The following is a 72,089-nucleotide window of genomic DNA, read 5'->3' as shown; positions in this document are numbered from 1 at the left end:
GTGACCTCCCTGCTGTGAAGCAACCGGAATGGTGTGAATCCAGTTGTTTCTTGCACAGCGGTGTTGTAGGCGAACGTGACGTAAGGGAGGATGTCATCCCAGTTTTTGTGGTCTTGGTCAACGTACATGGATAGCATGTCGGCGATCGTCTTGTTTAGTCGCTCTGTAAGGCCGTTGCTTTGTGGGTGGTATGCAGTAGTTTTTCTATGTACTGTGCCACTAAGCTGCATGATGTCTTATATCATCCAGGCGGTAAAAGCTGTGCCACGATCAGTTATGACAACTGCTGGTGCTCCATGTCAGAGGACGATGTTTTTTATGAAAAAGTGGGCAGTCGCAATGGCGGTGCCACGTTGTAATGCCTTCGTTTCGCAGTAGCGCGTCATGTAATAAGTAACGACTACAATCCAGTGGTTTCCGTCACACGATTTGGGAAAAGGTCCGAGTAGATCCATGCCAATTTGTTGGAATGGTTGTGTCGGAGGAGCGACGGGCTTCAAAAAGCCGGCTGGGCGCTGATGTGGTGCTTTACGGCGCTGGCACTCGTGACACGTCTTCACGTAATGCTTCACGTCTCGACTGAGCTTAGGCCAGTAGTAGTGTTGGCGAATCCGGGCCAAGGTACGTGTGAATCCCAAGTGGCCTGGGGAAGGCTCATCGTGACAGGCGGACAAAACATCGGCTCGTAACGCTGGCGGGACAACGAGCAGGTACTCAGTCGCGTAAGGGTCGAAGTTTCTTTTATAGAGAATATTTCTGCGGACGCAGAACGATGATGCGAGCGGGCGAATGCTGGGGGTGGATGCGGCGTACGGCCTTCGAGATATTCGATGAATTGTTGAAGCTCAGAATCGTTCTTCTGCTGTTCAGTCAAGTCGGATACACTAACGGCGCAGAGAAAACGGCCGTCGAGACCTTGATCACCTGACGCTGTCTTAAGAGGAGCTCGGGAAAGGCAGTCCGCGTCAGTATACTTCCGGCCAGACTTGTACACGACTGTCAAATCGAACTCCTGAAGTAGGCTCCACCTGGCCAGACGTCCGGAAGGGTCTTTAAGGTTCGCCAACCAGCAGAGCGCATGATGATCGGTAACAACTCTGAACGGGCGACCATACAGGTACGGTCTGAATTTAGCTATTTCCCAGACAACAGCTAGGCACTCCTTTTCAGTTGTTGTGTAATTCACCTCCGCAGATGATAAAATCCGGCTCGCATAAGCAATAGGGTGTTCGACGCCGCCTTGCCACTCGATGAGGACTGCATCAAGGCTCATGTTACTGGCGTTCGTGTGTAGTTCAGTGTCGGCATATTCGTCGTAGTGTCCGAATAAGGGCTCAGACTGGAGACGCTGCTGGAGCTCGGAGAAAGTGCGTGTTTGCTCAAGGCCCCACACGAAGGGAACGTCGTCTTTTGTCAGACGAGTAAGGGGTTCGGCAATGTTTGCGAAATTTTGCACAAAGCGTCTGTAGTATGCGCAGAGGCCTAAAAATCGACGCACATCACATTTGTTGGTAGGTGGTGGAAAATCTGCGACACCCAATGTTTTTTCTGGGTCCGGACGAATACCATCAGGGCTAACAAGGTGACCGAGAAACTTTAATTCGTTGTAACCAAAATGACAATTTTCTGGTTTCAGTGATAGGCCTGCCGTGCGAATTGCAGCAAACACAGATTTAAGTCGCTGCAAATGCTGCTCAAACGTTTCGTAGAAGACAATGACGTCGTCTAAGTAAACAAGGCATGCTTCCCACTTGAGACCGGTGAGCACTGTATCCATCATCCTCTGGAATGTCGCAGGGGCAGAACACAGACCGAAGGGCAGCACCTTGAATTCGTACAGACCATCAGGCGTTATGAATGCTGTTTTCTCTCGGTCGCGTTCATCAACTTCGATCTGCCAGTAGCCACTGCGTAAATCCATAGAGGAGAAGTATCGGGCGCGTCGGAGGCGGTCTAGTGAGTCGTCGATGCGCGGAAGCGGATAAACGTCTTTCTTTGTTACTTTGTTGAATTTGCGGTAATCGACGCAAAATCGGAAAGTGCCGTCCTTCTTTTTTACTAGTACGATGGGGGACGACCACGGACAGTTTGAGGGTTGGATTACGCCATCTTCGAGCATCTGCTTCACTTGAGAACGTATAGCCTCTTGTTCCTTTTGTGATACTCGGTAGGCGTGCTGGCGTATGGGTCGCTCAGCATGGTCAGTGACAATGCAGTGCTTTACGGTTGGCGTTTGTTTTGTCTTGAATGTAGACGCGAAACAGTCGCTAAAGATGCAGAGGATACAGCGGATTTGCTCTTTCTGTGCACATGACAGCTTCGGATTGACATCGACTGCATCGGCTACCGCGGTGTCACTTTCAACGGCTGCAGAAATTGGGGCTATCGTTGTACACGCTTCATCGTCAATGGATTCGAAATGAGTGATAGTTGTTCGCTTGGCCAAATGTTGGTATGCTTCACTGAAATTGGTGACCAATAACTCAGTCATCCCACGTTTAAATTGAATTATGGCGCGGGCAACGCAGATTTGCTGAGACAAGAGCAGTGAAAGGTTGGCTTCAGCGATACCACTACTGCCATGGTCTATGTCGCCCTGTACAATAACAAACATACTGGTGCGTGGCGGAAGTGTGATGGTGTCGTCGACAATGCGAAGCGCAGTCTTCTGCGGATTGGTATCTCTAAGCTTCGGGCCATAGTCGTCAGCAAACGTTACGAGGCAGTCTCGAAGATTTATAACAGCGCCGTGCTCACGAAAGAAATCCATACCAAGGATAACTTTCCGGGAGCATTCGGGAAGCACAATGAAAGAAGAAATGAACGTCGACTGACATATTTGTCGCCTTGCGGTGCATCTCCCGATTGGTGTCAAGAGATGACCACCGGCTGTCCGAAGGTTTGGTTCATGCCCCCAAGGAGTCGTGACTTTCCTGAGTTTAGCCACAAGTTCAGCGCTGATAACTGAGTAGTCGGCGCCGGTGTCGACCAGAGCAGTCACTGGATGGTTGTCGACACGAACGGCAATTTCAGCAGAAACGGGTTCGTCAGCGATGTGAGGTGTCGGCTGAAAGGTATCGTCGAAGGTCGGCGGATGGGTCAGAGAAGGCTGTTTTGACAATAGCTTAACAGCGGTCCCACCCCCGGTGGCCACTGATTCTAGTTTCCCCGGCGTGGACTTGGGAACCTAGCGGATCGTCCCGCAACATCGGCGAAAGCGGAGTATTGATTCGCAGACGTAGAGTGTCGAGAAGATGGAGAGCGTGATTGGCGTCGCTGAAGATTCGGAGACGGTAGACTTGTCAAGTATTCTGCGATGGCGCGGGGTCGTTCGCCGTCCCTGGGCCGACGAGCGTCTGGCCGAAATCCAGGTAGGCCCATCTGTCTGTACGAGCACTCCCGGTACAAGTAACCTGGCTCACCACAGTGGTAGCATAGTGGCCGATTGTCGGAAGCGCGCCACACGCTAGATTTCCGCAAACTAGGTCGCGGATTCTCATAGTGTGGTGGGCCCGATAAGTACTGCGGCATCTGCAGGCAAGTCGGTCAGTGGTTTTCGTAGTGCGGCAGGCCCGAGAAGTGCTGCGGCGTCAGCAGGCTAATCAGTCGTTGGCTTTCATAGCGTGGTCCACCCGAGAAGTGCTGTGGCGTCTGCAGGCTAGTCGGTCGGGGGAAACAGCTGGCTGCCGGTGCAGGAGTACATACAGCGTCCGCATACGTTTGCAGAGGAGCTTCGCTATGATGTGGTGCTAATGGTCGTACCAGCTGCCGCACCTCTTCACGGACGACGTCTGTCAGAGCACCCACTTGAGGCTGTGAAGGCACTGCGTGAAGCTTTTGCAGCTCGTCGCGTACAATGCTATGAACTAGCTCAGCAAGGTCTCTCACGCTCGTGACATCGGGTGTTACCAAGGGTGCTGACAGACATGCAAGGTTGTCGGACCGCTCATACTGCGAACACCGCTGTCTTAGCATTCGCTCCATTGTCGTCGCTTCACGGAGGAATTCCGCTACTGTGTCTGGTGGGTTTCGTACAAGTCCTGCAAACAGCTGCTCCTTGACACCCCGCATAAGAATGCGTACCTTTTTGTCTTCTGTCATTGCAGAATCCGCGCGACGGAACAGACGAGACATCTCCTCAACGAACATGGCCACGCTTTCATTTGGTCTTTGATTGCGAGAATTAAGGAGACGTTTAGTGGCGCTACCATACGTGTTCCGCAGCTGGGTGCAAAACACTGGCCAGGTTGTCAGTATAAAACTTCTAGGCGCGTAAAACTTCAGACAACTAACATAAGAGACAAGGACGAGCGCAGACTTTCAACTGATTTTATTACTACTACGACACACATATATATATTAGAAAGAAGATAAGCAACACACAAAATCAAAAGGCGAAAGGAGAGCAAAAACATCACACAAAATCAAAAGGCGAAAAGAGAGATTGCAAAAACATCACGTGCTCACCCTGGGCCCCCACGTGCCGAATTTAAAAACGCCAATTCTTTCCCAGATAATGCTATCGATGGTTTGCTGATACAGCTACCTCGAGCAATTGCTGCAGCTTCAATTACAAGTCTTGTGCCTTCATTAGGGTGGGACGCGAGAACCCTTGTCTGTTCGAACAAAGGCTGGCATCCACATTCGGAACAATGAGCGGCCAAAAAACCGTCCCGTCCTGCATTTCTTACTTTCTGGCAATGTTCTTGAAGTCTTACATTGAGGCACCTGCCCGACTGACCGACGTACTCAAGTCCACAAGACAAAGGTACGCCATAAACAATCCCTGTTGCACACTCAACAAACTTCTTTCGGTGCTTAATTTTGCAGCTACTCGTAGTGGTTCCTACGGGGCTTGTTTGGACAGATAATTTTGACAATTTATTCGGTGCGGAAAAGACCACTGACACGCCCGCTCTCTGGCCTATTTTCTTGAGTTTATGCGAGATACCATGTAGATACGGTATCACCGCCACCCTCTTGGGAGTTGCTTCTTGTAAAACGTCCCCATCGTTACCGGCCCTTGATTGTCTGCGCAGCTTCTCACACACAGAAACTAGCAACGAACCGGGATAGCCCGCTGCCTCTAGACGGAGAATCTGCCTGTCGAAACTTCGCTGGACTGAGTGGAAGCAAGATTTTGTTAAAGCGTGATGTTTTTGCAATCTCTCTTTTCGCCTTTTGATTTTGTGTGATGTTTTTGCTCTCCTTTCGCCTTTTGATTTTGTGTGTTGCTTATCTTCTTTCTAATATATATATGTGTGTCGTAGTAGTAATAAAATCAGTTGAAAGTCTGCGCTCGTCCTTGTCTCTTATGTTAGTTGTCTGAAGTTTTACGCGCCTAGAAGTTTTATATGGATTACCAACTAGCCCAATCCCACACTTTACTTAAGTACATTTCTAGTTCTTCGGGCACTGTTAATTGTAGCTCCTTTCCCCCTTTTTTGCTTGTGACGCTCATTTCACTTGCCCTGTGCCGGGCACGGGCACTGGCTTACTGCATTCGTGTCGGTCAGCTACCGCTGGACGTTCAGGCTGCGTTCGGGACCCTGGCTCCATCCGTCGGTCACGGAAGGCGGGTCTGCAGGATTCTGCGTTCGGAAACCCTGCGACAAGCTCGAATACTTCGGGACTTTCTGTACGTTCAAGTGGACCGCGGTCCTGGTGACAGGTCTGCAAGGGTGAAAAAACGGCACGAATGGACGAAGCTGATCGACCATGCTGTAGAGAGCAGATGGAAACAAGAGCTGCTTCTACTTCGGCGCCAAAAACGGCGTCCCCAAGTGCGCTCTGCAGGACAGCTCCACGTTGAAGAGGGAATTAGTCTTCCAGACTACGTCAGGACAACGCTATCCCTGGGACCAAAGTTCGCCGTGGAAAAGAAAAACTCACCTGCGGAACTGCTTTCGTTAGTGCGGAACGTTTCAAGGGCTGCCCCGGACAGTGAATCTGAGAGGTGTGTTTCAGAAGGTGTTGATGTCCTCTACCGATATGCGCCTCGAGGAAAGACCATTCCAGTGAGGAAAGTCGTCTCCTACCTAAAGAGCAACAAACTATGTCTGCTGCCTTCGGACAAAGAAGGTGGGTTTTGTGTCGTAAGAAACCGGACCTTCATGAGTAAAGGCCACGCGGCTATTGACTCTGTGTTTAACCTTTGCCCGCAAATTAATCTGAAGGATGCGAAGCGAAAAGCGTGCAACATGCTTGATAAGCTTAATCTATGTAGCCTCGTGAGATCAGTTAACAAACAAGAAAGACTGGCGCTTAATTTGTTTTTTTCTGCAAAGACGCATAAGATTGATATGCCCTTTCGTGTTATAATCTCTGAACGGGACACATGGCAGAAGTGTGTTGCCTCTTGGCTTCAGAGGTACCTAAAACTGTTGCCGATTAATGATCCTTTTCTAGTGAACAATTCTTCGCAGATTGTTGGCTTCCTCCGTCAACACGTGTCCACTCGTCGAGTGGGTGTTTCCATCGACATAAAGGATCTCTACTATTCTCTGCCTCAAAAACCACTTGTTGATGTCATTGAAAAAGCAATTTCTGATTTTGGTGCTGTTGCCTTTCAAAACGAGTGTGGTATTTCTGTTTCTGGCTTCCTGGATGTGCTGAAGCTTTACCTTGCCTCCACCTTTGCGGAGTGGAATGGTGAAGTTTTTCTGCAAAAAACAGGCGTGTGCATTGGCTCATGCATCGCCCCAGTGTTGAGCGATTTATATCTCGCTCATTTGGATAGAAAGATTCATCAACGGTTGGTACAAATGAATGTCAGTAAGTGCTTCCGGTTTGTCGATGATTACTTAATTTTGTTTGATTGCGATCTTGAGGTCCTTAGTGAGTGCTTTCAGCAAGTCTTGCAAGTGTTCCAGGAATGCCTTGAACCACTGTCTCTCACGTATGAGTTGCCGGAAAATGGTTCCCTGAGGTTTTTAGAGTTAATACTAACTTTTTCAGCTGGGCACGTGTGTTGGACGTATGAGCCACGGGGGAAAAAACCCCTTTTACCGTACGCGTCTTCTCACAGCAAACTGGTGAAGCGTGGAATTGTAAAGGCATGTTTATATAACGCTTTAACAAAATCTTGCTTCCACTCAGTCCAGCGAAGTTTCGACAGGCAGATTCTCCGTCTAGAGGCAGCGGGCTATCCCGGTTCGTTGCTAGTTTCTGTGTGTGAGAAGCTGCGCAGACAATCAAGGGCCGGTAACGATGGGGACGTTTTACAAGAAGCAACTCCCAAGAGGGTGGCGGTGATACCGTATCTACATGGTATCTCGCATAAACTCAAGAAAATAGGCCAGAGAGCGGGCGTGTCAGTGGTCTTTTCCGCACCGAATAAATTGTCAAAATTATCTGTCCAAACAAGCCCCGTAGGAACCACTACGAGTAGCTGCAAAATTAAGCACCGAAAGAAGTTTGTTGAGTGTGCAACAGGGATTGTTTATGGCGTACCTTTGTCTTGTGGACTTGAGTACGTCGGTCAGTCGGGCAGGTGCCTCAATGTAAGACTTCAAGAACATTGCCAGAAAGTAAGAAATGCAGGACGGGACGGTTTTTTGGCCGCTCATTGTTCCGAATGTGGATGCCAGCCTTTGTTCGAACAGACAAGGGTTCTCGCGTCCCACCCTAATGAAGGCACAAGACTTGTAATTGAAGCTGCAGCAATTGCTCGAGGTAGCTGTATCAGCAAACCATCGATAGCATTATCTGGGAAAGAATTGGCGTTTTTAAATTCGGCACGTGGGGGCCCAGGGTGAGCACGTGATGTTTTTGCAATCTCTCTTTTCGCCTTTTGATTTTGTGTGATGTTTTTGCTCTCCTTTCGCCTTTTGATTTTGTGTGTTGCTTATCTTCTTTCTAATATATATATGTGTGTCGTAGTAGTAATAAAATCAGTTGAAAGTCTGCGCTCGTCCTTGTCTCTTATGTTAGTTGTCTGAAGTTTTACGCGCCTAGAAGTTTTATATGGATTACCAACTAGCCCAATCCCACACTTTACTCAGGTTGTCAGGGCGGCCTCGTGGTTCTCAAACCAAATACGCGCCGAATCCTCCCGGTAGAAATAGACATACCGCAGTTTCCGGTGCTCGTCCCACTCGTTGGCGACGGTGACTCGATCGTATTGGTCCAGCCAGTCTTCAAGGTCTTCGTAGGGCTCCCCATGAAAGGGCTTTGGGGTTCGAGGGGCTGGTGGCCATGGAGCTGGTGGAGTCGCGGTCTGTTCAGTCTGGCTTGCAGTTGTCGTACTTGCCAGGGTTATGGAGCGTTCCGGAAGAGGGCCGAATCGGGGTGGTAGGCCTAGTTGCCGCTGACTGCGTCGAAGGTTAGCTGTTTCTACCAAGGCGTCGATGTTGGGGCCGAGATCTTCCTTGTGGTAACAGTGAATAGACTATTACCCAGCACCTCCACCAGTGTCACGTTACACCGTAACTGTAACCTGTAGATAATGGCACACAAGGACGTCAAACTGATTCGAACAACGGCAGTACGACTATTGTTTTTCTCTGCACGCGCATCTTTGTCCTCTTCTGAACAGCAGCACATACAAGCATGCCAGCATCTGTGGAAATAATAGTTTCAGATCTTGTACTAGTGGCAATATGTTCCATGATTTTACATGACATGCTGGTTATGGAGATGGGCCGGTAGTTAAATGGTGAAACTATGTTACCTGACTTGTAGACAGGAACAATCTTCCCCACCATCCATTCGTTCGGTAGAGTGCCTGATGATAGAGACTGCGTGAACAACAAGGTTAAGACTGCGGCAGAAATATGTTTAGTGTTTTTTAGAAGTTTAGAAGTGACGTCATCAACACCTGCGGACGAAGAAACCTTTAGCTTTTCAATCAGTGATGCGATGCTTTCGGCCGAGAAATTTATAGCCGGCATTATTGACATGATAGGGGTAGGGCACTCAGGTAGGGAGGCGTCTGGTTCGGCTGTGAAAATGGATGAAAAAGCGGCATTGAATGTATTAGCGCACTCAGAATCTGAAAGGACATCACACTGATCCGTATAGATACGGATAAAATGGTTGGGCTGAGGGTTAATTATCTGCCATAATTTACGGGGCTTATCGGTTATCATGCGGGGAAGGTCCGAGTGAAAAAGGGAATGTTTACGTTGATGAACTTCTGCGAGATATGCGCGTTCAGCTTGATAGTATCTGTTCCACGAGTAGGCATGTGGTTTAAACTTCGCATTACGAAAGAGCCGCTTCTTTTTGTTCTCAAGTATTTTAATGTTTCTGGTATACCACGGCTTATGACGATTAGAAGGAATAGTGGTGACTGGAATGTATTTGTCCGCTAAAACATTCATCTTGCCCTGAAAATCTGACCAGTTCTGTTGCACAGAGCAATTGTGAAATGTCGACTCGTAGGACCGATAAAATTCATGCAGTTCGTCGTTCATGGCCGAGTAGGTACCTTTATTTTTTTTATTTTTTATAAATTGTAGAGGCGAATTTTTTTTGCTGGGGAATGGCGAAAAAGTGGTTTGAGGGAAAATTTGGCATGAATTACTTTATGGTCGCTTATTTTTTTAAGGTAACAAATTGATGACATGAATTCGAGATGCGATGTCAGGATAAGGTCAAGCGTGTTGGCACAATCTACCGTGACACGAATTGGTTCTTTTATCAGTTGGGTCAGATTATGGTTAAGGCAGAAGTCCAGAAATTCAGCAACCTCCGAGTTACCTGTAGCTAATTGCATAGAAGACCTATCAATACTGGGGTAATTAAAGTCACCGAAAAGCAAGATGCATGCATTAGGGTGCCGCTTGGCTAAATCACTCAAAATATTGTTAAGTTTGCTGGGAAAATCGGAATGATGAGTAGGGGGCTTGTAGCACACGCCAAGAATATTAGATGAAGGTTCGGTACGGCAGATCAGCCACAGAATTTCGAGGTCACTTGATATATTGACAGGACAACATGATAGTTCAGTATGAACGGTGAGTAATACCCCACCCCCTCTGCGACCTTGCCTGTCTTTTCGAAAAATATCAAAGTTGGGAAAGTTGTTCGAAATTTCAGCATTAGCGATCTCACTGGAAAGCCATGTTTCGGTTAGTACAATTACATTACTATCGGATGACGACACCAGATTTGACACTACTTCACGTTTTAGAAGGAAGCTGCGAGTGTTAGTGAAGATAACCGAGAGTGAAACGGTGGCACGGGGCATGCGAGTAAGGTGGCTGCGCGATTGACGGGTGTGACGAGATAGCTATAGTTGTTCTTGCACGCTTTGTGAAGCTTCATCAAAGAAGAAGCGTCGTGGGCCGATGTGTAGCGTTTTATATCGAAGTGAGTAAGGCACGAACTTGTTTTTTGCAAAGGCGACAAGGTGTTTACGTGCGTTTTGTACCCGTTGGGAATAGTCCTCCCCAATGCCGTATGCGGTACCTTTCAACTTGCGAGCGTTAGTAAGGATCGTCTCTTTCGTCTTAAAGGCAGAAAATCTGACAATTATGGGATGATTGCGGCTAGAGGTATGGCGAGGCAAGCGATGCGCTCTTTCTATTTCTTTTGTGTCGACTGTTAAATTCAGTTGTTCGGAGCAAAGTTGAATGATCGCTTCTTCAGGGTGTGAACGCGATTCAGATGAAGAATCGGGGATACCATAAAAGATCAGGTTGTTGCGGCGGGACCGATTTTCAGCATCATCAAAACGGCTTTCTAAAAAGAGAAACACGATACACTGTTTCGGTGTTGTCAGTCTGTATGGTTTCAAGCTGCTGCCGCAAGTGCTCGATGTGTTCACAACTCGCTTCCACAGAAGCCACACGCTTAGCGAGCTCGGCGATAGTGTTATTCGTGGCAACAAGTTGTGCCTTAATGTCTTTAATTTCCGTAATGACAGTTGCTTGACCGGCAGTTAGCTTACGCAGCTCGGCGAGAATCGCCGCATTATCGGGCCCTGGGTTCGACTCGATATCACCCGCGGCTAGCAGCAAGGAACACACGACAGCTCCACACTCACAAGTAGCAAACAGGCGCTGCGGGCTCGGCAGCTGAAGTAAGAAGTAATTGCTCGACATTTTTGCGTATAGGCTGTATGAAGAACCAACCTGCATGATGAAGTGCAAAGGATTAGTGGTCACTCTCGCAGAACAGCTGCCTAGCCCACAAAGCGATGCCGACGGGGGCGGTGGCTTTATAGCTTGGAGAACGATTGAGGTCGTTGACGACGGGGTCTTCCAAGCGGTGCCCAGGACCAAGTGCTGAGATAGTGGCATGGCTTGTCACGTTGAATCCCGAGTACTGTCCAGCCAAGTCCCGCATGTTGAAATCTGAGCAGGTCCACGGGACAGTAACGCGCGCACCAGTGATGCGCACGTTGTTGATCCAGACAGCACAGGAAAGAGCATCAGAGCGAAGGCATGAAGAAAAACCTGCATGATGAAGTGCAGAGGATTAGTGATTACTTTCGCAGAACAGTTGCGGAGCCCACAAGATGATACCGACGGGGGCGGTGGCTTTAGCTTGGGGAACGATTGATGTCGTTGACGACGGGGCCTTCCAAGCGGTGCCCAGGACCAAGTGCTGAGATAGTGGCATGGCTTGCCACGTTGAATCCCGAGTACTGTCCAGCCAAGTCCCGCATGTTGAAATCTGAGCAGGTCCACGGGACAGTAGCGCGCGCACCAGTGATGCGCACGTTGTTCATCCAGACAGCACAGGAAAGAGAATCAGAGCGAAGGCATGAAGAAAAACCTGCATGATGAAGTGCAGAGGATTAGTGGTCACTTTCGCAGAACAGCTGCCGAGCCCACCTACCTACTACCCCGAGTATTATCACAAATCCTTTCCTTGACAATCTTCTGCTTAAAAGTTCAATAGATCTCCAGTGAGGACTTCCTAATCATGCCAATTCTCCACATATCGGTCTCAGCTTGCTTCACTTTCTTCTTAACCGATTATTCTTCTTGGTTTGGCCCCTGGTGTTTTCTAAGTATTTACCCGCCAATTTTCTGGTTCGCTTCCTCCATTTTGTATCGACATTCTTCATGTACAAGTAGCTGAAAACCTTCCTATCCCAACGCTCCTCTCCGATTTCTCTCAATCGCCTCTCAAATTTTATCTTTCTTCTAGCTTCCATGCCTTCAAATGATGTCCATCTCATATGAACTTCTACTTCCTAATTTGGTGTATTTCCGTGAGCTTCTAAAACAAGCCTACCTATTCCACATTGCTTAATTTCTAATCTTGCTTGAACTTCTGATCTCATGCACAAGACCGCATTGCCGAACGTCAGGCCAGGAACCACGACCTCTTTCCATAGTCCTCTCACGACATCATAGCTATTGTAATTCAAGAAGAACGACTATTTGGGCTAGTTGGTTAAATTCCATGGTAATAAGGGTTGCAGCGCGAGCAAAGGTGCTAGAAGAAACGAGAAACGAAAGGCGAGGCAAGGTGTGTTGTCCTCTTTGCTTTCCTTGCCTCGCCTTTCGTTGCTCGTTTCTTCTAGCACCTTCGTGCTTGCGCTGCAACCCTTAGTACTATCATAATTCCACAGTGCCCTATTTTTCATCACTGCTGCATTCCTGTTACCTTTAGTCTTCACGTGTATTTCGTGTTCCCTTAGGTACTCGATCCCATTGCTTATTCATACGCCCAGATATTTCTAATTATATGTTATCTCTAGCGTGGTCGCCACCTGGCGAATGAGTCCTACGGACGCGAATGACATCGGCTCCGGCTAAGGTCCATTTTCAAGAAGAATTTCTTCCTGGCGACCTGTTGCAATAATAGGAACTTGTTTCTAGCATCACCACTGTCGAGCCTATACCAGACTTCAACCTGTGAGTGCACTTTTAAACGTCTTAACGCTTTCAAAAGCAACCTACGACAACCCTAACAAGCCGGAGACGCGGCTTGTACAGAACGCCGCCCTGCTCTACAGAGGATGGCGAGCTTCTCTGCAAGCGTCGCAGCCGACTAGAAACACTCATGCCCTCTCGCTCCACGGATCACATGATGGATACGCAGACCAGCCAAGACGCCGATACGCAGGCTAGCAATGAGCACAACGCACATCCATGGATCACTATTACCAAGAGAGCGAACAAACGCCGACAGCTGCAACCCCATTACGTACCGACTCAACAGCTGCGCAGCACGCCATCTGAGCCCGCTCTGCGCCAGAGCCGGCCTAAGCCGCGTCTACCAGGAATTCCACCGCTCCCTGCTGAGGACTACAAGCTAGCAATCCGTCCCCATGGTGGAATAAATCTGAGCAAGGGTAGCCCCAAGACGTTACTTCTCGCCGTAGCTCATGCTGCAAATATGGGGGCACGACACCGGTTGGCGCAAAATGTTCACGCCGCTGCTCACCTTCCAGATCGTGGCCTGTTGGGTTGCAGACACCGTTGGCCTGGGCGACTGCGCTTGGTCACCACCCGGTGACCTACCCGTGCCCATAGCGCCCTCAAGCCATCTGGATCAACCACGGATTTCGTCACCAATCGTCAGCCCGCTGATACCAGCCCGCGCCTGCAGCTACGCCTGGCAACGCTTCTCATCGTCGACGTCACCAACCACGTGGGGCCAATGCGGCCTACATAATCTTCACAACATCACCAAAAGCTCGGGGCACGACACCGGTTGGCGCAAAATGTTCACGCCGCTGCTCACCTTCCAGATCGTGGCCTGTTGGGTTGCAGACACCGTTGGCCTGGGCGACTGCGCTTGGTCACCACCCGGTGACCTACCCGTGCCCATAGCGCCCTCAAGCCATCTGGATCAACCACGGATTTCGTCACCAATCGTCAGCCCGCTGATACCAGCCCGCGCCTGCAGCTACGCCTGGCAACGCTTCTCATCGTCGACGTCACCAACCACGTGGGGCCAATGCGGCCTACATAATCTTCACAACATCACCAAAAGCTCGGGGCACGACACCGGTTAGCGCAAAATGTTCACGCCGCTGCTCACCTTCCAGGTTGGTTACCTTACCCATTCTAAACAATACTATACCAATAACTACTTCCTTGTCACGGTGTCGTGCCCCTACGACTTGAAATTGCGCAACTGGCTATGTACTTGTTACAATGTGTTCACCCTACAATTGTTGTCACAGTTGATACTCTTACTATCAGGGGATGTGGAACTAAACCCCGGTCCAACTAAAGCACAGATAGAACCTCAATCAGACGCTATCAAGAAGATCGAGCAAACCGTTTTAACCATTCGTGAAGATATTAATCAGCTCATGGCAGTACAAACTAACCATGAAACAGTTCTCTCAGCACTAACAAACCGAATCTCAGCGCTAGAAACAGTCCAAATCGAACCCTCATCGGGCGCCGTACCCGATGACGCCGCCAAAATCAAACATGAAATTGAAACGCTAAAAGCTGCTAACACCGACGCTAGTAATCGACTGCGCCGCAATAACCTTCTCTTTTTAGGTATTGAGGACTCTGTTAAAGAAACTTGGGAAGAATCAGAGCTTAACGTAATAAACTTTTGTTCCGCCCAACTAGATATTACGCTCGAACCAAGAGCCATAGAACGTGCTCATCGGATCGGAAAATTTGCCCCAAACAAGAATAGGCCAATCATGATAAAGCTCGCTCACTTTAAAACGAAAGAAAAGATTTTGAGCTGCGGAATTAAGCTCAAAGATACGACCTTCGCCATAAGAGAAGACTTTGCAGCAGCCACTCGCCTTGCACGCTCTAAATTACTCAAATTCATTCGGCCACAAAAGTGTGCATTTAAGCTGAGGGTTGACAAACTTATTGTTGGAAATAAATCATACTTCTATGACGCGAAAACTGATAAAGTCACAGAACTTCGGAACTCACCCGTCATTACATTTGAAAACAGCGCATCATCGGAAGCCACCTCTGTTGGCAGAACATGACGGGTTTGCAATCATTCCGCCTCGTGTAACACGTGTATCCGTCCTATGGCATTTCTAAACATAAACATTGCATTTACTAACATACGAAGCATAATTCCTAAACGCGACGAACTTTGCAGTTTCATAAATGATATCAGTGCTGACATGGTGGTACTAACTGAAACATGGTTGCATGATGACGTCACAGATACGGAAGTGTTTCCATCCAATTTAAATTTTACAATTTTTCGCCGGGATCGCAAAAGTAAGAAAGGAGGTGGCGTGCTCATAGCTATTAAAAACACTCTAGCATCCTCACTTATTTTCCATGACGATAAAATAGAATTAATCTGGGTTCTTGTCTCCAACGGAGCCTCGAAATTTGTTTTTGGCGTCTGCTATAGGCCGCCAGACAGCCACCCCGACTTCTGCGACCTACTTCATCAATCCCTCCACACCATTACAAATAAACATTCTAATGCACCTATATTTTTGTTTGGGGACTTCAATTATCCTTCAATCAGTTGGTCGTTGCTTTCAGCGTCGAATGGGACATCATCTAAAGAGCAACAATTTTTAAACACTGCCCTTGATTTTAACCTTCACCAGGCTATTACGTGCCCTACCAGGGGCAATAACATACTAGACCTCCTGCTAACTTCGAGCCCTGACGACATAAAAACCATTAATACGCTCCCTGGTCTTAGTGACCACAACCTAATCCATATTTGCATCGCCTCCCAGCTTAAAAAGAAATCACCCACACGGAAGGTAATCACGGATTACAAGAGAGCAAATTTTGATGCGATTAATCACGAACTCGCCAACTTCTTAGAAAACTTTAGGAATACGCACCTAAAACGAAGTGTCAACTGTAACTGGGAACTTTTTAAGACTACAATGCTTAACCTCAAAAACAAATACATTCCTTCTACCCTCATCAAATCAGATTCAAACTGCCAATGGTTTAACAAACAGCTAAAATTACTCTGTAACCGAAAGAAACGCTTGTACAGAACGGCCCGCCTAAGCCAAAGTTCAACTGCGTGGGAGCGCTACCGCGCGTGCGCTAATCAGTACTTAACCGAACTAAAAGCTGCAAAAATCAAATTCTTTTCCCATGACCTACTATCAATTCTTCAATCAAATCCCAGCAAATTTTGGCGCATGCTGTCCCCCAAGTCACAATCTAATCGAATAAGCCTCACTAACGCTGACGGAGAACCAATACACGCTGACCAGTGCGCTTCTGCTTTAAATGACCACTTTACGTCTGTGTTTTCCTCTGCCAACACCACTGATACCGTAACACTGCCCGAATCTGCAGCTGTAGCGATGCCAGAAATTGAAATTACCCCAGAAGGAATATTCCTACTCATTAACAATCTTAAAGTTTCATCCTCGGCGGGCTGCGACAGTATTAACAGTAAATTACTAAAAAATACCGTTTCTGTCTCAAGCCAAATACTTTGCCTAATCTTCACACAATCATTACAAACAGGAAACGTCCCAGACGATTGGAAGAAAGCTCAGGTTATTCCCATCTTTAAATCAGGCAACCGCGCAATCCCAGCTAACTACCGACCTATTTCCTTAACCAGCATCCCATCTAAAATGCTCGAACATATTATAGCTTCAAACCTAATGACATATCTGGAATCCATCAAATTTTTCTTCGATCACCAACATGGTTTCCGGAAACAACTATCATGCGAAACACAACTGGCCGAATTCACACATGATATTCTTCACTTCATGGATGAAAATCTTCAAACTGACGCCATATTTTTAGATTTCTCTAAAGCATTCGACCGTGTTCCTCATAACCTCTTACTCTCTAAACTATGCAACCTTGGAATCCCTCCCAACATAATTTTCTGGGTAGAAAATTTTCTAAAAAACCGTAAGCAGTTCACCAGCGCTAATGACCACGACTCACCTCTTTCCGACGTAACGTCCGGCGTCCCCCAAGGTGCCTGTCTCTCCCCGCTCCTTTTTCTAATATACATAAATGACTTACCCACCAATGTGCTAACCAAATTAAGACTTTTTGCCGATGACTGCGTTTTATACTCTCCTATCTGTACACCAGACGACAGCATTAAACTTCAACATGATTTAAATTTAATTGTAACTTGGTGTGATAAGTCACTAATGCCGTTAAACCTAACTAAGTGTAAAATTATGTCATTCACCCGCAAAAAGAGCCCAGAAAAATTTACCTATAGCATAAAGTCTGTTCCCATTAGCCCTACCCTATCATACAAATACCTCGGAGTGCATCTGTCATCGTCGCTATCCTGGTCAACCCATATTCAAATAATCTGTTCAGAAGCTTCACGCACTCTCGGATACCTGCGCCGCAACCTAAAATTAGCCTCACCAGACATTAAAAAATTAGCTTATGAAACGTACGTCCGACCGAAACTAGAATATGCTTGCTCAATTTGGCAACCCTCACAAACATATCTAACTAACGATTTAGAAAGGATTCAGAACCGCGCTGCCCGTTTTATGTACTCCCAATACTCTAACGATATCAGCGTTACTGCACTAAAAGAATCATTGAAACTGCCGTCCCTCGAATCTCGTCGTATAATTTCTCGATTGTGTCTGATGCATGCTTTCTATTATCACCCTCAATCACGGCACGTCCTCCTTCAACCATCACACAGAACTTCATCCCGCATAAACCACAGTCACCCTATCGCACCAATAAATGGACACACTTCTGCAATGATTACTTCCTTCTTTCCCAATGGGATAACACTGTGGAATAAACTACCTGATAATATAGTCACGTGTAATAACCGCCAAATTTTCCGCAGTAAGCTAAAATGTCACATGTCGCAATCTAACTGAATATGCTGTTTTCCCTGCCAATGTTTAAATACTTTTTTTTTAACTAATGTATAAACTGTCGTCACTTTTCTCTGGAAGCTTACCTTTGTACCATTACTTTTTTATTTGCATTTGGTAATATTGGCGTTTTACTTTGCATATTGTACCTTTTTTTTTCATTGTTCTTTGAATGTTTACGTTTTGGAACCCTTCGAGTTTTGTTGAGTTGTTCGACATACCTTGTACGCCGCCCCCCCTTATGTAATGCCTCCGGGCCTTTAAGGTGGAATAAATGAAATAAATGAAATGAAAATATACGCAGTGAGAAGCCTGATATCAAGCTTCGTGTTGACAAAAATCAAAATGTGCTAACAATAAGCACCTCATCTGAACACATCGCCACTGCACTTGGACAAATCACCAAAATTACAGCGCACGCAGCAACCTACGACACCACCTTTTATGGTATTGCGCCCGATAATTCGTGCAAAGGTGTGGTCAACGGAATGGGCAATGAAATCACACCAGACGACTTCCTGGCAAAAGCTGAAGTACCGTTCTACGAGGTCCTTACGTGCAGACGCCTCGGCGACTCCGGAGCAATGGTGCTCACATTTTGTGGCAAGCGAGTCCCTGTCTTCGTCAACGCGTATGGACAGGCTCTTCGCTGCTACCTCTACAAACGGACTATTCCCCACTGTAGAAAGTGCAACAAAACAGGACACCGCGAGGATGTGTGCCCACAGCCTCCTGACACACCGGAATGTCGAGTGTGCGGGGATTCACTATCACCTAACAACCACGAGTGCCGCCCTTCTTGCAAGCTTTGCATTGGCGGCCACCCAACGGCTGCCAAACCATGCCCAAAGCGGTTTTTGCCACCAGTCAACCGACGCAAACGACCCCGGTCGGCTACTTCCACCAGGAAGGCCCAGTCACTATCCCCCAGCCCCGGACGGCAGAGCAGTGCGTCCGGGAGGGCAGCCAGGCGAAGGAGCCGTTCCAGGGATAAGTCGGTGCCCAAGCGAGGAAACTCGTCATCGCAGAGCGGTTTCGCTGGCCAGCAGGGATCTCAAGGCTGGCACATGGACGCGACAATGCATCATCATGGCCAGCAAAGCGGTTCCCACAAGAAAGCACAAACGGTAAGCTGGGCAGGGCAGTTCTCTCCTCTTCCTCTCTCTCCACATCAGTCCCACTTCCTCACACAAACATCAACGCAGCAAAGAACACCACAACCCATGTCAGTGGACACTCAGCTTCACCCTGACATGCCGTCAACTACGGCACAATCCGATTATTGCACACGAGAGGCGTCGAACAAAATGGCTACTTCTTTAAGGAACGGATTCGCAGCTATGATGCAGGTATAAATGCAGAAAATGAAGGATAGCATTATGGCCGAACCAACAGCTCCACTCCAACAATTGATCCAGCAAGCCCTGCAACCGGCTGTCCAGCAGATTGTAACGGATGTTAAACAACAGATATCGGCTTCACTTCGCCAACCTAATATTGTGCCATCTGCACCAAAGCGCACTACGTCTCCGACACGTGAAACACAGCCACCGCATCCTTGAATACGCCCCTCCAGTTTTTTATCACCGTCCCGGAAAACGATCCCAACAGCCGCAGCTGCTGCAGTCCCACCTCCCACCGCTCTCCATCAAGATTTAGCACAGTCTGAAATGCCTCCGTATTCTACCGAGGCCCCGCTATTGCATGATCATGGCGAGAAACCGTAGGTCAACGCGTGACACACCTCAACCCCTACGTGTGTGGCAGTGGAACTGCAAGGGGTATCGTAGAAAACGCGGAGCTCTAATGCAATTCATTGCGTGGCAGCAGATTACTTCCGATATCATAGCGCTATAAGAAATACAAGGTACCCCTACGCTTCCGGGTTACACCACATACACGGACGTAACGAACGATACACCATATCGCACAGCTGCATTAGTTTCTAAGCATGTCACTGTCATAAACACACCCTTCGAAGCACCTCCATCACGCACGTACTTCTCGAATTAGTCCCGTGCTCTCGTTCCAGTAGCAGCCTGTACGTGCTTAACGTTTACAGTGCACCTAATGCCAGGAACGATGCCTTCGGTCATCTATTTGCACAACTATGCAAGTTGGGTAAACACATAGTAATTGTAGGAGTTTTCAATGCCCCCCATCCGGCTTGGGGCTACGCAACAGAAACGCCTAAAGGCCGCCGACTCGCACAGGTTTTCGCGATTCATTGCATGACCCTTCTGACGGAACGTGATCAACCCACTCGCCTAGGTAATAGTGTCAGCAGGGACACATGTCCTGACCTCACGATAGTCAAGGGGGTTAGTCACCATTCCTGGTGCAACCTCATGGTCAATCTAGGCAGTGATCACCATATACTAACTACAGAGCTCCAAGTAACAGCCACGCGTTCCCCAGAGCACATAATAAAACTAAAGAATTGGGATGCATTAGGCGTAATCGTACAGCTAACCATCAGGACTCTCCTTCCCTAGAGGCTTAGATATTGCAAGTTCAGTCCGATTTTCAGACAACTACCAAACTCATCGCTGCGACGACAGAAACGCCGGATGTGGACCGGCATTTGCTGCATCTCTGGGATGCCCACAGAGGCTTGACACGGTGGTGGCGGCGGCAGAAACATAACCGAAAACTTCGTCCCCGAATCGCCCAACTAGCTACTGAGGCACATGACTATGCGAACACCCTCACTAGCAACAATTGGCATAACATCTGCGATTGATTCAACGGCTCACTAAGTACACCTTGAACGTGGCGTATACACTGTGCTCTCTTAAATCCCACGCAGACAAAATCACACACTGCTAACGCAATCCGCACCATTCTCCACAAATCAGGGCTTGACGATACCACTCTGCTGCACACCTTAAAGCAACACCATGTATCCACGGGCCCCCGTTCCGCCTACCGTGATTATCCACGCGTACACGATACGCCTCTAGATGAGGACGTTACAGAATCAGAGGTTAGGACAGCTTTGCAAACATTAAGCGTAACACAGCACCTGGGACAGACGGGATTACGTATAAACTTCTGCGTAATTTAGATTACCAGTCCATAGAACATTTAACCGCTTTTTACAACGAACATTGGAACAACGGCACGCTACCACAGGAGTGGCGACACGCAGAAATCATACTTATTCCAAAGCCTGGCAAGCCGCTATCCCTCCAGAATCTTCGCCCTATATCCTTAACTTCATGTGTAGCTAAACTCTTTGAACGCGTTGTCCTCTCGCGACTACAACCATTTCTCGAAGACAATCACTTTTTTCCTGATACACTATTCGGCTACCACCCTAGTATCTCTACAAAGGACGGATTATTACAGCTTAAGGAGGACGTGTTGGATAGCCCCACTTCAAACCAGGTCCGAGCTATTCTGGGCCTAGATCTGAAGGGTGCTTTTGACCAACGTCTCCCACGACCTTATTCTTGACAATCTCGCTTCATCTCAGTGTGGCTCACGTATCTGCAATTACGTCAGGTCCTTTCTTCCTGATCGCACGGTCACTATTTGGATTGCAGGCCTCCGGTCGGACGTCATTCGTCTCGCAAGCAGAAGAACACCACAGGGCTCGGTTCTCTCGCCAACTTTATTCAACGTGGCTCTTACTAAACTCCCTTCCCTATTACAACAGGGTGCCAACATCCAGCATGAAATCTATGCAAATTAAATTACTACTTGGGCAACCAAAGGATCAGACGGAACCATTCAGGACGTCCTACAGGAAGCTGTGTCTGTGGTACAAGACTATGCTGCTGCCGGCAGCCTTACGTGCTCAGTGAATAAGTCGGAGTTGTTATTGCTACACAAGCAGCGCCGCAAAACCGCTGATTCTCCTGACATTTCGTTGTTTCTTGATGGTCGTCCTTATCCCTCTAGTACCACAAATTCGCATTTTAGACCTTTACCTTCAGTCCGACGGCAAAGTCTCGCACATTACACACCTTCTGGCTCAGCAGATAACTCAAATTACACACATGATCCAACGCATCACCAATCGCAGGAGAGGCTTCTGTGAGAAAGATGTCCTCCACTTAGTACAAGCACTCATAGTTAGTAAGCTCACCTGTCATCTTCCCTTTCACAATCTCACGCTAGCTCAAATAAAAAAAATAGACATCCTTCTACGGACAGCTGTGAAGGCGGCTCTCGGCTTGCCTCCACACGCATTTACACAACGCCTGCTTGAACTAGGAGTCCACTACACTGTAACCGAACTCATCGAGGCCCAGCACAACAGTCAGCTCCAACGGCTCAGGCAGACCCGTCAGGGCTGCGCCATCCTGTCTTGTCTTGGCTACCTGATTCCCAAAAAACCCGCACAAGTACCGCGACATAAACTTGCTTCTACTGTCCACGCACTCATCAAAGTGCCTCCGATTCCACGCTATATGAATCCCTCCCGCCATGCCAGTCGTCGACGTGCCCGGCTTCAGGCTATGACACGCGTCTTAGGGGATGGTACCTCATACTTACAAGTACTTTACACTGATGTGGCACGCTACCCATAGAAACCATCCATGTGTTTAGCCGTGACAGATGACACAGACGCCCTTGTGGCATCTGCCACACTTCGCACTACAGACAGTGGCCTGGCAGAGGAGGGAGCTCTTGCTCTGGCCATTGTTCACGCTGCCACACTGTCTGTCACGGACTGCCATTTTTGCGACGCGGCGTCACGGCAATTAACGGGCGGCGTACTACCCCGCTGACCATGGGAACGGCGGGCGCATGAAAGAGAGCCAGAAAGTGTAGAATTAGGTGCTCTTCTTCAAACGTCGCCGCCGACGTTTGATCCTTTGTACCTGCGGCGGCGTCTGCAGGGTCGTGGAAGGCCGCGATGTACCCCGAACAAGGATTAGACATCGGCACGCACCGGCTGAGAGCCAAACAGTCTGACTGTTCCCACGGGAAAACCGTGGGAAAACCTCTGGTGGCCAAGCCATATGACAGCACCCCAACAGGTTGTCACTCTCGCTATTGAGGGCCCTCTCCTAATTAAAAAGGGGTGGGGTCAATATATTTTGGGGTGGAGTTTCCATCAATGACACGTGCATGATTGGACCCATGTAGAGGTCTCTTGTCCCCAAGGAAGAGAGCGGAGGACTCGAGGGGGATTTAAGCGCAGGATTTTGCCCTGCTAGGCAGACTAGTCGCTGACCAACATGGTTTAGAACAGATCAACAAGTATCTCTTCTAGAAGTTTTTAGTGTGGCTCTGTATCGGCTGGCCACCTAAACTTAGCCGTTCGTCTAGTTGTGACGCGATATTAACGTCTGCAACGTAGACATCGGGACTTCGCCACGAGTTAGCTCAACCTGCCCGAGGTCACCTGCAAGCACTAGCCTCCCGGAGCCACCAGCGTTGCAACACCGCCGACATCGCAGTCGTGCCAGAACTCTCTTCGACTTCTCGCATCCGATCATCGGGGACGCAACGCTGCCGGTCATCACACGTATGCCTTCACCCATTTATATTTTTGAACTTTTTCCTCCGTAGTTCTATTGTTGTTAGTTTGTGTAGTTTGTAATAGTTCTCTATCGTAAGCTAATTTATTGTTGTATATGTATTTTTTGTTGTATCAAGTGTTGATGTATTTTGTTATTTGTATTGAAGTGTTGTACTAGATCCCGTGTGCTGCAATATCACTAGAGTAAAGTTGTTTTGTTTTCTCACGTCTCTGATCTTTTCACTGTCTCTGCTTGCGTACGGAATGAACTCTTCTGTCATTCCCGTCGCCGACTTCGCGCTGGTGACGCTACAGTGGCAGCTTGTAACAAAACTGGCGTCCGCGACGAGCACGTTCCGTACAAGGTAAGACAGTGAGGGGTGAACGAGAACCGTGCGGGCAGCGTGGTGATAGAGCCGCACAGTTGAAGCGGTTGCATCCTGCATATTATTGCGCTGTTTTTATAGTGGCATTATAGTGACAGTTTGCAGTATGGAGTGTATGGATTTTGATAAGTGGATCGCGCATGGTAAACAGTTAGGCCTCGAGGGCGCTGAACTGAGACAATGGGTTAAGGAGCAGCAGGAACAGGCGCAGGCGTTAGCCAGAGAAGAGCGGGCACTGGCCCGGGAAGAAAAGGAAAAATAAAGGGAGAGAGAGCGCAAAGAAAAGGAGAAAGAACGAGAAGCGGCAAGGGAAATGGCAAGGTAAGCCGGAGGACGGGAAGTGCAGTTGCTGCAATTAAAGATTCGCCTCGGTGAGAGTAGCAGTGTGAACCGATCCAGCAGTGAGCGCGGCGATGCCGGGGAGGAGCCGAGTTTGAGAATACATACAGGTAGACTGCTCGTCACCTTTTACGAAGGAAGGGACGACTTAGATGCGTTTATACGCCGGTTTGAGAGCATCGCCAGAGGGCAAAAGTGGCCTGAAAGCCAATGGGCGACGGCGCTTTCGACATTTCTTACAGGAGAGGCGCTAAGTGTTTATGGCAGGCTACCGCCTACAGATGCAGCGGACAACACCAAGGTTTAAACCGCCCTCCTGAAGCGCTTTCGCTTCACGGCGGATGGGCTCCGAGACAAGTTTAATAAGGAGAGGCCAGCAGGGGGTGAAACAGCAACACAGTACGCGGCACGCTTAAGACATTACTTCGATAGATCGGTTGAGCTTTCCAAAACTGAGACAGAATTCGAGTCCCTCCGCGCATTGTTGATTAGAAAGAGGTTTCTGCGTGGATGTGGTTCGAAGTTGGCATTATATTTGAAAGAATGCAGGGCGGAATCCCTGGGAGACATGCTTGAGCTGGCAGATCAGTTTTTGGAAGCTCAGGGGGGAGCAAGCCTTGCGAAAACAAAGAAAGATGGTCCCATAACGGATGAGAAGGGGAAATACGAGAAAGGAGGCAACAGCCACGCACCACTACCATGGTACTACATTTGCAATCGTGGGAATCACCCGCCGCACTAGTGTCGCAACAGACCTGCCGCTAATGTAGCCATCGTCTGCTTCAAGTGTGGGGAAATAGGACGTAGGGCAAACGACTGCCGGTGAGGAGCAAATAACTCACTCCAGGCGTCCTGCCTCTACGCACCAAGGGAAACGCGTGAAGATCCCATATGCGACGGGTGTATCGAGCTAAGGAATGGCGAAAAAGTCCCCGTCGTCAACGCCGTAAGGGTGACACCGCCGAAAAATCTGGCCTAGAACCTACCAGTGGCCATAGGGACCCTCCGAGGCACAGACATATTAGTGTTGCGGGATACGGGGTGCAACACAGTAATCGTGCGGAGGAAGTTGGTGAAGGAAGACGAGCTGACAGGTACAAGCCGACTCGTCTACTTGGTTGACGGAACAGCGAGGATGCTGCCCGAAGCACGGATTGAGTTTGACACGCCCTACTTTACTGGCAATCTGACAGCACTATGCCTGCAAGATCCACTGTACGACCTCATTCTGGGCAATATCGATGGCGTGAGGCCTCCTAATGATACCAGAAAGGAGACTGAAAAACCTGTCTCGACAAAGGAGTTAAGGGAAGAGCCTGTAGCAGCAGCTGTCACCCGTTCCCAAGCATATGCACAGCTGGAAAAATTTGCCAAGCTTCGTACGCCTGGGACCATGGCGGGATTGCCGGGAAATAACTATGGCTGCGAGCAGAGGGGAGTTGCGACACTCAAACAGTGTTTTGAGAAGATCGGCAGGAAGCAAACATGCCTAAATGAGAAGGGAAGCGTCGAGTATAAACAAGAACAACGACTGCTGTACCAACAGTACACAGAGGCCAGCGGACGGCTTGTACGCCAATTAGTCGTTCCGCACTGCCACCGAGAAGCTGGGCTTAAAACAGCACACGATGGTATAATGGCAGGACACTTGGGCACGCAGCAAATCAAGGACCGGACATCGGAGGCGTTCTTTTGGCCAGGCATCACAACTGACGTAAAAAGGTTCGTCGCCTCATGTGACATTTGTCAGCGCACCGTACCAAAGGGTCGTGTACCACATGTTCCACTGGGGAGGGCACCCATAATCGACACCGCGTTCAAGCGAGTGACGATCGATATAGTGGGACCGACTCACCCGCCCTCAAAGCATGGGAACCGATACATTTTGACTTTGATGGATTATGCCACCCGGTATCCAGACGCAGTGGCGCTCCCGAGTATCGAAACTGAGCGAGTGGCCGAAGCCCTGGTCGAGATGTTCTTCCGATTTGGTGTCCCCCGCGGGGTACTGAGCGACGGTGGCACGAACTTCACATCGGACCTGACGAAGGAAGTAGCGTGGCTCCTTTCCGTGCGCCAGCTCCACACCACCCCATATTACCCGATGGCGAATGGCTTGGTAGAAAAATTCAACGGCACCTTAAAATAAATGTTGAAGCGCATGTGCACCGAAACACCGAGAGATTGCGACCGCTACTTGGCACCTCTCCTCTTTGCCTATAAGGAGGTTCCGCAGGCCAGTATGGGGTTTTCACCCTTCGAGCTTCTCTACGGCCGCCATGTGAGGGGACCCTTGGCGATACTGAAGCAGCTGTGGACGAACGCCGACTTGACTGAAGAAGCTAAGACCACGTACCAGCATGTCTTCGACCTTCGGAACCGTTTGGAGGAAACGTGCCGCCTGGCACACGAGGAGTTGGAAAAAGCCGGAGCACGGTACACGAAGCTGTGCAATCGAAAGGCGAAGGAATGGGGTTTCAACCCCGAAGTCAAGGTACTGATTTTACTTCCCACCGACACGAACAAGCTACTGCTGCAATGGAAGGGCCCTTTTGAAGTCCGGGAAAAGAAAGGTTAAGCTGACTACGTCGTAGACACGGCTCGCGGCAGAAAAATCTTTCACGCAAACTTACTGAAAAGATACGAGGAGAGGGACATCAGCCCACGAGGAGGCTTTTGGAAGTCTCAAACAACATGTCTCTACGGAGCCGATACTACGGCTACCAAATTTGCAACAACCATTCGTACTTCGAACGGACGCATCGGACACAAGTCTCGGAGACGTGCTCATGCAGGCCCACGAAGGCAAGCTCCACCCCACAGCTTATGCCAGCCAAAAGCTGCTTCCACGGGAGGCTTACTATAGTACCATCGAACGCGAATGTCTCGCGTTGGTATGGGGTATTCAGAAATTCTCCATGTACTTATATGGAGTACATTTTTGTGTCCAGACAGACCACTGGCCTCTGAGTTATATCCAACAGGCAAAACAGCTGAACGCTCGAGTACTTCGATGCAGTTTACTACTCCAAGGGAACCAGTTCACCATTACGCATATTAAGGGTAGTGAGAACGTGGGAGCCGATTACTTGAGCCGGATATAGTTCTTGAGGTCTGGGGAGCATGTTATTTTTTTATTCATTTCGTCGGTTGTTTTCTGTTTGTATGTGCGTATTTCATTGTATAAGAAGTGTATTTTGAGTTAGTTTGTTTTTGCTTGGTGCATTGGTTGTTTTTACATTTTGTAATGCACATTGAAGGATTTCAATACAGTAGAGGAGCGCACCTGTTCCGTTTTGTTTCGTAGTATACATTCGTGCAGTGTATTCTGTATTGATGGCAGCCGTACCCGGCTATTTCTTTTTCTTGTTTGTATGGCACATTGATATTGTTGCGTGTAACTGAAGCTGGTACTCTAACAATTGTTTTTTTCCTTTTGTTGTTACTTTGATGCACTCTGCCTATTTATGTTGTGTATGAGGACAGTCCTCATGTCTCACTTGTTGGTGGTGTTTTGTTCCTTGTTGTCGAAAAATTCCCCTCCGTGTGAGAAAATGTTATGAATAACATTCTGAAAGTGGGGGCAATGTCCCGGACTGCCATTTTTGTGACGTGGCGTCCCGGCAATTAACGGGTGCCGTACTACCCCGTTGACAGTGGGAACGGCGGGTGCATGAAAGAGAGCCGGGAAGTGCAGAATGGGGTGCTCTTCTTCAAACGTCACCACCGACGTTTGATTCTTTGTACCTGCGGCGGCGTCTGCAGGGTCGTGGAAGGCCGCGATGTACCCCGAACAAGGATTAGACATCGAGACGCACCGGCTGAGAGCCAAACAGTCTGACCGTTCCCACGGGAAAACCGTGGGAAAACCTCTGGTGGCCAAGCCGTATGACAGCACCCCAACAGGTTGTCACTCTCGCTATTGAGGACCCTCTCCTAATTAAAAAGGGGTGGGGTCAATATATCTTTGGGGCGGAGTTTCCATCAATGAAACGCGCATGATTGAACCCATGTAGAGGTCTCTTCTCTCCAAGGAAGAGAGCGAGAGGACACGAGGGGGATTTAAGCGCAGGATTTTGCCCTGCTAGGCAGACTAGTCGCTGACTAACATGGTTCAGAACAGATCAACAAGTATCTCTTCTAGAAGTTTTTAGTGTGGCTCTGTATCGGCTGGCCACCTAAACTTAGCCGTTCGTCTAGTTGTGACGCGATATTAACTTCTGCAACGTAGACATCGGGACTTCGCCTCGAGTTAGCTCAACCTGCCCGAGGTCACCTGCAAGCACTAGCCTCCCGGAGCCACCAGCGTTGCAACACCGCCGACATCGCAGTCGTGCGAGAACTCTCTTCGACTTCTCGCATCCGATCGTCGGGGACGCAACGCTGCCGGTCATCACACGTATGCCTTCACCCGTTTATATCTTCGAACTTTCTCCACCGTAGTTATATTGTCGTTAGTTTGTGTAGTTTGTAATAGTTCTATATCGTAAGCTGATTTATTGTTTTTATATGTATTTTTGTTGTATCAAGTGTTGATGTATTTTGTTAGTTGTATTGAAGTGTTGTACTAGATCCCGTGTGCTGCAATATCACTAGAGTAAAGTTGTTTTGTTTTCTCACGTTTCTGATCTTTTCACTGTCTCTGCTTGCGTACGGAACGAACTATTCTGTCATTCCCGTCGCCGACTTCGCGCTGCCGACGCGAGAGTGGCAGCTTGTAACACTGTCACATGACTCCCCTGTCACTATTGTAACAGATTCACAAGCTGCTTGCCATGCTTTCGCTCAAGGACTTGTGACTACACATACACACAATATCCTCTCTTCTGTCTCACCGTCCGCATTACATCCTGTGCGTATCGTCTGGACTCCTGTACATGCCTCTCTTCATGGTAATGATGGGCTCATGCGGTTGCCCGAGAGCTTACTGGTCGGGCTCCATTGGAAGAGCTGTCCAATCCAGACGACGCATCGACAGAACCACTAAAGTACAACGCTACGCTGGAGTACTACCGACAGAGTCGTTATACGTATCCACCCCCTCATCCTTCACTTAACGGAGCACATGCTGTCAATTGGCGGAAACTACAGACCAATTCATTTCCTAGCCTTTATATGCTAAATCGCTTTCATCCGACTCTCTACCCCTCCTACTGCCCCTTCTATGGATCCGTACCGACAGTGTACCACTCCACGTGGGAATGCTCTGCCCCACAGGGCGTTCCTCCCATTCCCAACCCCACCCCTTCCTCGTGGGAGTCTGCACTGCTCAGCTTACGCCGGCACGAACAGATGCAGCTGGTCCAGTGGGCTCGCAGGGTCGCGGAAGGCAATGGGGTCCAGGACTGAGGGCCCCACCCGAAGAAGACTCAGTGTGTATCTGTTAATAATAATGATTTATTTTCTGTCTCTCTCTCTCTTTCTCTAGCGTGACCTCCTGTATCCTAAGCTCTTTACCATTATTATCACTAAAAATCATGACGGTATTTTTCTTTACTGAATCTTAAATATAACCTATCTCCCTCGTTACCGCAGATGTCCATCTATCTTTGCAAATCTTCCTTGTTTTTGGCCATTAGGACTATATCATCTGCGTACATCAATGATGGCAGTGCCTGTTCAATGAGTTTTCCTTGTTTGACGAAAGAGAGGTTGAATCCAAGTCCACTGCCCTCCAATTTTTGGCCTCTAATCCTTGTCGGTACATCATGAATAACAAGGGTGACAGAGGACACTCCTGCCTAAGCCCCGGTTTTACCTCTGTGGGCTTGGATACCTGTTTTTCCCACTTTTTACCTACCTTGTCACTTTTACAGATATCCTTTCAAATATTAGTGTCTCCATCTTTTACACCTAGTGTATCCAATATTCCCCAGAAGTCCTCTTGAACTACGCTATCGTACGCTTCCTTGATATCCAAGAATACTAGCCACAGGGGCCTGTGATTCTTCTCTGCTTTTTCGATGCACTGCGTAAGTGAGAACAGATTGTCTTCCTACCTCCTGTGTTTCCTAAACCCATTTTGCAGTTCCCTTAGCACCTCCTCATCCTCTATCTAGACCTGCTGTGGCAGTCTTTGTAATCTGCATCGCCAGCCTGTAAACCACTGATGTCACTGTTATAAAACGGTAGTTGCTTATATCAGCTTTACCACCCTTTCCTTTATAGATAATGCTCATCCTGCTAGGTTTCCATTCATCGGGGACTTTACCATCGATTATTGTTTCGCTCACTGCCTTTCTCAAAGTCTGTTTAGACTTCGGACCCAATGTCTTTATCAGCATAATTTGAATGCCATGTGGGCCTGTTGATTTACTACTAGGAACCCTCTTCTCAGCTCTTTCCCACTCTTGTTGTGGAAATGGAGCCATTGCGCCACTCGATTCATCCTTGTCTATTGTGGTGCATAAGGCACTTCTTTGTTGAAATTTTTCTGTCACCCTTGTTCCTATATATTCAATAGCTTCGTACCCTTCTAGCCTAGAATCTTGTTATGAAGCCGAGACGCCAACACGGTCCCGAAGGCACCACTGCTCTGAACTCCGCCGCCAAGGTCACCAGCAATTTGGTAGCGTGTGTTACTGAGCTCGCGACTGCTTCTGCGCAGAGCTGATAGACGAGCGGACGAGCTGACGGGGGTTAAGGCAAGGTTTATGTACAGCATAGAAATACAGGCGTTATAAATTTGGCACTGGGGTTAACAGCTTAGGGACTCGAAGAGCCGAGATGTATTCTCTCGCACGCATCCGTGCGCTTCTCTCTCTGTTACGAAGCACACCACCAACTAGGTTACGAAGGGCGCCACAAAACTCGCTGCTGCGAAGGGCACCGGCCGCGCCGACAGCGCAAGGGGCTCGAAGCAACCGAGAGGCTTCTCTGACACGTAGGTCTACTGCTGGCGACGCGTCACAGGGCTTTTTATAGGCGCCGGGTGGATCCTTTGAGTCACCAAACGTCCAACCAGAAGCGCCACCGGCCTTGATGTCAGAATCCTCCAATGGGGCCCGCTGCTGGGCCGCGTCATGCTCATCAAATCCGGAGCCGCTGCGCGTGGTTGCAGCCAAGGACGAGTGATGTTCCCACGCATTGCGTAAGACTCGCTAGACTGGAAGGCGCCGATTGCTTCAACGGGCTGATGGACTCACGGAGCTCTCTGTGCGTTGCGGGACAGACCGGCACCACTGCTTGATGACGTCGTTGTGTTGCATCAGGCGGGTTCTACCGCTGGCCTTGACACAGATTGCATTTGCAGAGGCATTGACGTTCGGTCTGGACTCGCAGGCGACACAGCTCCCCCGCCGCCAGACAATGCTACCGGAAAGACGAGCTGCTTCCACGTGGCTCGGATGTCGGGCACGCTCAATCGCCAGGTCCCTGCAGGTTCGCCTCCAGGGCCATGGGGAGAATGCAGCTCCAGACTCCGTTTCGTGAACACATCCCATTCTTGAGGACGGTTCCCAGTTCCACTGGCTTGTCGCCACAACTTGCCGGCCAGCTTCGCTCGTTCCTTCTGTCGATTTTTGGTCTCAGCACTTGTCCAGGGTTCTGAAACTTGTCAAGAACGGTTCGACAACAAACAACACACGACACAAGCAGGAACCCTTGGTCACCCGACAGAACACTAGACTAAGTATAGTACAACACATACCTAGCTACGTGTCTATCGGAATTTCGTTCCCTCTACATCAAGAGGCACATGTTGAACACAAGACTTTTAAAATGAGAACTCAAATTTTTTTCACGTACTACAACGTAAAGAAATAGAATACAACATAAAGTTGGCCCCTTAAGATCACTCTGGACGAGAGCGCTCATCTAAGGCCGTGACGAGGACAAAATTTTGCCCCGAATCGCCAGCGAGAAACCGAAAACTGGAGAAGGTACTAACTGAAACGCACGGCTAAATGCGTCTGCATTAGCGTTTAGCTTTCCTTTTTTTTTGTAGCGAACGTCAAAGCTGTGCTGCTAGAGAATCATGCTCCACCTCAGTAACCGGCCACTTTTAGGCGACGATACCTATGCGGTACCAACAGCTGCTCATGCTTGAGACATTGCACATTTGTGTAGCTCCGATACAGGAGCCCTGCCTTCTCAAAAAAAATAAGGAACATTCTTTCTCTTTTTTCCAAGTTTACGTTTTTCATAAGCGCTTTAATCGAGAGGTCCTCACGCTGCTTTCTAATGAGCGTTTCTCGACCAACCCTCGTCAGCTCATTCCAACTTTCCGCTACAGGCGAGAGCGTTGCACTCCTCTCGCTCTGACTCAATGGCGCCATGTCGTCTCCTACGCTTACACAGACCACGCCAGTCGCTTCGGCGACGGGCCACTTGAGTGACGGCTCAAATAACTCACACGGAGAATTTCCTGTCTGAGGTTCCGTCGACTCGCCGCCAAGGTCACAAAGATCAGTAGTTTTGAACTTGGTGCTTCACCACATGAACCAATATCAAGTGCCTGCGAAAGCTTCCGCGCCTGCGATCGCGTGAGGGCCATGTACGCTAAGTTGGAGAAGAGCGATTTACCCTGCTCTTTGAGAAGCTGCTCTGAGTTATCAAAAAAAAGATAAGGAAAACGATCGGGAAGCGTGGCAGACACTGCCGCTTCGGTGCGAAGCTTCGGGGCACCGCCAACGAGGTTACGAAGGGCGCCACGAAATTCGCCGCTGCCAAGGACACCGGTCACGCCGACAGCGAAAGGGGCTCGAAGCAACCAAGAGGCTTCTCTTACACATAGGTCTACCAGGCCCCGGAAACTCTCAAGTTCAAAAGATCACCTGTAAGGGGCGAAAAAATTAACCGCAGCGCGTGTCTGATTCAAACACCCTGAGTGGATCTACTAACCTCTCTCGCCACTCGCGCTATTGCACTTTTTTTGTTGGGGCGCCCTCGTCGAGGCCAAGTTTTATTTTAAGATGATCAAATTCTACAGTTTTGCTTACTGCTACACACAAAAAAACTTTTTCTTCTAGCAAGTAGTTTTTTTTAAACAAGTGCTGCGTCATCAATTTTTTGTAATAGTTTTGCTCCAGCTGACTCGAGGTCAGCAGCAGCCTATTGACATCATTATCCTCATTTCAAAGTTTGCGGCAGCCAACGGTCGCGGCGGCAGGTAACGGCTCGCGGTACGTTCGGATGTGTCTCGGACTGTTTCGTTTCAATGTAAATATTTCGAGCATATGCCGACTGACACACTGTTTCTCGTTCTGTTTATTTTGACTCGTTCAAATGCTTTTGCGAAGGGAATTCAAGGAACTTCCGGGAAGTGAAGCGACCGTTGAAGCTTTTATCGGATGAACACCCGTTGCAAGCCCGGGCCAGTGAGTAGAAACCACTTCAGTTTTTTTAAGGACGGTTGCTTGCAGGGCTAGTTGGTTCATTTCAACATATGTAGTTTTTTTTTTTTGCAAATGACTGCGTAGGTGTCCAACGGTGACAGCGCATTGCAATAATAGATTTTATAATCGTTTATGTCTCAATCTGTAACCGCGAAAACGTGCGTTACTTGCGGCTTGGCTTCACGTAGAAACGAGTCACTGACTCAATAGTTAATTCTGAAATTCTATCATCAGGTAACACCAACCAGGCCGTTGCGATGAAAGAAGGAAAATATATCACTGTCGCCTAGCCTATGTCTTCGTATCTAGCCCATATATCAATGCAAAAATCCTACTAGTTAATAGTTTACCGCAATCATGTTTAAGAAACATCACATACTTATGGGTCTGGTTTTGCTATAATGTGACAAAGAATGCACCACATGAGTCAAACATACTTCTTTTTCTACCACCTGACATGGAAGCAGTTGTGTACAATGCGCAGGGAACCTACTACATGACATGCCTTGTGAAGAAGCAGGCATGAGTGATACATGTGTTATGAGCTACCATTACTTATATTTATAAAGTACTGCTGTTTACTAGTTAACTGAGTTTATTAGTTTACTTTGGAAAACTTCATGCATTGATTATGCAATGATATCTGGTGATGTTACTTGTTTTTCCTGACTGCCATGCAACGACAGGATGACTACCCCCGAATGTCCACTCTTCAAGCACGTTTAAACATATGAATGTCTACTACAACAGGTCATCTCGAACCTCACACATGTAATGCTGTATTTGTAATATATTTTACCACGCATATTGTGGCGGAGTGCTTTGGATTGGCCACAAGCATTGGCTGTCTACCTTGGCATGGTATCTACACCTAAATAATGCTGAAAGTGTAACACTATTAGTTAGATTGTTTGGCACTGCTGAGCTCAACAACACACTGTTTGATCCCAGCCACAGTGGCCATGTTTCGATGTGGGTGAAACGCTAAGACGCTTACGTGCTTAGGGGTTTGTTCGATTCGCCTGCACCACAAGATCAATTTTACAAAGTGCTGCACCTCGCCCTTCGTTTTGGTCGCGCAGAAACAGCATCTTCTAATTCGTGCCATTCATTTCAAAAAGCGCAGAAGAGGTAGAGCACCAAAACTAGTTCATGACTTTCCTCTACCTTCTGCTCTGACGACCCTGGTTTGGTGCAGCCGCACGCACAGCTTAACAAACAACCTATAATTAGACATAGGTACTGTACCCACCTCTACAAATGCGACGTGTTTTGCCAAGATATTTCCACTTCAATAAATTAAGTGAACATAAAGAAGTATTCCACCTTGTCGGCACCTCGTCATTCACTAGTGAAGCCGCACTAATGAACTCATGCTTCACAAGTTCTGAACTTCTCGTGAACAACTGTGAACCAGTTCTGATTGGTGCAGGTGAACTAAACTTACCCTTAAAAGATGGAAGCTTGAAAGTATGAAAAATCTGTCAACCTAATATGTCAGAACAAATGTTTCGACAAGCAGTCTTGTCTCCTGTGAGGCTTCATTGTCGCTTGTTTGAACCCCTGGAAGCCGGAATCGATCTCAATTTGCCCACTGAAGTACGACTCACGATCACTTCATAGTTGGCATGTGAATCGTCAGAAATTACTAATTGCAAAATGAACGCCGCCGAAGTGAAGGGCATTAACAGGCTTTCCGACGTTTAGTTGTGCCTTGTGACAGTTTACGAACAACACCCAGAGCTGTTTTGTCTTATTTAACTGTGTTTAGCTCATTCAAATTTATAAAAAGATGCGCCAAAGCTCATAAGGCTGCACTCAATTGCTTTAGCTTTGCACATATGTTCAATGGCCTCCTAAAATAATAGATCATAAAGGTGATGAGCACTTGAAGCACAGCTTCCTCAAAGACGTGAATGCTGTCGGGAAGAGCATGATTGTGTTCCTTGCATTTGGTGCTGTCTTTTTTTTTTCATTAGCAGAGAAACATCCCTGATTTCTTTGAGCACAGCTGCTTCTGTTTAAATTAAGTTGTTATAACTATAGTGTCTACCACTACGAAGTGAAATTCTGTGCACTATGGCCATGCAAAAAATCTAGAAAATTGCACAGGTAGTTGAAACATACACGATCTTGACTCATCCACAGCCACGCTGCAAGATAGTACGTATTTCAGGTCCTAACCTCTAAAAGTAGCAGGGAGAAAACAACTTCAGCTTTCAAGCACAAGTATACTGAAAAGTAAACACTTATTACAAGCGTGTAATAAGTGTGACCTTTATTGATCAAGTATTCGGACAGATTCACATCATGTACCACCAATTGATTTCAGGAGTGCTTGCTTGCAAGAGAGTGCTCAAGTTCTATCGATATGTCTATGTAAAAAAGTAATTGCGCTCAGAGCTGAGCAGATAGTGTATTGTAAAAGCATTAACAAAGATGTACAAACAACAAAATTGTACACTGCATGCCTAACGCTTTTTTTTTTTAATTTGGCCTTTTCGTTTTGTAAGCACGCATCATAAGTGTTCATTCAGCATGCTTGTTCGCTGCATACTCAGCAGACTGGTCATTACCTGCGGCGAAAAATTCTAGCTGTAGTAACTGTGTAACTTAACTTCAACAATAAATGTAGCAAGCCTGAAATATTTTTAGGCCCATCACCTAACTACATATTGCCCATGATAAGGGATCATGGCTGAGAATTAATACTAGTGTCTACCCTGTCGACATGGCACGACATTGCACAATTGTGAAGTACTCAATGTAGCATTGCAGAGCGAAAAAAATTCAGACGAGTGCACATTCGCAATTGCTCATTTGACAAATTTACCAAAACTACAGTGCTCTCACTGCGCGAGCTATCTATCTGCAATGTGCAAGTTTCCTTCCCGATTCCACATCATGCATTCACTTCACTTCAAAATCAACACTACAGGGCAAGCGCCGCATCTGACGGCAGAAACGGACCCTTGTCCTGAAGCCACGCTATTAAACTCGAGCGCCGCAACACAATGAGAGCAACGTTCATTCAGCGATCTCTAAGTTCAGTTATATGCATATGCTTGTTAGCTTTCAAGAGACTTTAAACATGGGTTCAAAGCTTTTGAAATGTATGAGTGACTTGTTTTGTTCTGACCCGACGGTATACATTGATTGTACCGGCTTAGAAACTCGCAATAAACGATGCAAGCCTTACTTGATTGACGTTTTTGCCATTCGAGGCCAGCTAGGTCCACTGGCAATAATTACAAACGCGAAGCGCAATTTAGCAACGAAAAAAAACAGGGGAAGCGAGCAGCGCGAATCAGCCGCAGCCCCCCCCCCACACACACACACCTGCAGGAAAAAATGCGTCAGTTTATTGATGATGATAGTACAACCAGCGCCGTCTCGCCTCGTGGTTTTGCAGTTCAGTACGCCACTGCTACGTATTTGCGTGTTATTTTTATACAACAGCCCAAAGCTAGAGTTTCCGTACTCTAAGCTGGTAGGTGTTCTGTGACAGCGTCCTCAGTAGGCACGGAAACAGCATTGGCAGCGTTGTGCTTAACCGACACGTTTTCGCAATGCAGGTGACGCTATCCCTCGGTCTTGGCTATCATCCATCCCTGAGCGCCACACAAGCGCAGTCTCGCCATTTCGGAGCTTCGGCTTTGATAATGGCTCGTGCACGAACGCCCATTTTCTGGATACAGCAACTTCTTAGACTCAACTTCCATTGTCAAACTCTCGCTTAGCTACCCAGCACCAGCATCAGCGTTATTAGCTTCACTGACGTACTTAAACAGCCGACACACCATGGAGGAAGGAAAGGTAGGAGAGGCCCTGACGTCACTAGTTGTGAAGCCGTGATGAAGCCGGAAGTCAGCCATATTGACTGGGCAAATTCTCCTCTCTTGTTTACATTTGAATGTAAAGCAGAAGGCACGACTCTCTCTATATTACCTTTGATACGGGCTCACGGCTGAAAATTAAAACTAGTACCTACCCTGTCGACACGACATTGCGCAGGTGTGAAGTACTCAATGTAGCATTGCATAGCGGAAAAAAATTCAGAACTGCACGCGTCCGCAATTGCTTATTTAACAAATTTAGCAAAACTACACTCTAAAAAAAGGGTGTTAAAAGGGTGTGTGGTTCATCCTATTGGGGACTAATGGGGCTGCCACAACCATTACTTCCTTTTGGGACTAATGGCACCAGGTCTAACAGTTACTCCCCACAGACGAGCTCAAGGGACTAACATTTAGACCACATTTATACCTTTGTGAGTAACCGTTAGTCCGACAATTCACCTCAAAGGACTAATATTTAGTCCTTACATTTGCACCTTATAGAACAACTGTTAATTCCCACATTTACACCTTACCGGGCAACCGTTAGTTCTCACAGTTGCACCTTGCCGTACGAACGGTTGATCTGCTCAAATACTCCATTCGGATGAACTTTTTGTTCCCAGTTCAAACATTGTTTCTTGTTTATTTTCCGCCAGGCCCGATACATTTTTCGCCTGTTTTTCTGCGCAGTGAGCAACAAATTGCGCAGAAAAGAACACGCGAAAAAAGAGTTAAAAACCTATGTGTAACTGCTTTCGTAGTCACGGCAACGACGAATGACAAAAGTGAGATATCGAAATGTTTTATTTTTCTACGTACACATAAACTTTCTCCATTCTGCTAAGTGAATTCATGGTGAAGTGTACAAGTCCAGTCTCGTTGTCAAATCTTGTTCACTCCTTGGGGAGCTCCTCCGACGGAAGCGATAGATGACAGGCATTGCAGACGCCAGTGCACGCAGCCTTCTGCCTGTAGTGTTCACATGGCTGCACGTACAATAATATAGCAAAAATAGTTAGACACACGTGACAGAAGATGAAGATGCACGCATATGACAAGGACGTGTGCGTTAATATAAAAACAAACGTTAAAATATAACACACGAACAACTTTACCTTCACATCTCGCACAGTCCTTCTGAAGCTGCTCTGACGAAAGAGATGGATGACAGGCATCGCAGACGCCAGCGCACAGTCTTCAGCACGCACGGTGTGTGCCCACGGCTGCACAATAAGAATGTAAAATAGTGAGCCACACGTGACAGAGGATGAATACAAATGCATATGAGAAATACGGGCTAGGTGAAATGAAAACATACGTGAGGTATGACATGCTAATAACTACAGCAACCGATATCACACATCGTCAAAAACTCATTTTGATCCCCGTAGCGCTACAGCTTAGGAGCGGCGGCCGCAGCCACGACTCCGCGAACCACCGTGCCGCTAACAAGTTGGCGGGTCCTAAGCGAGCGACGTCGTTCAGCTCGAGCAAGCGAACGCGAGACGAAACACGGCGCTGCACGCGGAGTGTCTGCCGGCAGCGAACAGGAGAGCGAGCGTACGCTTGGCCGCCACCACGAACAGCGCCGAGCTGGTTTGGAGGTAGTACCGAAGAAATCGACGGTAATGCGGCCCTTTTCCACAAACTCGAGCGAGTGCAGCGCGCAAACGCGAGTCCGCTGCCGTGACCAACGGATGACGCCGAGCTGCTTGCGACCGACTGACGGGAAAGCCAACTGTAATGGCGACCAATTTTTAATGAGTTCCGCCGCTAGCAAAAGCACCGCCAGCCCGTGCTGGTTCACTTACAGCGCGCTACATACAACAACCAAGCTCTTTACGAGAACCCGCAACGTGTTTTCGACGACTCCTAACACAGCCACGAGGTCTCAGCCCAATATCGTCAGCCCGGAGCTCATCGTGGTGGCGAAGACAGGCGAGCACTCGATGAGTGAGCATACGGGAGGCTGACGGCAATGGCGGCCAATTTCCAGGCGGTCACAAAGCACAGCCGTACTGCAGACGCCGAAGCTGACCTCCGTGATGCAGTTCGTGCGTGCGATATACAACATGACCGAGCTCGCTGTCGGCAAGCGCGATATGTATCGCACACGCGACAAGTAGAGTAGAATAAAGAATGGTGACCTACTTGCCTTAGACTACAGCGCTGTTTGCTGCCCGAGTCCGACTGAAGTACATATCCGATAGGCATGTTGTCTTCTCGTCCGCCATATTAGCCTTCCTAACTGTTGTCGTGTGTTCGTCGTGACTATCTTCAAGCCAGATATATACAGCGCGGCGAGGTGACGTGTCGAGACATGCTCCAGACTTCATGGGTGCAGCGAAACGCAAAAGCAGCAGCCCACAGTCATCCAAACGTACACAGAAGCACCACGTCGTAGTTTTTAGATCGTCGAATCCAGGCGGCCATGGTCGAGCACTCCGAGCACGGCGGAACGCGAACCGTACGGTTCGCGTTGCAAACGAAAATACGGGAAAGACTGAGCCAGCATGTGAGGAGAAAGAGGGCTGGTCACCATGGCAACGCTTTTCGCACTGCCTGCAATACCCGGGTAGTTCATTCATTTAGAGCGTGTTTGGAGAGTAAAGTGCCAACCACTGGCACGCGTTCGCTCGCGTCTACGCGTCAAAAGCTTCAAATGCGCCTCTCGGCGTCGGCTTCAGAGGGGCATACGCGAGCAGGCGCGAGGGATCAAGCCGGGCTTGATATTTCGCCTCGCGTACGCTACGTCACCACGCGTACAGCGGCGCCAACCAACCAGAGGCCGCGATGACTCCGAGTGCTGGGCCTAATGGCTGCCGCTTCGAAGGCACGGCCGAGTGCTAGAGGCAAGCACGAAAACTACTCCAAACGTTCCTGTATGACCGCTTCGTCATCTAGAATGACACGACGAATGTCTGCGAGTGCTACCAGCGTGACTCAATTTCGTGCCGAGTGCGAGTGACGCCGACAAATCCAGCGAGTACCTGCCGGCTTGCTAGCGAGTGCCTGCCAGTTTCAGGGTGGTCGTTGGCCGTGTGAAAACATCGTATCGGCGATTGTACTGCGCCTGTGCTTTCATCTCCATACGTTGTGCTCGAAGTCAGTGGGCTGTGGTGGTAAGATGCTTCCGATGATAGAAGTCAGGATGATCGACACTAGCCGGATGCCGAAAAAGATGTGTGCTTCGTTTGCATTCCTCGGTGGAAGCTGACGGGACAAACTCAGACAACGAAAGTTAAGTTGTTTACGTCTCAGCTGGCTAAAAAAAGAAAAAAAAAATATTACATAGAAAGAGTGCTTGAGGCTTGTCTGATGCCTTTGCAGTAGCGTGTGATGCCAAGCTAGTGACATGTGATCATCGTTTACATCGGCGTACGAACTCCGTTGAGCTGTAGTGCGTGGTGTCACTGACACGAACGAATTGATCCGGCATGCGTGTTTACACCAACGAATTCAGCTGTAGCTCCGATGTGCGTGTTTACGTGAACGAATTCTACTGAAGCTTCGATGTGCGTGTTTACGTGAATGAATTGCACTGTAGCATCGGTGTGAGTGTTAACGAGAAGCATACGACAAATGCAACTGTGTGATCTGTTAGCCGTCGTCGTGCAGCGGTGAAACTGTCCTACTGTGACAATTGCCAGCTGATTGTATGTGCTCCTGCAAAACTACATCCACTAGTAGTCGATGCAATAGGCAGGCATGACAATTTTCGGCCTTGAAAATCTTCGAAACACTACTGTCGCACCGGATGTTCACGGCGCTCATGGTCTCACTTCCGGAACATGTGCTGCACAAGCGCGGTGCTTTGTGTTCAGCCGTGCAGTGCTGCAGTTGTGTGAGGAGCAAGCAATGGACGGTGCCTTCATCGACAACGAGGTTCTCATCGCTGCAGTGCAGCATAGACTACCCTTATGGATGGCAAGCCACCGGCAGCACAAGGACAAAATTGTGAAGGCCGCGATGTGGCGGGAGGTAGCTGCAGCCGTGTTACCGAATGTAAATATTGATGGTAAGTTAGCACTTGGTCGTTCGTGCGACATGCATAAGCGCTTCAATCTTTGTATTTTCCATTGCGCAGACGCCGCCGAGCTTGTACAGAAGCGCTGGAAGTCGCTACGTGACAAGTTCCGGCGGCTCTTCGTAGCAAATAAAAAAGCAAAGAGCGGTGCCGGCCTGGACGATGGGGAGTGTATCACCATCACGTGGCCATATTTCCAGCTTTTATGCTTTCTCAAGGATACCATGCAAACAAGGGCGTAAGTCATTTTATTAATCGTTGTCATGAGCATTGCTAAATGTCATCTTTTTAAATATAAATAATGTGACACTGAAAATTCTGTGATTTTCAGGTATGCATATATTGAATGCAGTGTACAGCATGTAGGAAGTTCAAGTGTTGATTACTGTTACATGTGGCCAAGGCAGCAGTGTGCAGTGATATGAAAAAATTATCCGTTTCAACAGCTATAGTAATCTAAGCAGTGTGGTACTGACAATACTGATAGAGGTCTGAACTATAATGACAACCACATTAAAGACCTTGAGAAAACCTTTTGCTGACACTATGGTGTGCATTTTTCCATTGTTGAGCAGTGTTGTCAAATGGAAAAACAAATGTTTTTTTTGTGCATATTCAGAGAGCCCTCTTTGCATCATACATGTTCCCTTTTTTTCGCTATTTCACCCACCACGGTGGTCTTGTGGTCGTGGTGCTCAACTGCTGACCCATAGGTGTAGGATGAAATCTCATTCACAGCAGCGGCATTTTAAATGGAGGTGAAAATGCTTGAGGCCTTTGTACATTGATATAGGTGCAAATTATAAAGAACACCAGGTGGTCGAAATTTCCAAAACCCTTCACTACGGCGTCTCTCTCGTAATGACATGGTGATTTAGAGATGTTGAACCCCAAAAATTATTTTTTGCTACTTCAGGGAACACTGACATTTTTTTTTCATTAATTGAGTGTTACATCAACTCAACTTTGTACTAAGTCTTTTCACAGATACCTCAAGAATGTGCTGCACAATATTTGTTGATTCAAAGAGCGAATTAGGGGTGCAAGGATGCCACGACCCTCCCCACCAATTTTTTCAGGGTAGGTGGTTCCTCAAGATATGCCGCACGAGTCGCATATTTCATAAAAATCTCCTCATCGAATTGAAACCACTAAGAACTCATTCTTGAAGGTACAAGATTAAAGGCATATTATAGAGAATCGATTATGCGAGTTGCTTGCGTTAAGGAGCTTTAAAACTAAGATTGAAAAAGATAACTTTGCACTAATGAACTCGGGAATCAACCCAGATTCAGGCGAAACTGTGAGTCTGACTGAGTAGCTATGTTGGTGAGCTTGGGTCCGTACTTCAGTTCGGTTCTGAAAAAGTACAGTGAGACTGAGCACTCTCATTGTGGCGAGTCTGAGTCGGAGTGAGTCCTCATAGCAAAATGTATTTCTTAATTGAATCTGAGTGAGCTGTAATTTCTTTTTTGACCTGGTCATGGCATGGCTAAAGTGAAAATCCCGTTGCATTCGCTGTCAAAGCCTTTTCTCCAGACTTATATGGCATATAATTGGATACCATGAGCCACGATATGTTCCACAGGTGATTGATAATTTATATTTACCTAGGAGTGGCAAGAAGACATTGGTTGTTGGAATGTGAGAGTGGTAATGAAAACTGACATTGGCAGTATTGAGGCGAATGCAAAAATATCGGGGCTCCAGCAGATATTGAACCCACAAGAGGCCAGGCCTGACCTGTTATGCCTTAAAAGGGGGGAGGGGTTTAAGTTTGCCACCAGTTTTATATCACCTATGACTGCTTGTTTTGCTCGTCACTAGATGACGCAAAAAGAAGCTGTGGTAACTCTCGCTTCCGTTTGAACATGCTGCAAACAGCCACAAGAGTTGGCAGGCCACACGCTCACGTGCCCACTTAAATAAAAATTGACATTGTACAGTATATATATATATATATATATATATATATATATATATATATATATGATACATACACACACACACAGTTGTGTTCGAGATCATGAACAAATATATTGGCTGTAAGTAAACTGCATAATTGTGCCTTTACGTTTAACGTTGCCGCAGACATTCACATTATTCCTACACCACATGTATGGTCATATTGCATCAACTAAACGTTGTAGTTCGTCGAAGAATAAACAATACTTACATTTTTTCTTTACCTTAAAATTGACTGAATATTCTAGTGAAAGCACTAATACGACTCTAGGAATCCATCTTATATGTACTGTTGACATCCTTGCTATAAGGAATGTACGCTTCTCTGTTAGCATCTGTTGCAGTTATTGGTGAATTACATGTGCTATAGTAGCAGAGTATGTGTAGTTTACTACATCAATGTTGCCTGCCCATCATTGGCTTTATGCATAAGGACATGGCCGCTGCTGAAAAACACCTATTACTGTTTGGTCAATCAGCCCGGCTTCTGGTATGGCTAATATGGTTTGCTATATATTTAATTTATGAAAATGTTGTTCATATTGTTTTGTTTTTTTGCCAATAATGATCCCTGTCCATCTATTTGCCAAGACAAGGTACTATGCCAGGAATTTTGCTTGGTGTAAAATGAATTGTGATCACTTCATCTATCATTAACTGTGCCATTTCAAGTTGTATTGCCAGCACAGTTAGCTTCTTGGTTTTCTTTTTGTATGTGGTTCGTGCCATAAAATTCTAGATTACATAAATGAAATGTAAGTATGTTAATGTGATTTTAGTTATGTTTACATTGTTTGACCTTAGATTGCCTCAATGCCAAAGTTTAATTGAAGTGCAAGTAAATAAGTTGATGGGTCCTTTGTATGTGGTCTGGAAAACACGCAAAACCAGATATAGCAAAGTATTTTAGTGTGGTAGTGTGTGAAATACCAAGTGATGTGCTTAGGAAAAACCACAGTTTAATCCTTGATTCTATTTCAGTGCAGAAAGAGGTGAAATTATATTTCATTTTTATTTATTTAGAGTTCCTGCAATGCCATAGTGGCATTACTGCAGGGGAGTTTACACACGAAATTCAATGTGGTTACTAACATTTCTGTGAATAGTGACGCTTTAAACATTCTGGAAAATAAAACAACATATAATAATTACAGCATGCAATCGAAAAATATTTCAGTACAATGTGACATGTGGCTAACAGGTACTAAAAGTGAATAAGCATGCCATGATGTCACAACGATGAAAAAAAAAAGCGCTGTTGTCACTCAAGTTTACAATATCTTCGGGAAGTTTGTTCCACTCTCTACGTGTTTTTAAAAAGAAGTAGTTAGTAAAAGTTGTTGTTTTGAATGCGTATTCTCGTATTTTATGTGTGTGTTGGCATCTTGTGGAACGATATGTTGGTGCTACCGGGTATTCACCTCTAAAAAGGTTATAGTATATACTAGGCAGAAGTTTTAGTCGAAGTTTCCGTCTTCCAGATTGTAAAGTTTCCCAGCCTAATGCGGCCTTTATATCTGATATACTAACAAATAGCTAGTAATTTTTGCGGACGAAACGAGCTGCCTGGTTTTGAATTTTTCTATTGTTTCTGCAAGATACTTTTGAGCTGGGTCCCAGGTAACACAAGCATATTCAAGTATAAACCTTACATGCAGGTAGTAGAGAATTTCCTTTACCTTTTTTGTTGCACAGTGAAAGTTTCTGTGAATAAAATACAATGTTTTACTAGCCTTTAAGATCATGTGTTCTATGTGCCTGTTCCAATGAAATGATTCTGTTAAATAAATTCCTAAATATTTACATTCGGGTACTTCTTTAACTGGCTTTTCATCAATGTAAGGTTATAACGTTCACACTTGTTGCTGCCTGCAGGACATCTGGAAATTATGTTAGCCCTGCAAGCTTACAGAGCACTTCAAGCTTTTTTTGCAGTCCGGGTGAACCAGTAAGGCCTGCAAGCCAGCTGCAGGCTGGCAGGCAACCACCGAGGCCTGACAGCCCTACTACCCGCACAGGTATGAATGTGCAGGAGCTTCTGCAGGACATGGTCCAGTTTGAAGACCAGTGTTTAGAACTGTCGGAAGCTTCTGCACATTCAGACGATGATGCTTTCAGGCCTCCAGGGGTTGTTTGCCCAAACACCCAAGAGAGGACTGCACCAGAGCCTGCTGTCGCCGATGGAAGTGCCGGGTCAACACCAACCCAGCGAAGAAGTCGCAAAAGAAAGAATGAAGAAGAGTTAGATAGAATTACTCAAAATGTGCAAGACTTGTGCGAGACATTGAAGAAAACTGAGTCAAGAAACGAACATGAATATTTTGGGCTGTGCCTTGCTAAATACTTTGAGAAGATGCCAGAAAAGCGACAGTTAGAGCTGAAAGTGAAGATCATGCAATTAGTAATGGAGTATGTGGACTAGTTTCTTTTTTATTTCAATGGCTGAAGTGATTTTTTTTATTAAGGTACGGGGCCAAGTGCAAATTTCTTTTTAGAATGTCATTTTTTACATTTTCTGTCATGTTAACTGAATCACTCATTATTTTGCTGCATGAACTTTCTCTTTAAACAGTTTTTTTGCAAAGATGCAAGAAAAAATGTTACACTACCCAACAGTTGCGAAGAAAAAACTGAAAGTGCCTGTTTTGTGTGCATCATAAGATTAGCTTGATATGTGATATTTTGTTTACTCTTTAAAGAGGTTGTGAAAAGGTCGCTTAACAACGACAATGCGGCACCATCAGTAGCCACATGCTCTAACTATATCATCAGCCTGAATGAGCCTGCATAGACGCTTTGACTATATAGAAACGCAGAACTCTACGGCATCTGTGAGCGCGTGCAAGAGGCATCCCACAAGAATGCTGCTTAATATGACGTCAGCTACAGAGTTCAAGTTGGTGCCTATTGCTTATGGCAAAGGCGCTGATAGGTGTTTGAATTGCATGCACTCGCAAGTACCGAAGAGTTTTGCAATCCTCGATAGGCAAAGAACTACTTATGCTGACGTCGCCTAGTTAGTGCGTGTGGATGTCGGTGGTTTCGCATTGTCGTTTTAGATCGAGCGTTTTATGACTCTTTTAGCCTTCATATTAAATGTGCAAATATGTAATAATGCTTTGTTAGCATTGTCAACTTGACATTTTTAGTCATAAAAACCATACACTTCTCACCAGGTTAATGCACAGCATTGTGCATGCATTGTTCGCACTCAAGGACACATATGTCAGCCTGTTAACAAATAGATTTGCTCTCTCATTTAAATAATGTCTACAGAAAGAAAAAAGGCAAACAGCTGCTTGAGTGTAACTAGTTACAAATATGCAAGACTTAGCGCTCCTGATTGTGTAGGTGCCGCACCTGTTTAAAATGTTTTTGTTGATTTTCTTGAAACCTGTTTAATCACTGTGCTTTTAATATTCATTTGAAGAGATTTATTTTGGTTCATTGCACAGGGCAAAGCTTCTTTTCTGTGCCTGAAAAGATTAGAATTTGTGGAATGTGGAATTTGAGTGCACACTTATTTTTTGGTACTTCAGGGAGCACTAACATTTTTTTTTCATTAGTACACTTTGGTACACAAAATGCACACTTTAAATATTAATTTGACTTGCAAAAAAATTTTACAAAAATAGGGCTTGTCTTTCAGTGCTCTCATATGCCTACAAAAATCTGCTTTGTGATTCAGACTAATAATCTCCAAGTCTTGTCACTAAAGAAAAAAAAACACCACTTTCGATATTTTGCTTTATACCTATAGGATCAGGGGAAGCGGGAGTGTTTGAAGGGGTCATAACACCCAATTTTCGAACATGTTCTGTCGGTTAATCGTTTCGCATTCACAAATTAGCTGGCAGAATGGTAGCGAATTTGCATGAACACTTACTTTGTAATTGAGTGTTTCATAAATACACAAGTGGCTGGACAGTGGGGCAGCACTCGTGAGGAATTATGTAACAAGCAGCTAACTTTTCGAGCATCTGCATTCCTGCGAGCAGTTCTTCGTCAACTGTATGTGAAACCTGTTATTTTAGCCTTGTTTCATTCGGCACTGAAATTAGAATACTTGCTGCAGCTGAAACTTTGGTATAACAGAACGGCTACACTCCTTAATGTGCATTGTCACGTTCGTCATGGCAAAAGGCTAGTTGCTGGGGGTGGGCAAGGTTTTCTTTTATTGTAATATTTTAAGGTTTGCTTTTTATAACCAGTCTGGGAATAATATACCTTTTACTTTTAGTGTTCACTGAAAGTGAAGTTTTTGAGTGATTGTAACATGGCCCCTTTATTTAGTCATGAAATATGTGATTTAGTCATTAATCTTGTGACTTATTTTTATATTTATTTGTGTATTGTAAATATTATCAGGGTTGCACAGAATGAATTTGGGGAATATACGTCATTTTGATGATGTCTGTCCTTTATAATAAAAGTTACTTCAGTAATAATTACCAAGGTATGCTTTGTTCACATGGTCATTCGTGAATTATATGCTTGTATTGTGATGAGCTACATACAGTATGACACAAAGCATTTATGCCACAATGCGCGTGCATTTCATTGCTAATGCGGCTTCACTCATGCAAAATGTTTGCAACACGTAAGTTACTAACGTAAATGAAAAGTCCAGTTGCTTTTGCTGCATACCTTAAGGGGTACCGACACCATATTTCTAAGGCGAGTTTAGTCTGACTAACTAATCTCCTGTATACACAGACGACTCTGAGAAAGTATAACACTCGGCAAATTCTGATAAGGTATTTCATTTCAACATTAAAATCAAATTTCTCGCAGGGCACCTTACAACATCGACACTATGTGGACGTCGGGACTTGAGTACTAATTTTGGTGACTTCATGCTGCATTCTGGCTAGTTGTGATGATATCTGGTACTGGAACTTCTGAGATGGCTGCTTGGTTCGTGGAAATGTGACCATATCTTGTACTAGCACGTAACGAAAAGGTCATACTTTGTTGCAATGACAGGGGACACTAGGAGTTCAAACTAGCTTTCAGAACACTATAATTAGTTTTTCAGCGCACACTTGCGCATTGCGGTACATTTTCTAGGCTTCTGAGTGCTTGGCCTTTCCTTGGTTGTAAAAAAAAAAACAAAGTGAAAATTTTTTGTCAATACCCTTTCAAAAGGACAATTACAAGTTCTCTGTAAATGTAAAGGCTTAGCCATTTCCTTATGTATGAGCCAGATTTATTTGCACGCCATAGATATTGTACTGATGAAGTGCATTTATTTATGAGACGAGAATAAATATAATTGTTCGAACCCATCGATCCCAGACATTGTCCAAGTTGGGTTTTAAAAGACAAATATTGAAACCTAAATGTTTGTAGATTATTAGACATATGTATTAGTCTTAATATAATTTAATTTGGTTTTAAAATAAGCTGGAGTTAAAACCGGTGTTAAATTTCTCATCAAAGCAATTAAAGGTTATAAACTATTCAGCTATGTCTTGCCTTAAGTTGGCCCTCACGAGCACAGGTTATGGTCTTTTAGATATAGGTTATCCACTTGATACAGTGACTGCTGTCACTGAGCATTTGAAGAAGTCGGTAATGTCAAACCCGAGCATGTTTGCAGAAGGCAACAGGAATAAACTTATTGTTGGGATACTGTACATTCATTGTGCACGGTATCTCAAGGGCCTAAGAAAGTAGGCAGTTGACACAGCGTTAACATTGTTTTTATGGTTGCCAATAAGCTGGGTTACATTTGCGTCGCAGCGCAGAGGAATGAGAGAGTTAAACACAACAAGCTGACCCAGAAGGCAACAGGAATAAACTTATTGTTGGCATACTGTACATTCATTGTGCACGGTATCTCAAGGGCCTAAGAAAGTAGGAAGTTGACACAGCGTTAACATTGTTTTTATGGTTGCCAATAAGCTGGGTTACATTTGTGTCGCAGCGCAGAGGAATGAGAGAGTTAAACACAAGAAGCTGACCGATATTTGTTTCATCAATCACACCAACAAATTCATTGATTGCCGTACAAGTGTAGTTGACAGGGATCCTTTTTTTTATTCCCCTTAGTGTACAATATGGTGGATCGATTGAGCAACAGCCGATGCACTGTTTCATGACACACAGCGGCGCTGCTATGTCTTGTAGAAAGATGCTTATGTACTGCGGTAGCCACGGCTTTCTATGCAGTCAAAGTATTCAATGGCAGTTAAAGTATTCAATGAATATGTTATGGTCGCAGTGATCGTATAACTTGTCACTGCCCCCCCCTCCCCCCCTGTAACATTGAGCATCCCCTTGGTAGCTTGTGTGCTCTGTCCGATTGAAGTTCGTAGCACTCGCTAAACATACGGTTTTGCAAAGGCACAAGACCATTGCAGAGTCACTGAAAATGTTACATTGCCCCAGTTTGTGTCAAAATGACATCGCTTTAATTCACAACATGTGGACTTAGTAAAATAAAAATTTATTTTTCACAGAAGAATAATTTACAAGAACACATTCAAATTTGAGGACAATAGAAGGTATGACAAGATGAGCCAGGGAGCACAGAAAACAAGAAAAGTGAAAAGCTGATTTGCGTGAGGAGTCAAATAATAGGTAGGCAAAGTCACTCATGAGAGAACCCTCACACTGGCATCAAGCCGCGAGTCTGAGCCAAAGTAAGTGAAGTATTTTGGCAAGTCTGAGTGAGTGAAATTGAGAAAAATTGAGAAATCGAGTTTGAGTTCCACAGAGAAAAAAGTTTGGTACCTTTTCTGTACCTTTTCTCTGCAACAGCAAAAGGAATGTAACCATATTTGCTTACTTGTTGTAGCTCACGCATACAAAGTTTTATAAAAATTAATTCAGTACATTTTGAGAAAAGGTAGGTTGAAGTTGAAAAACTTACAGAAAACGCACTTTGAGAAAAACTAATTTTTACATCCACATACTGCTTACGCCAGAGGTTGCGTGGCACACTACGGTGCAGAATTTAAACCACGTGGAGTGGCTTCTCAACATCGGGCTTCAACAGCTTCGTTCCTCAGAGTACAGTGAATTTTTTGGTGTCAAGACTGCAAATTCAATTTTTTGCTGTGTTCATCCTGCCATACCCCCTTAAGAGCAGCTGTCACACTGAAGAATGGGCAAGCAGTGCCATGCTAGAAAGGAGAGTGATGACGCAGCTGTGCGTCCTTGCCCGAACTGGCAGTGAAGAACAAGTGTCTAGGAGGGCTGCTTCTTTGTCAGTCCTGGTAGATTCCACTGCAAAGGAACCTGGCCAGCCGTGCTAGAAAAGTAGCTGGCGAACAACCTTCTTGCAGCACCTGCATCACCATCGTAGTTTCGTGCCTGTGTTGGAGCCATGGCAAAGAAACTGTTGTCTGGCACATGTTGCACACCATGCCGCCAGCGCCCTCCAACAACGTTTCCGAAACTGTCTTCTCTGTCCAAGAATTGATGGGCATGTGGGTTGTACAGAGTAAGGAAGTTGTGGAGGACACAGGCGGCCTTCACCACGAAGTCCACATGGCTGGGCTGCACGTTTATGGTGCGAAGCAGTATCCTCCACCTGGCAGCAGTGATGCCGAAGGCATTTTCTGCACAGCGTCTGCAGACGAAAAAGAAAAATGTTGCAACAGCGAATGAAGACACGACACACCATGGTGCCTTCAAGGCAATGGAAAGTGCTTGCAAGATAAAAGTAGTGGTGTGGTAATGCCGAGTAGTTGTGACAGATGAGCCATTTGTCACAATGTGATGAAAGACTATTTCCCATTTAGTGCAATACTTTCTCCATCTTTTACAGCCCACTGTCAGAAAACAGTGCGAAAATGGGATGATGGAATGAACAATCCAAGTTCCGAGTTCCTTCGCCGTCGCCATCTTTGTTCACTGTTTCCTTGTAGTACGATGTACCAGCTGTCCCTTCATTACACTATTCTGTTACAGGCTGCTGCACTTGAGTATTGTACTGTAATAGTATACAGAGACAGCAAGTGTTCAACCAAATTTATTTTCATTAACCCGTTGTCGGCACAATCACGTATGACTGAGAAAGATGGAACACCAGACGAGGGCTTATTACTGTCAACGGCAGTAGCACTATGAACTTTGGCTTGTGTACTCAGTGTTAGCAAAAGGCACTCTTTGTCCATTTCTGCATCTTTTATTTTTTCAAATGGTAACTACTGAACTTTGCTTGTATCACCACTACAACATTGAAGTTTTTAACCGATGCTGGGCTGATTATTTTGAACCTTGTGAAATAATAGTAGTACGACATATGCTCTACAATGGCTGGAATAGAAGCTGGAGTGAATAGAATAATACAGAAGGAGTTTCCAAATGCACCTCTTTTCCACTGTCTAAGCCACAAATTTGATCATGTGATCAACGATTACAATTTTTCCGTGAAATGTGAAACATTGCGGGGGTCATCACATGTACAGTAACACTTTTTCATGATGTGCGCTCAGACGGAAGTTGCTGCCCAACCTACTGCATGGTAATATGAGGTGATCTGCAAAATGCAAGTTGATTAAGATCTTTGCTCAGCAATGTCTGGCCGTAGTCAAAGCATTCGAGGAGCTTTCATCAATAGAATCAACCTCAAATGCTGTAACTACACAAGTATTTATGATGAGTGTGAACAGCATAAGTCATTTATGAAATGCAGCAATGACTTTATCACAAGTCTCATCATATAATTTTCTCACTGAAACACATGGTGTGTGCACCTACTATACAAAGACTAACTGCAGGTAGATGTATCCAACACATTGTGCTACTTGCTGGTGACCATTTAGCACAAGTCAACCCTGCACAGAGAGCTTTTTTCGTGAAGCGATCGTAACGCTTTATTTTTGACGGACACAATCTTCTCAACACTAAGATAATGCAGAGTATCTCCTAAAACTTGGCTACTACTGCCCTGTTTGAAAGCTTAATTTCATGTGCGCAGTTTTAATAGAAAATAGTGCCTATTTTGTGGTAACTCGGTGCACCAGCACTCCTTCCCACAGCAGAAAAGTTCTGCAAATGCCCTTGGTTGACTTAGATCCACAGGTTAAGCTATCGTGTTCAATCGCACGTGATGGGCCTTTTTGCGAATTAAGGCTATGAAGACATGAGGTTAACGAATCAGAGAAACAATCCAATACCTTGCTCGGCTGAGCCTGTAGTTGAAAATCCTCATAGTGTCATTGAGGCATTTTGCGGGGTAAGGCCTCATGAAGTCCTTACGAAGCTGGAATGCCTCGTCTCCCACAAAGGCATAAGGCACACATGCGGAAGTGCCTGGTAGGGTGCCAACTGCTGGAATGTCAAGGCGGCCTTTAGAGAGGTCACAACCAAAGGATGATTCCTTGAATATTCCCCCATCGCTTTGGCGGCCTTCTGCACCGACGTCCACAAGCACATATTTGCAATCGCTGTCCACCACAGCCATCAGCACTATGGAAAATGTGCCCTGAAACAATAAACACGACAAGAAATCCAGATCAGGACCTATCTGTACAGCCACAGTGAATAACAGCAGTACAATAATTACTATCTATGTTAAGGTTTCACGTATCTTCAAAAGTGTGGCATATATAACAACTATTTGCTTAAACGGAGGCAGTCAGTCTGGTGATTTACTGCACTAAAATTGTACAGTACACCAAGTTACTAAAGACGCAACACCACTTGTGTATGCTTCACACCATGTGTCCACTCTGGCTTTGTGAACCCTGTAATTTTACTGCAGTTTAGAATCATCCAAAAACTAACTAGACCAATATCTAATTTTGCCAATCTGATGATTCCAGTTTTCTGATCTGCTCTTCTATGTTCATGTTGCACTTATCAGCTACAGTATTTGTGCAAGCATAAATGAAAAATTTAGTTGAGAATGCACAGGGAGAATCCAGGTGAGCTTTTACCTTATAGTTGAAGAATTTGCTGCCAGATTTTGGTGGACATACAATAGCAACATGCTTCCCGTCAACGGCACCCAAGCAGTTCGGGAACTGCCACCGTGAATGAAATCCTTTGGCAATACAGTGCCAGTCTGCTTTGGTAGGTGTCTGGAAGTACAAACAAAAAATGTCGTACTTTAACAAGAAAGAACCTATAATGCAACAAAACAAATATGCAGAGAGCACATCATTAGAAGCAGTGATTTTCAAAACGGGGTTCAGCAGAATCCGTTCGAATAAAAGCCACGTACTTTACACTGCTGTCATGCGACTCTCGCCACTTTTCTTTCTCTCATTACAAGAGTCCCTCATTAAACAGAGGCAGTCGATCTGGTGATTTACTGCACTAAAGTTGTACAGTACACCAAATTACAAAAGATGCATGAAGTTAGGAAAGACGCAACACCACTCGTGTGCTTCACACCATGTGAACCTTGTAATTTTACTGCAGTTTAGAATCGTCCAGAAATCAACTAGACTAATACCTCATTTTGCCCATCTGGTGATTTCAGTTTTCTGATTTCCTTTTCTATGTACATGTTGCACTTATCAGCTACAGTATTTGTGTAAGCATAGATGAAAAATTTAGCTGAGGATGCACAGAGAGAATCCAGGTGAGTCCACTAAGCTCCCCAACAATTCATGGCTGAGAAAAAATAACTTAAACATTGTGCTGGGCTAGTTAGAATATGGAACTCTGATGAATTTGCAGTGCTTATGCAAAAAAAGAGAAAAACACAGACACAGAAGAAAGAAAAATATTGAATTATGCTGTAAAATAAGTTCAATTTACAGACGTCTTGTAACAACGTTTAAAACGCACGACTAGTACAACTACACATTTCATCATCATTACATCCTGGCGGATCACAGAGCAAGGAGAGCTTGCTGGTATCCTGGTAGGAATTTAGAGAAAAAGTAGGCCTGGGCTTATCACATTGTGAGAAGGTATGTTAGATTGCGAAAAAAGGATACAAAGAGTTGGGAAGTGCAGCCAAGTATTACAAAAGGTTAGGTGCAGTGAGTGGTATGAGTGTACCTGCAGGTTTTTTAAACACATGCAAGATATTAGAAGTAACAAATACACAAAAGAGTGGCCTACTCTTTGGGCAGAAGAGTCGTGTTTCAAGAAACCAGCAGTGTTTCAAGAAACCAGCAGGGTGGCAGTGAGCATTTATTCTGGATGCATAAGTTTGCAATGCATATTGTGGTCTATCATGCGTTCCCTGCTTGTATTGGGAAACAATTCATTGCTGTCTATCCACCGTGATGGCTCAAATCTATGCGTATACCTCAACGCAACAAAATTCTCTTTACATCACTAGTTGCCGTCAGTCAAGCTTTTGTGAACATGTATTGCAGCAATCAAAAAATATGTGCCATCTCCTCTCTGATTACGAGTTCTCACTTCAATTTAAGGCTGAACCTATCCATGCTGCTTCCAGGCTTACCTACCAGGTAACCAACATCAAAGTGGAATTGCGAACCGCTTACCTTCATGACATGATCTTTTAGCCTTTCCCAGATTGCTTCGCACGTTTCATGAATGCACAAGCGGGCAGTTTCGATTCCCACTTGATACGCCAGAGCAACAGAGGGGATATCTTGCCCTGATGCAAGGTAACTGAAACAACAAACATGAAACAATGAAAAAATAAAGTGATTCAAAGCTATCTTTTTTGGCACTTACATTCAGTTAATGCTATGTGGCATGTTTTACCTCAATATCACTAACCTCAAGGTTATTGCAAGCCGTTCACCAGGCTCGAGAGTTTCCCTCGACACGTGGATTTTTGTCAGGTCCAGAGCAACGAATCTGAGCAGCACATCAAAAAGTGCTGGCGTCATTCGATAGAACTTAAAAAAAAATCCATGATCGCCTTCGCGCATCCGTTTCATCTGTTGAAAACAAAAGCAGATTACAGTGATTGAACAGATTCTTACAGAGAAAAAAAAATGAACGGGAACCAGCAATGTACCTCTCTTAACGCCGAATCCCTGATCGAACATTCAAGCACATGTGAAATTTCAGATATAATACAGTATTCCTTCGGTGGAATTTTCTCTGCAGCTTTCATTTTATAGCTGAATATGCCCTACGAGTAAATGCATAGAAGTTTGCTGGGGCATACATGCAACATTTCCCAATTGGCTGTGCACTCACTTGCTACTAAAACAGAACGCTTCAAGAGGTCATGGGGTTTGAATACAACATACGTACTATAAGTGCTCTATTGTCAAAGGCGTGGTCATCACTCGCTTGGTTTATTTCTTTTCCTTGCATGTTTATTGGTATATCATATTATTGGCTTTATTTATTTTGCTTTCATTTTTATGTCGTAGGTGTCATTGCTGTTTATTTCAGTCAGGAGTGATCGAACAGCACGACGTCACGTTAAAATGAGACTGAACGAGGTCAAGAAAGAGCTGAAGAACTTACCGCAGTGTGGTAGAGGCCTTCTTGCTTACGCGCCAAGAAAACGGGGCGAACCCACCAACGGCGAGGCTGCCGCTGCTCGCGTACTTGCTTCCTCTTTTTTATGAGCAGCATGAGGAGCACGAGTGTCGAAGTGAAAACCGTTGTATTCCTGCGGGAAACTGCCGACACCGCAGGCATGGTTGCGAGAAACGCACGAGGAAAGCTTCGTGAAACAAACACACGTCCACCCGTCAACAGGAGCACACACGGAGAAAGAACAGAAATTGGCGCGAAGAGCTGATGTTCATGTGGATGACACGCGAATACAGTCGACACTATTGGCTTGATTTCTAATGAACAGTCTAAATAATTAAGAAAAGTGTCAATTCAAATATAAAATATACTATTTCGATTTAAAAAAGCTGCTCCATGGCTTGAATAAGAGTAACAAATGTTTGAAAAGTCAATCTTTTCAGGCAATGCTTTGGCAGTTTCACATCAAAAGCTCTAGCAACACTGCGCGTCAGCTAGGCGCGACGCGAGCAGGCGCGAGTGCCGACGCGTACCAGTGGTTGCGCGCCCTTTTCCTCCATAGGCGCGACTAGACGCTTTTGACGCGTAGGCGCAGGCGTACGCGTGCCAGTGGTTGGCACTTAAGTGGTTTCGCGCGACGCGTTTCCCTCTGTAGTTTCTCCTCAACTGTCTATTCGTTCATCGCGCGCACCTATTGGGCTCCGTTTCTCCTTTTTCGGGTAATTTTGCCTTAGAGTACGTGTACATTGCTCTCACAGGGCGAGCTATCTATCGGCAATATGCAAGTTTCCTTCCCGGTTCCGCATTAGGCCTTCCCTTTACTTCAAGATCAACACTACAGATCTATCATAACTAAGATCTATCATTCAAGATCTATCATAACTAAAAGTGGCATCAGCGTACTTATCGGGTGTGATCAGATGTGGAAAGTTTTGACCGGCGAAGTTTCACGGTGCGAAGGCAACGAATCATTGATCGCACTGAACTCCAAGCTTGTATGGACCTTCCAGGGAAGCACATCGCACTTGGTGTCCCGCCCAACTACTTCGCAAATTATGGTGTGCGTGCTAAAAGCCCAAGCTACCGATTCCGACGAGATTTTGCGCTCCTTTTTGGAACTTGAAAACATAGGAATTACGGACACGATAAACAAGCCACATGAAATGAGCAACACCATCAGGCATTTTGAGCAAACGATTAGCTTTATAAACGGAAGATATGAAGTGACCATCCCTTGGAAGGATAATTTCGAGCTTGCAACCAACAGGCAAGTAGCCGTTACTCGACTGGACAAGCTTGTCAACCGTCTCAACTCCAGAAAAGGACTGCTCGAAACGTATGACCGTACCATAAGGGAGTACTTGAGGGCAGGACACGCCGAAGTAGTCAGTGACGTACCTGCAGAGGTGACGAAATTATATTACATGCCGCACAAGGAAGTCATGCGTGAACAAGCACTGACGACGAAAATGAGAGTGGTGTTTGACGCTTCGTCACGTGCCAAAGGATGCAAGCCCCTTAATGACTGCCTTCAAAAGGGTGACAACTTATACCAAGACCTCGTGCAAATTCTGCTACGCTTCAGAACGCACCCGGTGGCAGTTATCGTGGACATAGAAAAGGCATTCCTTCAAATTGCGATTCGGGAGGACGACAGAGACGCTTTCCGCTTTCTCTGGTTTGCAGAAGGAGATTTATCCAAGGGCAAGCTGCAAGAGTGTAGGATGACACGAGTGCCTTTTGGAGCTACATGTAGCTCATTTTTGCTCACAGCTACTATTCTCTACCACGTCAAAAGAGCACCGGCTGTCATGGCACAAACAGCGCAAACTCTTGCCGAGTCGTTTTACGTGGATGACTTAGTCACTGGTGCCGACACAGAAGAGGAAGCCGCTAAACTATGCCGAGAAGCGCGCACAGTAATAAAATCGGCCGGCATGACATTGCGAAAATGGAAAACAAATTCAGCGAATTTGATGCGCACACTTGAAAATCAAGTGGAATCTACTAGTAATGAGATGGTCGTTTTTCACGAAACGTCGGTCAAGGTCCTGGGTTTGATTTGGAATCCTGCAAAGGATGAATTCAACTTTTCGGTTGAAAATCTACTCCGGTTTTTGACAGCACAAACGGGTACAAAACAATTTGTCTTGCAGTCAGCATCAAGAATATTTGACCCGTTGGGATTCGTAAGACCATATACTATTGCCATACGAATATTGTTTCAGAGACTGTGGATACGAGAAATTGGCTGGGATGAAGTCCTACCCAATGACCTGCAAAAAGAATGGAATGATTGGGTCATCCAGCTGCCACAACTGCAAGACGTCGTCGTTCCTCGCTATCTGGGCGGCGGAGCAAAGAAGACCAATGTGCTTCAAGTACATGTTTTCTGCGATGCCAGTCCAGCGGCATACGGAACAGCGGTATACGTCGTATCAAGCCCTGAGGAGCCGATACTGTTGATTGCGAAGTCCCGTGTAGCACCCATTAAGGAGACAACGCTGCCGCGATTGGAGCTGCTGGCGGCCTTAATCGGCTCAAGAATGGTGGCATACGTGAAAAGGGCTTTGAGGAATTTTCAAGTTGACTACACGATGTGGACAAATTCCGCCATTGTGTTGTCATGGATAAAAAGTGACGTCAAAAATTGAAAACCGTTCATAGCCAACAGAGTCAATGAAATTAGGTGCACTACAGATCCATCAAAGTGGAGATACTGTCCTGGAACGAACAACCCAGCTGACCTACTCACACGTGGTGCGACGCTTGAAAGACTGCTGTGCAAGTCAAAATGGTGGCATGGTCCCGAGTGGCTAACTAAACCGATGTCTGAATGGCCCCTACAGTTCTGTGAACTAGACATAGCGGAAGCCACCCAAGGTGAAGTTACAACAGTCCACGTCGCACTAATGGCACGCTTCTCAGTTCCGATAATTGATATTCAACGGTACAGCAGGCTTCAACAGCTACTCAGAGTCACTGCGTGGATTTTTAGATTTACTGACCGATGCAGAAAAAGAAGTAATCATACAGGACATCTCGTGGCAACGGAAATCCTGAACGCTGAACAGTATTGGATAAGATGTACACAAGAGCAAGGCTTTCTTGAAGAACTCACCACTTTGACCAATGGCCAACCAGTCGAGTCTACATCTCGAATCGCTGAACTGCGCCCTTACATAGACAAAGACGGAATTCTTCGGGTTGGAGGCCGTTTATCCCTCATGCATTCCACACAAGATGTCAAGCACCCAATCATAATGCCGTCAAGTCACCACTTTTCGACACTTTTGGCAAACAGAGCCCATCTTCAAGTCTTACATGGAGGAGTTAGAGATACACTCACGCAGCTTCGGGAACGCTACTGGATTTGTCGAGCTCGCTCTTTGGTAAAAAGAGTGCTGCATGGCTGCAATATATGCAAGCATTTCAGTGCGGGCCCAGGAACTGCTGAGACTGCTCCGTTAACAAGTCATCGAGTGACACCAACGAACCCGTTCGAAGTTGTAGGAGCCGACTTCGCGGGCCCTCTGTATGCACGCACGGAGAAAGGGGACACGAAGTGCTACGTCGCCCTTTTTACGTGCGCCGTATTTAGAGCCCTGCATCTCGAGCTTGTCTCGGAAATGGCATCCGAGGCTTTCCTGCTGTGCCTACGACGATTTGCAGCTCGAAGAGGAGTACCAAGGGTGATCTATTCTGACAACGCACGAAGCTTTCACAAGACATCGGCAGACATAAAGCGGCTAAACCGAATATTCTCTGAAGAGGACGTCACTGGTCACCTCAGCACCAACGACATTTCGTGGAAGTTTATAGCACCAAATGCTCCTTGGTGGGGTGGATGGCGGGAGCGCCTTGTACGATCAGTGAAGCTTCCGCTGCGAAAAATTATCGGCAAAGCTCGTCTGAACTACCAAGAAATATTGACAGTGCTGGCGGAGGTCGAAGCAGTCGTAAACTCTAGGCCTCTGACTTTCATCGAGTCAGATGCAGGAGAACCTTGCACTTTGACGACAGCCGAACTTCTCCTTGGACGAAGATTGACTTCCATACCGTATGCGACCGCTGACGAAGTCAACAGTAATTCCAAACGATCAGACGCCATACGCAGACACAACCACAGGAAGCTGCTGGTTGAAAGTTTTTGGAAGCGTTGGCAAAAAGAATACCTGTTGCAATTACGATCTGCACACTTTGCCGACACGAAATCAAATACAGCAATGAAGCAAGGGGACATCGTTCTCGTGCATGCGGACAACACTCCACGCCAGCTATGGAAGCTTGCAAGGATCACGGAAGTGTACCGCAGTGCAGACGGTCTCATTCGTTCTTGCAAGATCAAGTTTCAAGGCGGTCACCTTGCGATCAGGCCAATACAAAGACTGTACCCACTTGAACTATGTGTTTAACTTTGCGCGGCCGGGAATGTTGATTATTTTTCACGTTTTGGGCTGGGACAAGGAAACGAGAAAGAAGAAGAGCGCGAGCGAGGGACGCGGGGACGCTCAAGTGACAGCAGAGCGCTTCCGAACGCAGTTAAATAAACAAGTATTTTTGCCTTGTAACTTAAAGACGGAGTTGAGTCTCATCGCAGTGTCTGGAACGCCATCGTCTAAACAATATGACTGCATGCACAACCATGTGACCGGTGGTGCTGTTATCATGGCTGGTGATTTCAATCTGCCCAATGTAATTTGGGAACGTCTGAGTACAGGAACAGCTAGGAATGACCTCTCAAGCGATTACTTATTATCATTTAATCTCACACAACTTGTTGCCACGCCAACCCGTAAACAACGAAAATCTAGTTCTTTACTAGACCTCATCTTTGTCATTGATCATTTCCCATCAACGGATATCTTAACAAAAACCCTGGAGGTGTTATCTGACCACAAAATGGTTTCATGCAGCCTGCCTGTACAATGCCCCGCTCGCATGCGAGGGCCGGTCAAGTATGTCCCGGCGTTTCACAAAGCCGATGACGGTGCAGTTACGACGTATTTAGAGCATGAATTCAACGACTTTTTCGATATGTGTGCTGTTGAGTCTTTGGTGATTGACATAATTTGGGCTAAATTTAAAGCTATCATTACTCATTGTATGACCAAATTTGTTCCGCAGGTTGCTAAAGTCACAAAAAAACACAACCCTTGGATCACAAGTGACATCATTTATACTAAACGTAAAATAAAAAGACTAAGGAAATCTAACAAGTCAAGCCCAGTCTAGGAGTTCCAAGAAAAAATAGCTTGCTTGTACCGGTCATTGAGGGTAAAAATTCGTTGTGCCAAAGAGAACTTCTGCAGCACAATACTAAATAAGTTTATAAGAGAGTCGCCCCAGAAGTTCTGGCAATATCTTGGTTCAAAAAACAACCTCCCTACTGTCGCTGCAGCGGAGCCGGAATTGATGAAAGCTAATTCAGTTAACGCTTACTTCCAGTCTGTCTTCACAGCTGACAATGGTAAACATACGTCGCTTCTGTTTTGTGGTAAAAACTTAAGTGCTTTAAGCTTGCCTCAACTGTCTGAGCCGGGTTTGCTATCACTGTTATTGAACATTGATGGGAAGAAAGGTAGTGGACCCGACGGGATTCCCAATGCGTTTTTAAAGCGTTACGCTGAATCTGTGTGTAAATACCTTTTTCTTATATTTTCAAAATCGCTTAAGGATTGCCAGGCTCCATCAGAATGGAAAATTGCAAAAATTCTTCCCATTCACAAAAGTGGTGACTCGTCTTGTCCATCTAATTACGGCCCAATTTCTATTACGTGTACTTCCTGCAAAATACTTGAACATATTATTCTAAAGTCCCTTACCGAATACGTGGAAGAAAATGCTATTCTCCATTCCAATCAACACGGTTTTTGTCGCGGACTATCTACTGTCACACAGCTGGTTGAGACCTTGCATGACCTTGCCAATGGCATTAATGATCAATCGCAGATTGACGTAGTCTATTTAGATTTGTCAAAAGCTTTTGACGACGTTTCCCATCCCAAACTGATCCCAAAGCTAACCGGTATACTGGGAAACGGACCTATGACCAAGTGGATCGAACACTATTTGACCGACCGCTACCAATTTGTTCAATATGGTGCTCGTGTGTCTGACACGGTTCCAGTATTATCGGGAGTGCCCCAGGGTTCTCTTTTAGGCCCCATGTTGTTTGTTCTTTTTATTAATGACGTGGCAGACGTAGCCGATGTAAAAATCAGATTGTTCGCAGATGATTGTATCGTGTACCAGCGAATAGACAGCTACCAGGATCATTTAAAACTAGCTGATTCGCTAAAAAAGGTCAAAACCTGGTGTCGAGAGTGGCAAATGGAAATAAATACTGAGAAAACTGTCGCCATGTCAATTAGAAAGAAAAAAGCAAGGGCAAATTTTTCGTATTCGCTGGGAAATGTCCCACTTTGCAACGTCGCTGCCTGAAAATATCTAGGCATCTTGATATCGTCCGACTTGAATTGGACTGCGCATGTCGAACATATTACAAAAAAGGCACTCGGCAGGTTATTTTTTCTTAAGCGAATCCTTCGTCATTCGACACCCCAAACAAAACTTTTAGCGCATACCATGCTTATCCGCCCCATCCTCGAATATGCGAGTGTGGCCTGGTTCCCCTTCACAAACAAACATGTAGCCGTGCTTGAAAGAATACAATGTAAAGCAGTCCATTTTATCTATAACCGTTATAGGCGTACATACTCACCTACTGCTCTTTTGATAAGAGCGGATCTGCCCACCCTGGCAAGCCACGCCAAGCTTCATAGCCTGAAATTTTTGTATCTGGTGCTACACAACTCTTCGAAAATAAATATGGCTAATTATGGTAAGGTTAACAGTAAGCGCCAAACACGAAATAAACATTGTCACACACTTGATGAGTATCCCTTCAAGAACAATGTTTTTGGCCACTCTTCCTTTCCGCGAGCCATACGCGCTTGGAATGCTCTGCACCCCACCGTGTTGACACAGCCAACAGTTGATTAATTTGTTAATCGAGCGAGTGAATGTGTGCTGACTTTTATTTAGACGTGATTTCCTGAATCGATGACGTCGCAACTTTGTCTGTACAATTTCGTTGTGTATTTTTTTTTTGCTAGCCCAAGCATTTCCTCTTATGTTTATATTCATAAAGGCTCTTTGCCTATCCTTACGGTGAATTTTGCCTTATGTTTGAGATATACGCTTCAAATTTCAAGTGCTTGCAACATGTATTCTTAGTCTGTGTCTTGTTTGTTTTAACTATGTGCAATGTGACACCACTCCTGTAATAATCCCATCACGGGATTGACAGTATTCTGAATAGAGTTGAATAAGTAAACTTCCATGCATCCTTGCTTGACTCTTTGCCTACCCATACCTTTATTTATGAATGCACCAATTCAACCCCCCCTCTTCTTGCTGCCTTCCGTTCTATTGCAATATTCCCATACGTAGTCCGAGTTGCAAGGTAGTTGCTCCATGTCCCAAAGATGTGTCTCCACAAGCCCGTATACCATCAGCTCCTCCTGCCTCAACTGCTCTTCTATCTCTTCCCACTTTAACCTATTCCTGCCACCCTGCATGTTACTATAGCCTACGTCTGACTTTGCTCAGCCCTTGTGCTTACATCGATTTCTTCTCCCACGGACTCCGTGTACCTTGAAATTTGTGCCCCTTTAAAACCATCTTTGGCTTCACTGTTGGCCTCAGGGCTCTGGGTCCCACTAAAAAAAGCACAGTAATGGCCACAAGCGCCACTGCACGGCGCTTGCTCAAAACTGAAGGCAGAGCGACTCCAAGACACGTTGCAACACGAGCAATTCGGCAGGCATCTTACTAAAGGAGGCGTTGCTAGGACCTTAGTGTGGCCAACGCCTCCTATAAAAAGATGCCTAAGAAATGGCTCGCGCTCCCCTGCGGAGTTGACCTGCCCTCAGTTTTAAACAAGCACACCACGGTGGCGCTCGTGACCGACACTCCAGTTATTCGAAAGTTATTCGGGCTGTCTCGGTGGATGGACGTGTTTTTTGAGCGCTCCGGATCGACTGCGCAGATAAGTGTTTTTGCATGTTTTGAGCTTGTCTTCATAATTATAAGGCAGCGGTTGAAATCTTCGTAGCACTTGATTTATGGTACGGCTTTTTCGGGGGCCAGTCACCAGGTATTTATTCGTTAGTGCGGGTGTGTGTGTTTGAATTTTTTGTTGGTTTTTTTTCTTTTGCCACACCGTAGGGGAGGTGTGCGTACATTCAACACGCAAATTTTTGTAGTAGAGATTAGACTTTCGTTTTTTTTCGTAGTGCAGGGCCCGAGTTTAGTAATTATCGAGTGTAGGTACCATTGGTGTCAGAAAGACATGGTTAAAAAGACTGTAAAGTGTTCAGGATGTGTAGTGGGTTTGAAAGTGGACCCAAGCGTAGAAGCGGATGGAGAAGAGGCTGACGCGAAGTATAGGCAATGTGAGGTCGAGGAAAAAAATTGAGAAAATGATGGTTGCCCAGGGTGAACTGCTGATGAGAATCGCCAAACTCGAGACTGCGTTGGCGACAGAGCAAGAAAAAAGGAGGGCAATGGGAGAAAGACTGAAGTCCGCCGAGGAAGTGCTAGCGAAGATGAACAAAGAAGCGACCTACCGAGAGAACAGTAGGGAACCGGCAACCAGAACGGTGAAGGAAAAGCAAGCAAGCTTGGAAAAAACAGGTCTAGCCGGTTCAATTTTCGCAAAGCCCAGCTTCACCGAGGTAGTGGTGGGGCTGGGAGGAGACAAAGCAGCCGGCGTCACAGGTGCAAGTAGCCTCCAGGTGCAGGACGCCCCAGCTGAAAAGTCACAGCATGTGATAATCGCCGGGGACTCGAATTTAAATCGATGCACAGAAGCCATCAAAAAGAGGGTAAGAAGTGACAAGAGGGTTGCAATACGAGCGTTCCCAGGACGCAAGCTTGAAGCAGTCATGAAGCAAGCGAGTGCAAAACTCAAAACTACAGCTGAAAGACGAAACCTACTCATAATTTCAGGCGGTTTAAACGATGTCTTAAATGAAGATGCAGCAGGACTAGCAACCACACTGGCGAAAGGCACAGATTACATGCGTGCCACTTCTCCTAAGGTACAGGTAGTGATATGCATGATACCGGAGGTATCGGTGCGTGATAGCAACCTGCAAAGAGCAGTTGTCAACGCAAACCAACAGATATGGCGGATGAGTCGAGAGAAAGGCTTTGAGGTGGGGGAAATAAACAGGGAGGTGCGTAGGTGGGGTGGTTTTCAACGAGAGAGAATTCACTTCGATGGGCGGCTAGGTCATGAGGTGGGTTGGCGACTTTCAGGACGCGAAGTAGCATTTTGGGGGGGGGGGGGGGGGAAAGCGAGCTCTTCGGCGTGCAGGATAGCTAGTAACGAGGAAAACAACCAGGGTGACTCTTCGACAGGTGGTATGGACAGATACGATTCCAAAGTGGCACCAATATCTAAGATAGGTAGAGTTCGGGGCATAAATGGACGTAGCCACGAGCGCCGAGCCAACTCAGACATAGGGTATATTAACATGCAGGGTGGTAAGAACAGACTGAAGTGGGAGGAGATAGAAGAACAGCTAAGGGAAGAGAGACCGATGGTATACGGTTTTGTAGAAACACATCTCAGGGACATGGAACAACCTCCGAACAATCCTGACTATGCGTGGGAATATTGTAATAGAACAGAAGACAGCAAGGGGGGTGGCATTGGGGCATTCATTCATAAAAGTACAGACTGGCAAAGGGTCAAGCAGGAGCGCAAGGAACATTTATGGCTAAAAGGGAAAGTGGCAGGTCAAATGACACTCCTTGGTTTCGTGTACCTGTGGGCGGGAGCAAAGGCCAGAGAGGAAAACCAGGCAATGGTAGAGTGTGTACAAAAGGGCATTGAGGAATTAGGAGGAGAGTGCGAGATAAATATACTAGAATATATGAATGCGCCCATAGAAGATATAAATGGGTATACCTACCCAACAGGCAAAGTGATCATGGATATGTGTGAAAGGCATGATTTGATCATTTGCAACAGCACTGAGAAGTTTGAAGGGCAAATAACATGGGAGGTAGGAAGGCTGCAGTCGATGATAGATTATGCACTGATGTCACATAGGATGTAGGATAGGCTCAGGGGAATGCGCATAGATGAATGTGGCGCCAGAAGTCTCGGTAGTGATCACAAATGTATCAAGCTAAGTTTTGGAAAAGCAGTGAAAGTGGGAAGGAGACAAGATGAGCACCAACAGGAACAATTTCATTCAGAAAAGCAAACAGCAGTTGCTACTAAACATATTGACAAAGTAATCACTGAGGATGAAAAGCAGTGTGGACATACACAAATCTAATTAGACTGTTTGAGCTAGAGCTTGCTAAGGCACGTCACTTGCTAAGTCACTCCGGAATAGAAGACACAAACCCAAAAGTTGGTGAGATGAGGAAGTTAACAGAGCCATAGCAATACATCAGGAAGCCTCTAGGGAACACAGACATGCTAAGCAGTGGGGTAAACCAACAGATGATGTTGAAAGAGAATGGAAAACCTTTCAAAACTGTAGAAGGGATGCATCCCTTCTTATCAGTGAAAAGATTAGAAGAAAGGGAGCTTAGTGGCCTGCAGAAGTATATAAAAAAGATAGAAAGGCAGCTGCGAACTTTTGGAACCCTCTAAATTCCCTATGAAATGAGACGAGTCTAGAGCAGAGTTTCATAGCTACAGCCCAAGGTGCTAGGCTAGAAGGAGACGAAGCTATTGAATATATTCTTTTCAAAGCTTAATATACTCAGAATAGATCAGCTATTCCAACTAAGACTTGCAATGCATACACATAGGCAAATTTTGCATGACCCCCAAATCCTGTCCTCATCATCGTTATCTGTACATTCACAATATCACCTAAGGCAAAATAGACTCAGAACACCTATGTTTCAAACTAAATATGGTACTCAGACACTAGCCTATTTAATGCCACATTTTCTGAATAATAATCGAGAAATCGCCAATATGATCCAGGACAACTGTTCGACATACAGCCTACGGAAAAAAGTGAAAGATTACCTCTTGTTTAGCTCCTAGTCTTCTCTTTATATTGTGCATTTGCTGTCTTTTGATTTTTCCCTATTTTGTTCTATACTGTTTTGTAACATTGATAATCATTAGGGCTTGTATAAACATTTTCATGTCACGCATCATTAGTGTGTACCGAAGGTAACTATTCTACCTATTGTGTTTTGATCGCCTGTGCGCCTGTTCTTTTTTGTTTTGTTTTTTTGCCTTTTCTTGTTACCTGTATTTGCGCATGTACCGCGGCTTTCCACCGCTGAGCAATGTATAGGTAGGGGGGCCTTTGTCAGGCAGTTGCATCTGCCTTTAGCCCCTTCATCCCAGACCATGACTGTCTGAATAAACTTCTTATCTATCTATCTATATAAGAACAACGGTGACAGAAAATTTTCAACAAAAAAGTGCCTTATGCACCAGAATAGACAAGGATGGATCAAGTGGTGCAATGGCTCCATTTTCACAACGAGAGTGGGAAAGGGCTGAGAAAAGGGTTCCAAGTAGTACATCAACAGGCCCATACGGCATTCTAATTATGCTGATAAAGACATTAGGTCCGAAGTCTAAGCAGGCTTTGAGAGAGGCAGTGAGCAAAATAAGAACCGATGGTGAAGTTCCCCATGGATGGAAACTTAGCAGGATGAGCATGATCTATAAAGGAAAGGGGGACAAAGCTGACATAAACAACTACCGTTCTATAACAGTGACTTCAGTGGTCTACAGGCTGGCGATGCAGATTATAAAAGAAAGACTGCAGGCGCGAATAGAGGATGAGGGTGTGCTGAGGGAACTGCAGAATGGGTTTCGAAAACACAGGAGGTTAGAAGACAATCTGTTCTCACTGACGCAGTGCATCGAAATAGCAGAAAAGGAACACACGCTTCTGTGGCTAGCATTTTTGGATATCAAGGAAGCGTACGATAGTGTGGTTCAAGAAAAAATATGGCGAATACTGGACACACTAGGCGTGAAACATGTAGTCACTAATCGTTTAAAAGGTATCCATAAAGGTAAAAAGATCGTTATAAAGTGGGAAAAACGGGTATCCAAGCCTGAAGAGGTAAAACGGGGGCTTAGGCAGGGGTGTCCCCTGTCATCCTTATTATTCATGATGTACCTACAAGGATTAGAGCCCAAATTAGTGGGAAGTGGACTGGGCTTCAACCTCTCTTTAGTCAAACAAGGAAAACTTATTGATCAGGCACTACCAGCATTAATGTACGCTGATGATATAGTGCTAATGGCCAACAACATGGAAGATTTGCAGAGATTGATGTACATCTGCGGTAATGAGGCAGATAGGATGGATCCCGACTTTGCTAGTAAGCTTAACGACACGTTAAATGATTTAACTACTGCATACCCTAACGCCCGCATTCTTCTTTTTGGGGATTTCAATCATCCTCTCATTGACTGTGTAAACCAAGTTACTTTGACGTCAGGAGAACCCGAAGCGCACGACTTTCTTGATGTGTGCCTCAACTTTAACTTAACCCAACTTGTAACTGAACCAACTCGCGTAACTCAAACGTGCGCCAATACCCTTGACCTAATACTAACAAATCACCCTGACAGCCTTTCGTCCATTACATATCTTCCAGAAATTAGCGATCACAAGGTAATTCATGCTGAGTTTACGTTCAAACCGGTGTCTCGTCAGAAAAGTAAAAAAACTATACGTCTTTATGACAAAGGAAATTACACAGCTATCATTGATGAACTCCGCTCTTTCTTTCCATCTTTCAAATCATTTTTCCAAAATAGATCAGTGCAAGATAGCTGGAAATTATTTGCGGACAAAGTGGATTATCTTGTGAGAAAACATATACCCACATTCAATTTCCAGACCGACACTCAAAAGCCCTGGTTCACCAAAACATTAAAACGCCTAGAAAACAAAACGAAACGCCTCTTTCGTTCAGCCAAACAGAAGGGAAGCCAATGCGCATGGGAAAAATACTATGTAGCCGAACATGACTACCTAGGAAAGATATGCGAAGCAAAACACTCTTTCTATAACTATAACTTGCCGACCATTCTAAAAAGTGATCCACGCAAGTTTTTTGAAATAATCAACCCTCACCCCACGCAGTCTACTAACTTCACCAACGATGCCGGCAGACCTGTAAGTGACGTTGATTGTGCAAACATCTTTAATAGCGCATTTGGATCAGTGTTCACAAAAGAAACAGACATTTCATTTCACATGCCTACTTCCACTATCGAACTCTTGATGCCACCCATCACATTTTCCGTGTCTGGTATAATATCTATAATTAACAACTTAAAGCTGTCGTCCTCCGCGGGTGTAGACAATATTAACTCCAAGTTCCTCAAAAACACTGTAGATGTCTGTGCCGAATATTTATGTTTATTGTTTTCGCAGTCACTTGTCACAGGCCAACTGCCCGACGATTGGAAAAAAGGGAAGGTCATTCCAGTCTTCAAAGCTGGTAACAAAAATTCGCCTCTAAATTATCGTCCCATCTCATTAACTTCAGTGCCTTGCAAAATCATAAAACACGTCATATTCACTCACATTATCAGTTTTCTTGACAAGGTTAATTTTTTTTTCATCCTGCACAACATGGCTTCCGAAAAGGGTTTTCATGCGAAACTCAACTAGCACTTTTTGTTCATGACCTTCATTCCAATCTCAATAATAACCTTCAAACCGACGCCATATTTCTAGATTTCACCAAAGCATTTGATAAGGTACCTTACAAACGCCTGTTACTGAAACTCTCCCACTTAAACTTACATCCCGCTGTCTTAATCTGGATCCAAGAATCCTTACATAACCGTTCCCAATCTGTCCTTGTAAATGATCAGCTCTCCAACTTTATTCCAGTTACATCAGGTGTCCCTCAGGGTTCCGTCCTTGGCCCCTTGTTATTTCTAATATATATTAATGACCTACCAACGAACTTAACTTGTAACATACGCATGTTTGCTGATGACTGCGTTTTGTACCACACAGTAACGAATGTATCCGATCAAATTAGCCTCCAAAGTTACATTAACCAAGTGCAGCGTTGGTGTGAACGCTGGCAAATGGAACTTAATCCTAACAAATGTAAACTTGTGTCGTTTCAGCGTCGCCATAACCCGCTCACCACTTCCTACGTAATCTCTAACACTCCTGTTCAACTTGTGCAATCCTACAAATACCTTGGCCTAACTTTGTGCAGTGACCTAACTTGGGCTGAGCACATCCGGACTATCATCACAGCTGCTAATCGTACACTCGGCTTCCTAAAACGTCATCTGCGCAACACACCCCGCCATGTAAAATTATTAGCATATCAGTCCCTCGTAAGAAGCAAGCTTGAATATGCATCGTCAATTTGGAGCCCACAACACGCGTATCTCATTGCTGCACTCGAATCACTTCAAAACCGTGCTACTAGATTCATTCATTCCTCATATGCCTATCACATTAGCGTGTCATCTTTAAAAGAAGAAATTGGCCTGTCCCCTCTATCTTCCCGCCGCCGCATTGCCACCCTTTGCTTGTTTCATAAACTTTTTCACAGTCCACTTGCAATCGAACCTTACATTCCCCCCCCCCCCCCCCCCATTTCGCAGGTCATATCGCATTGGCCATGTCTTTCAAGTTGCCCGTCAACGTTCCGGCACCGTTACTTTTGCTGCCTCATTTTTTCTTCGTGCAGCAAAAGACTGGATTGACCTCCCCCACCATATTGCAGCAATCACCTGTCCATCAACATTTATGCATAGCGTCACAAGCCATTTTTCAAACTAATTTATGGCTTTTTTTGTACATTTTTTGTAACCCCACCCCTTATGTAATGTCCCCCTGGGGACCTTTAAGGTAATAAAATGAAATGAAATGAAAATGAAATAGGTTAGATTTTAGATTCAGTAAGGAAAAATCAGCAGTCATGATTTTCAATGACAACGAAGGTAGTGAGCTTAGAATACAGGAGGTCACGCTAGAGATAGCAGATAAATACAAATATCTGGGCGTATGGATCAGCAATGGGACCGAGTATTTGAGGGAACACTAAATATACGTGACGACTAAAGGTAACAGGAATGCAGCAGTGATGAAAAATGGGGCACTGTGTAATACAATAGGTACGATGTTGTGAGAGGAATATGGAAAGGGGTCATGGTTCCTGGGCTGACATTCGGCAATGCGGTCTTGTGCATGAGATCAGAAGTTCAAGCATGATTAGAAATTAAGCAACGTGGAATAGGTAGGCTTGCTTTAGGAGCTCACGGGAATACACCAAATCAGGGCGTACAAGGTGATATGGGATGGACATCATTTGAGGGCAGGGAATCTAGCAGCAAGATAAAATTCGAGAAGCGATTGAGAGAAATGGGGGAGGAGCGTTGGGCTAGGAAGGTTTTCAGCTACTTGTACATGAATAATGTCGATACAAAATGGAGGAAGCGAACCAGGAAATTGACTGGTAAATACTTAGAAAACAGCAGGTGGCCAAACCAAAAAGAACTATCGGTTAAGAAGAAAGTGAAGGAAACGGAGACTGACATGCGGAGAACGGGCATGATTAAGAAGTCTGCACTAGAGATCTATCGGACGTTTAAGCAGGAAATTGCCAAGGAAAGGATCTATGATAACACTCGGGGTAGTTCCCTACTGTTTGAGGCCAGGACGGGAGTACTGCGAACCAAGACATATCGGGCCAAATACGAAGGGGTAGACACAGTATGCAGTGCATGTGAAGAGGAAGAAGAAACTGCAAAACACTTGATAATGTTCTGTGAAGGGCTTCACAGGATGATGGCACAGAGTTTTTCAAAGCACTGGGATTTAGGGACTGGGAGGGCAAAATAGACTTTAAGCGGGTAGACTTAACTAGAAGGAGGTTATCTGATTGGTGGCTAAAATTAAGGGACGAGTGAAAATTAAACTCTTCACTGCAAAGTACGAATCCTCTAACTCACTTTTTAAGGGAAAAAAATAAATCTAGTTTTCGGTTCATTAAGTATTACGGCTGAGTGGCGCTAGCCACCGCCCGATCTAAAGGGTACAGCCATATCCATCCATCCATCCATCCATCCATCCAGTTATCCCAGGTATAAGCGCGAGGTGACGGAACGTAGTTGTTGTTCGCTCTGTGGTTTGGGCCTGGCTGCCATCGGCTCCAGCTACCGCGACTCTCATGTCATCGACACTGACCAGCGCGTGAACCCAGGGTGAGCGCGAACCAGGATTGTGATGTGGCAGCGGGACATTCTACGTCCGCGAACACCGCGGGCTTAGGCCTAGTCTCGCGGCCATGCCGTATTGCATCCATCGACAGTGACTGTAGACAAGTGGCACCATCTGCGACCAAGATAACGAAGTGTCGGGAAAAGTACTTGTGACAGACCGCTAATGGGTGGCATTACTGCTTCGGGCACGCCACCTGAAGGGCAACCTTTGAAAGGAACGGGAAGGACAGACCGAGCTCGAGCAGCGGGTAAAGGAGCTGATGGCGCTTTGCCCCGGCCCCGAGCGGTGTGAGACGGAAGGCGTGGGTAGCGGAGAAGGTGACAGGTTGGAAGGAACAGGTGA

General features: G+C 45.9%; 2 protein-coding genes across 2 annotated transcripts; one reads left to right on the top strand and one right to left on the bottom strand.

Annotated features, from left to right (window-relative positions):
- Positions 1 to 40,795: 40,795 nt before the first annotated feature.
- Positions 40,796 to 41,363, top strand: LOC142783727 (uncharacterized). The gene is made up of 2 exons (XM_075882306.1): positions 40,796 to 41,112; positions 41,182 to 41,363. The coding sequence occupies exons 1-2, from the start codon at positions 40,803 to 40,805 to the stop codon at positions 41,361 to 41,363; spliced, it is 492 nt and encodes a 163-aa protein (XP_075738421.1). The 5' UTR covers positions 40,796 to 40,802.
- An 8,807-nt stretch (positions 41,364 to 50,170) lies between these two features.
- Positions 50,171 to 55,491, bottom strand: LOC119166780 (uncharacterized). The gene is made up of 6 exons (XM_037418121.2): positions 55,456 to 55,491; positions 54,751 to 54,914; positions 54,510 to 54,639; positions 52,980 to 53,123; positions 52,218 to 52,525; positions 50,171 to 50,665 (listed from the first exon to the last, which is right to left on the bottom strand). The coding sequence occupies exons 2-6, from the start codon at positions 54,912 to 54,914 to the stop codon at positions 50,281 to 50,283; spliced, it is 1,131 nt and encodes a 376-aa protein (XP_037274018.2). The 5' UTR covers positions 55,456 to 55,491; the 3' UTR covers positions 50,171 to 50,280.
- Positions 55,492 to 72,089: the final 16,598 nt, after the last annotated feature.

Source organism: Rhipicephalus microplus, unplaced genomic scaffold (assembly GCF_043290135.1).
Source record: "Rhipicephalus microplus isolate Deutch F79 unplaced genomic scaffold, USDA_Rmic scaffold_12, whole genome shotgun sequence".
Taxonomy (NCBI): domain Eukaryota; kingdom Metazoa; phylum Arthropoda; class Arachnida; order Ixodida; family Ixodidae; genus Rhipicephalus; species Rhipicephalus microplus.
The sequence above is the reverse complement of the archived record's forward strand: the minus strand, read 5'-3'. Positions and strand labels throughout refer to the sequence as shown.

What these genes read in the sequence shown, in the direction of transcription:
- LOC119166780 (XM_037418121.2), bottom strand. Translation starts at nt 54,914, where the DNA reads ATGAAACGGATGCGCGAAGGCGATCATGGATTTTTTTTTAAGTTCTAT. An exon ending in TAAAAGATCATGTCATGAAG is followed by an intron (nt 53,124 to 54,509) that starts GTAAGCGGTTCG and finishes TTGTACTTCCAG; the next exon opens with ACACCTACCAAAGCAGACTG. An exon ending in TACAGGCTCAGCCGAGCAAG is followed by an intron (nt 50,666 to 52,217) that starts GTATTGGATTGT and finishes TTTCGTCTGCAG; the next exon opens with ACGCTGTGCAGAAAATGCCT.
- LOC142783727 (XM_075882306.1), top strand. Translation starts at nt 40,803, where the DNA reads ATGACAATTTTCGGCCTTGAAAATCTTCGAAACACTACTGTCGCACCG. An exon ending in ACCGAATGTAAATATTGATG is followed by an intron (nt 41,113 to 41,181) that starts GTAAGTTAGCAC and finishes TCCATTGCGCAG; the next exon opens with ACGCCGCCGAGCTTGTACAG.